General features: G+C 41.7%; 1 protein-coding gene across 2 annotated transcripts; it reads left to right on the top strand.

Annotated features, from left to right (window-relative positions):
- The first annotated feature begins 9,922 nt into the window (after positions 1-9,922).
- Positions 9,923-35,065, top strand: TMEM201 (transmembrane protein 201). 2 transcript variants are annotated; one of them, XM_072156511.1, is made up of 11 exons: positions 9,923-10,133; positions 12,394-12,514; positions 15,220-15,414; positions 16,747-16,923; positions 17,037-17,380; positions 18,201-18,404; positions 27,978-28,195; positions 29,603-29,674; positions 31,626-31,877; positions 32,210-32,394; positions 34,602-35,065. In XM_072156511.1, exons 1-11 carry the CDS (start codon positions 10,042-10,044, stop codon positions 34,620-34,622), a joined length of 1,881 nt encoding a protein of 626 aa, XP_072012612.1. In that variant the 5' UTR covers positions 9,923-10,041; the 3' UTR covers positions 34,623-35,065. The 2 variants fall into 2 exon arrangements, with proteins under 2 accessions (XP_072012612.1, XP_072012611.1); XM_072156510.1 differs by having other exon boundaries at positions 9,925-10,133; positions 32,210-32,344.
- The last annotated feature ends 17,146 nt before the right edge of the window (positions 35,066-52,211 follow it).

Raw genomic sequence — 52,211 nt, 5'->3', positions numbered from 1 at the left:
CCATTATAAGAATTTTCACCAACGAGTTAAAGATCCTCACACTGGGCTCGGGTGGACAAAAACCATTGGTCACAATAAAACAGATGTTTCTGTTTAGATTTATTATCAGACTATTCACCTTTTGAAATGTGTGTTACTGTAGCCTAGATACATCAGCAATAGGATTGCAAGGCTCCTTCTCAGAATAGTCCCAAAATTGGGACAGTATACTGTCAATCAGTACAGTGGGAGACAAGAGGAGGTGTCTCATAGCTTGTAATCAAGCTATGGTGCACATTTGCATAAATTAATACAAATTAAGCTGTCACAGATTTCCTCATAAGAGCCATGCTGATAATGCAGAGTATATTTGTTTATGTCACCCAGGAGCTGACTTCATTTATTTGGGTCCATGCTGGCCTGTAGTAAGTTCAGTTTACAGATTCTAAGTATAGAGGGGCTTCTGTTGGGAGGTTGTGAATTTCCCTGAGTCTGCAGCTCTATATAGATCTACATTTACAACTTGCACACAGAAATGTATAACCACTGCCAAGGCTGTGATACATCGCAAGTATAGGTGGGCTTCTGTTGGGGGGTTGTGAATTTCCTGGAGTCTGCAGCTCTATATACATCTACATTTACAACTTACACACAGAAATGAAGAACCACTGCCAAGGCGGCGATGCATCCCATTGGGAGGAAAGATGATCTTGAGCTACTAAGGAATTTCTAGGTTATCTGGGAAGTCTTGTTGGATGGGGCAGGCTGGATGATAAATTAAAGCCTACTTCCCCTTGCCACCCTTTACATGTGCCATGACATCCACCTAGTTGGGCGTGTCCGTGCTCTTTTGCTAGTTTCCGAAAAAGTTAGTGTTTATATTAAATATACATCATAAGGAAGTAAGAGATGTTGCTGCATGGGAGCAGTGGCAGGTATGCAGCCTGAACCAGGTAGACTTGCCTACACAATAAGCAAAAACTGCACAAAATGGACCCATATGTGGGTTTGATCCCATGAACTGCACAAATTTCATAGGATGGGAGTCTGCAATCTTCTTATACCTGTCCCACCAACTCCATATTAACTGGCTATTGCTCCTCAGCTCCCAGAGCACTACTGTTCCTTCCACAATGTGCTCCCAGTGTCGTCCCGTGCTTCCCATAAGACAAATCGCCTAATTATCAGATGGTGGGGGAATGGCAGTGCTCTGGCTCCTGAGGCCATGCACCAACTGTCTCATTAGCATACAAATTAAACTTGGAATTTAACAGAAACTGCATAGTGGACAGAAATAATGAAGTTAGATTTAAAATCTCTGCTCCTTTTATGCTTCCAGCAAATTATAACACCAGGGGGCAGTGGTGGACTTCATTTAAACCCTTCCTGTTCTCTGCAAATCTCTCCTTAGCCAAGCGAACGTAAAAGCAAGATACAAGCAGGCACTGCTCATCTGTTAGAGAAAATAGAATAGTCAGTCATGGAGCAGAAAGCATTGCATATTGAGGTTGATCTTCTCTAAATTAGTTTTCACTAAAGGGGCTACATCACCTTTAACAAATCTTCTTTTGAGATTTCCTTATGTTTATGGGGAAGTCTTAAAGCAGGTTAGTTCTTAGGGCTCATTCACACGCGGTATGTCTACCGTACGCTGGAGAGGTGACCCCTCCTCCCTCCATAGAAAACAGGGGCGCATGGCCGCACACTTGCCTAAAGATAGAGCACTTAATAATGATCCGCTTACATATAGGGGTACAATGCAAGACAATAGGTTCTGGTTACCGATCGTTTGTGTTCCATGGAAACGCATAAGTAATCAGGCCGATGTCCGCCCTGATATGCTTTGCCTGTGACCAGTGGCGGATTAAGTGTCCTGTGGACCCCAGTCAGCATCCAAACCCACATGTGCCCGGATGTTAGGACTTAAAGGGGTATTCTCGTCTGGGCATTCACATTCAGTTTGATAAATCTGCCATATATAAACATTTCTTCAATTAGATGTTATTAAAAAAAATGTTCCTGTATGAAGATAATTTCTCATAAATGTAGTATTTTTGGTCCCTTAGAAACGAGATGGCTTCCTCGGATACGGCCACCTCTGCTGGAGGGATTGCACAAGTAAACAAAAGGTTTTTGTATATGAAATGTCCGGGATTTACTGTATGTCCCACAGCCGTCCTGTGGCAATGAACGCTGAATCCAGGAGGTCAGGCAGGGCTCTATTGTGCATGTCTGGCCACCACTGCCAGAGTGTGACGTGGTCGTAACCGAGGAAGCTATCTCGTTTCTAAGGGACAGAATGGCTACATTTATGAGAAATTATCTTCACACAGGAACATTTTTTTAATAACATCCAATTGAAGAAATGTTTATAAATGGAAGATTAGTGAAACTGAATGTGAGTGCCCAGACGAGAATACCCCTGTAAGTACTACTCTATATATTCTACATCCTATATATCATTAATCTTGTACTGTTCCTAAAAGTAATTCAATGATGAACTTCCTACCTGCTCTTATAACCGATCACATTCTCTAACTGCATGAAACCCTCTACCCTGACTACTGTCCAGACCAGATTTTCCAGTCAGCGTAGGATATGTGGATGTTGCCCCCTGGCCTCTGTGTTCTGCAGCTGATCTACCCCTCATTCTGTAAATACATGCATATAAAGCAGAGGTTCCTAATATTACCACTAATAAAAACTGGGAAATGTTATTGACTGGAGTATAAGCCCCTAGGATAGGAAATGCAGCTGCACCTCATTGATAAAATGTCCTTTAGAAAGTGCCACCTTTACAGAAATGTCCACTGCAGAGCTCCCCCCCCCCCCCCCCGTTTACTGAAATGCCCACTGCAGAGCCCCCCTTTAATGAAATGTCCATGGACAATGCCCCCTTTAATGAAGTGTCCACAGCCGATGCCCCCTTTAATGAAGTGTCCACCCCAGATGCCCCTTCTTAATGAAGTGTCCACCCCAGATGCCCCTTCTTAATGAAATGTCCACCCCAGATGCCCCCTCCTTTACATAAACCCCTCCAGCCTGTTAAAAAAAAAAAAAAAATATCCATACTCACCTTCCAGCTTCTTCTTATTCTTGGCTCCATGTTCTCAGTCTTCCAGCCCGGGCGCATCACTATTAAGCGGCAGTGTCGTGGCCACGTGATGTCATAGTGTCAGGGCCCATGCGGCATATAACCTATGACATCACGCGGGTGTCATGGTCATGCGTCCGGGTCAGAAGACAGAGAACGTGGAGCCGGGGAGTAGAAGCCGGAAAGGTGGGTATAGATTTTTTTTTTTTTAATAAGATTGATAGCGGATCTTCATATAGGGCCTGGGTATCCCGCCTATATGATGATGCACCATTGCCTGTGATTGCAACCTCAAAGAAAGGTAAATCCTTCATTTAGACCAGGTGTGGGCAATTACATTTGCCATGGGGTCACATGAGGAATTGGAATGGTTTTGTGCTACCCAATACCTAATGCCCCCTCTCATTATGCCTCCTCTCTCCTATTGCCCCCTTTTATAATGCCCCATACATAATGTCTCCTCTCATTACACCCCCATTTATATTGCCCCCCTCCTCATGCCCTCTATTATAATGACCCCTTTCTTATGCTTTCTCTTTTTTGTCCCCTCAGTGCAGTATTTAAGACCAAAAATATGAAAGTACTTGCCTTTCTGGGCTCTCCAGTGGCTGCGCTAGGAGACATACCGTCCATATACTCCCTACTCTGCCACAAAAAAAGCACAGTCAGCTGAAGCAGTGCACAAGCCAGGACCCTTACTACTGAACAACAGGAGATGTGACCACAATCATGGCTGGTGTTCACTTCAATCCGACCCGATCCAAAATACTTAGCGTGTCAGATGTGGCTCATAGGGAGTATCATACCCAGCCCTGATTTAGACCATTTGGAATCAAACTTCTTAATCTTTCTACCCACCTTGCCTCTTCTTGAAAGAGTACCCTATCCAGATTACCTTATCTGTGACCCAGGTTCTTGCAAGAAAAATAAAATGCCCCCAAATTTTTAGGACTAATAATTCCCACTGTGGTAAGTTATCACACAAGTGAGGTATCTACTTGTGTGTTGATATTACTGAAACTCTAGGAGAACATTTTTTTGGTTGTATTGTTTTCTCTACATGTAACCGTAGAACATGGATTACTCCTTTGGTTTTGTAGTTAATAAAATCGCTGGCCTTAAAGTTTATTCTGATGGTGCAGTCTGGTTCAGTTTATTGCATCACAGATGCCGTCCATAAAAATGTTCAATAGAGAGGTGCTTGTCAATGCGGCGCACATTGGTAGTGAATGGAATTCAGAGTATTCTTCATAGGAAGCTTCTTATTGGTATCTCAGTAACACAACGCGTTTCGGAATCTCAAATGATTCCTTTTGTCAGGCTTGCCAGAGCTGTCGAAGCCTGTCAACACCTGAGCTCCAAGCCAAGGAATCCTTTGAGATTCTGAAATGCGTTGTGTTACTGAGATACCAATAAAGTTTCTTATGAAGAATACTCCGAATCCCACTCACTACCAACGTGCGCCGCATTAACGACCACCTCTCCACCAAATATATCTGATCTGATATATCTGGTGTGGCTACTGTGTTCTTAAGATCCAGTCGATTGCCAGCACCATACGGTACTCCCTTCATGCTTTCCACTAGTGTCGTGCCTGGTACTACCACAACTCTGTCTTGTGAGTCTCATTCTAATCACCTCACCATTATCAAAGTATTCCTGCAAAATACTACTCTATAAGTGCTTTCTGGTCTCCCCTTGTCCGGCTTTTCTATGCATTACAAAAAAATTTAGAATTTGTTTAATATAATATGTGTTTCATCTGTAAATGCTGCAACTGGATTGCAATTGATGTAAAAAACAATACATTATTCTTTCTAGAGTTCCATAGCCGTGGATATATCCTTGATTGATGCAATGGTAATCAAATCAGTTTTATGTACTTCCCTGGTTTTAATGTTGTGGCTGCTCTTTGCATAGAGGTGTGTGGTCCACCTCACAGAAATTCCCCACATGTCTCTGTAGGTACAAGTGTTAGAGTCGTGCAGGAATTCCCAATCCACTAACATAAAACCTTCAGCGTAGGCGGCTCTTTCCCTGCAGACGGCAGCAGCTCGGCATCACTTCCTAGCGCATCTTCTCATTGATGCTAGACACAAGGCACGCATCAAGCCTGACTTCATCTCCATATCCACCGTCACATAGTCATCGTGTATCACTGCTGAGAAATCCCCGCACCTCAGTCCCTGTCACGCTTATCTGCTATGACAAAGGCTCTCATATGTTGTGTAATAAAAAGTTCTGCAATTTTTTTTAATGTACTTTGTCTTTCAATACCTTACAACCAGCTTTCTGTCGAGAATTAAAAAATATGGTCCAAAGTGCCCATTGAGAACAGTGGCTTTATCAATACCCAGTAAAATTAGAATTGGGAAAGGGATATAGAAACATTCATATTATTGATCAACATTTGATTTGCTGGTTAGTGATATGGATAACAATTTGAGCAGTGTGGTCCAACTGCCTGGATACTTGCCTATCACAAAAATGCAAAAAAGTAAAAAAATGCAGGGTTTTTCCGCTCATTTCTCGCTCTCCAACTTCAAAAATCCATAACTTTTTCATTTTTACGTGTACAGACCTGTGTGAGGGCTTATTTTGTGCGTAACAAATTTTACTTTCCCGTAATGTTATTTATTTTAACATGCCGTGTACTGCAAAGCTGAAAAAAATTCCAAATGTGGAAAAATTGAAAAAAAACCCGTCACGTTCTTGTGGGCTCAGTTTTTTCGACTTTGACTGAGCACTCAAAATAACACCTCAGATTTATTCTTTGGTTCGGTGCGATCGCGGTAATACCAAAATTATATAGGTTTTATTGTGTTTTAATACATTTTCAAAAATTAAACGAATGTGTACAAAAAAGAAATAAACATTTTTGCCATCTTCTGACGCTAATAACTTTTTCATACTTTGGTGCACGGAGATGTGTGAGGTGTCATTTTTTGCGAAATGAGGCAAAGTTTGCATTGCTACCATTTTGAGGTCTGTGCGACATTTTGATAATTTTTTATTTCATTTTTTATGTGATGTAAAAAGGTGTAAAAGTCGCATTTCGGACATTTGGGTGCCATTTCCCGCCTCGGAGTTCACCGCCGGCCGTAACCGTTTTTATATTTTGATAGATCGGGCATTTTGGGAGGCGGCGATACCTAATGTGCCTTTTTACTGTTTATTATGTTTTATATCAGTTCTAGGGAAAGGGGGGTGATTTGAATTTTTAATATTTTATTAATTTTTTTTTTTTTAAACTTTTTTTTTCTTTCTTTCCCCACTATTTCTTAGACCATCTAGGGTACATTAACCCTAGATGGTCAGATCGCTCCTACCATATACTGCAATACTTCTGTATTGCAATATATGGCATTTTTGCAGGTCATTCATTACAATGAGCCACTGGCTCATTGTAACGAAACTCCAGAAGTCATTTGGTTTCGTGTCAAACGAAGACCCGAGGCTACCATGGCAACCGATCGCCGCACCCCGATGACGTTCAGGGGCACGGCGATCGCAATAAAGATGGCCGTCTTTTAAACGGCAAGGTCGAAGAGGTTAATAGCCACGATCGGTGCAAGCACCGACCGCGGTTATTAGCGGTGGGGGTTTTCTGCAATATGCAAAAACTCCACCCTTGTATGAAGAGGACTCAGCCCGTGAGCCCACTTCATACACACCTTATACCTTTAAAGGGAACCTACCACCACAAATCTACCAATAAAGGTAGATTGGGTGGTAGGTGGATCAATGGGACGTGAGCATAGCCCTTTTAAGGGCTAATCCTCACGTCCCCACACTTTTTTGATAACTTTTATTAGACATATATTCAAATTTTCTTATGCGGCTACTGGGGCGTGGAGTAGCCGCATCTGAAGTTACACGAGGCGGCTACTCCACGCCCCGGTAGCCTCTTTTCCCCTCCTACTCACCCATCTTCGGCGCGCAGCTACGCGTCCGGCGATCCTGCCGTCTGCGCATGCGCAGAAGAGCAGGCCCGCGCCTGTTTCGGAGCAGTGACCGCGCAGGCGCGGGCCTGCTCTTCTGCGCATGCACAGACGGCAGGATCGCCGGACGAGGGCGCGGAGCTGCGCGCCGAAGATGGGTGAGTAGGAGGGGAAAAGAGGCTACCGGGGCGTGGAGTAGCCGCCTCGTGTAACCTCAGATGCGGCTACTCCGCGCCCCAGTAGCCGCACGTCCCATTGATCCACCTACCACCCAATCTACCTTTATAGGTAGATTTGTGGTGGTAGGTTCCCTTTAAGGGGTTAAAGGAAACCTACCACTGCTCGCATGATAAAATCATGCGAGCAGACCACCTGGTAGGCTATTTAATACTAATGCCGGCACATACTTTAGTTAGGCACGGCGATCGTTAGTTTAGCTTAAAAAATGTTTTACTTACATATGTAAATAGCCCTCTGGTGCTACCCTAAGTCATCTTCGGAAGGGAGATGGCTTCCGATCTTTAATTATTCCCGCCTCCTTCATTATAGCCGTCCTCCTTCAGGTGCCGAGAGCCGTGACGTCACCAAGCTGTGTATAAACAGCCTTATGGAAATGAAAGCTGAGCTCTGATGCTTGCCATGGGCAACTAGAACAGTTCTGCTCTAAAAGACTTATGATAAATCTCCCCCTATGTGTGCATTATGTCTATATAATGTATTTATGTGTGTATATGCTATATGTATGTATACACAGCATTAGAGTTTTTTTTAATATCCTTTGATGATCACTGTTTAATGTGTATAAAATGCTGTGAATTTTCTGTTTCATGCATAACATCATGTCTGACGAAGAGAACTAGTATTCTCGAAAGCTCACCATCAAATATACTCAGTTAGCCTCAAAAAGGTATCGCCTGATTTCTTCACTCTTCTTCTACACAGCATGGACACATTTATCATCATTTATTATACGACTGTACAAGTGCAGAGGGTGGGAAGTGAGACTTCTACCCCCTCTCTGCCCCAGTAGGTGAGGAAGGGGCAGTGAAATTGCATGTAGTGGGCCGATGCGGTGCAGTGCCTATTACCTGCATTATATGATATATATATACGGTATATATATATATATATATATATATATATATATACGGTATATATATATATATATATATATATATATATATAATGTGTATGTACTATATCATATGTGTGCAAGTTTGATGTGTATACACTTTTGTATATGTGTATATACTGCATTTGTGTCTGAATGTATGGATGTGTACTTACTGCATGTGTATACACTGTGTATAAATGTATATATAAGAAGAGAAAGAGAATAGAGAAGAGCGGGGGCGCTCAATGTGTAGAGTTCCTCAATGTAAAGGGTAAAAATCATGTGCAATCATGCACTCACCTGGTTATGTTGTGCTGATGGCACAACGCATATAATCGTGTATGGGGTGGAACTGGATGCTGCCTTCAGGGATATAACTTCGGTAAGGAGACCGATGAGTATCGTAGTGGTGAATGATCTCTATTTCTGGAGACCTGCTTGGTTATCCCTTTGATCTTAGAAAAAGACCTGGCGCACTTGGTTCCGAAGGTCGGTTTATTTGAACAATAAAACCATAACATTAAAATCAAGACGCGTTTCGGATCCGGAACGGATCCTTCCTCAGTTGTATTACATAGCCAGTTTCAAAGTGAGCGTTAAATACAAGTTTTTTTGGCGCGTTACCGGTACCGGGGTGGGACGCGCTGTGCAGGTAGACAAGTGGATAACAGATGTAATCTATTCACGATTATAAAATACAAATGTATAATTTCTAATACAATGAATAATAAATAAGTGGATAACTATACCTTTTTACTATACCTTTTAATCATGTCTTATTTATTATTCATTGTATTAGAAATTATACATTTGTATTTTATAATCGTGAATAGATTACATCTGTTATCCACTTGTCTACCTGCACAGCGCGTCCCACCCCGGTACCGGTAACGCGCCAAAAAAACTTGTATTTAACGCTCACTTTGAAACTGGCTATGTAATACAACTGAGGAAGGATCCGTTCCGGATCCGAAACGCGTCTTGATTTTAATGTTATGGTTTTATTGTTCAAATAAACCGACCTTCGGAACCAAGTGCGCCAGGTCTTTTTCTAAGATCAAAGGGATAACCAAGCAGGTCTCCAGAAATAGAGATCATTCACCACTATAAATGTATATAGGAATGCATAAATGTGTTCATATGAGTGTACATGTATACAATGTATTCATGTGTATGTGTGTGTAAAAGTGTATAAAGACTTTTCATGAGTGTACAACTTTGTGTGGGTATATAACTGAGTATGCAATTTTTTTTAAGATGAAATGGGGTTCAGCCTCTCCTAGATACCCCCCTGGGTGGGGTTTTGTTTGGGTGGCCATGGGCCCCGGGCTATTGTCCAAACAGGTGGTTATTATAAACCACTACTGACCAGTGCTTCACTTGCATCGGGGCAATGATCATTCCTATAATTTCCCATATTCTGATAATTCGGCACTGTACAATAGGATATTGCAGAAAACTAAAAATTAGATTAACTGTTTTTTTCTTTAAAATCTCTATCCTAAAACATAGAGGAAGCCAGAGTATTTGATAATCCGGCACCTCCTTACTCTCATTCATACCGGAGTGTAGGACCCACAAGGCGGTACCCATTAACTAGTGCCATGCCAGGGAATCCCCGTCCCGTAGATGAGTAATTCCGGCCCCGCACGACCCCGTGAATCACCGGCCCCGCACGATCTCGGCCTTTCACGACTGACGCCCCCATAGTACGGGACCGCCCACGTGTGCGCCAAATTCTAAGACTGCCCACTAACGCCGTTCCCACCAGTTTGATTGGTCTTGTTGAGCGTGTAGGCGTGGTCCGTTGGCCGAGATGGTTGACGGAACCGTGTTATTGGTTGGCCAGGGAGGGGACGGGTTGCAGACAGCGCGAAGCACCGGAGAGTAAGGTCCAGGAGATCCGGTACCGCATGGAGGACAGCACCGCGCTTGTGCTGCCCCTGGCTGGCCTCACCGCCACCGCTGGGGCGACCGGTCTGATTCTGTACCGGCTATTCCGGAGGTGAGGAGCGAAGGACCGGGGCTTTGTTAGGTATAGAGTGGGGGAGGGGCATTCACCCAACAGGGGCTGAGCGCACTGACAGACACAGGCCGACCCCGGCATGACTCCGAGCCGAGGCTGTGCCCACACTGCTAGTGTGCGGCGCCATGTGCTGAGGGGAGCGTGCTGGGGTGACCCGCAGAGGTCAGCATAGGAGAGGGGCGAGGGAGTGCTGGAGGGTGCCTGCTAGCGGTACATGGAGAGGGGTGACCTGCAGAGCTTAGGGTAGGAAGAGGGGTGAGGGAATGCTGGGTGGGTGCTTTCTGGGGATACATGGAGAGGGGTGACCTGCAGAGCTCAGGGTGGGAGATGGGTGAGGGAATGCCGGGAGGTGCCTGCTAGGGGTACATGGAGAGGTGTGACCTGCAGAGCTCAGGGTGGGAGAGGAGGTGAGGGAATGCTTGAGGGTGCCTGCTAGGGGTACATGGAGAGGTGTGACCTGCAGAGCTCAGGGTGGGAGAGGAGGTGAGGGAATGCTTGAGGGTGCCTGCTAGGGGTACATGGAGAGGGAATGCTGGGTGGGTGCTTTCTAGCGATACAAGGAGAGGTGTGACCCGCAGCAGTTAGGATGGGAGAGGGAATGTTGGGGGGGGGGGGGGGGGCTGCTAGGGGTACATTGAGAGGTGTGACCTGCAGCAGTCAGGATTGGAGAGGGGATGAGAGCATGCTGAAGGGTGTCTGCTAGGGGTACATTGAGAGGTGTGATAGGAGTTGTCTAGGAATGCAATCACGGGGTGTCTTGTCTGTTCACACTCTGGTCCTGTGGGAAAGCTTTCATATACACACAGGATGTTTTCAGGGGTTCCTTCCTTTCAGTCTATGTACTTTATGGTGGATACTTTGTCAAGACAGGGTTGTTTGTGCATGAGACAAATTTTGAGGTTATTGAAATGCTTTTGGGTTGTAGATAGTTGGTGTCAGGGAAATGCTGTTGATAAATGGAGAATGTGTATGTTGTAGATACGTGTGTGTGTGTGTGTGCAGCGCACGCTGTATTGTGAACTTGAGAGGAGGGTTTCACCTGTGCATGTGCTGCATTGTAAAATGGGTGGGGGGCAACTTGATTCTGCACTGCATCATGAAGTAAAGGAGGGTATCTGTGAATTGCGTGGCTTTATGAAAGAAATTTGTGGCCACCTCTGTGGGTGAAAGGGGGGGGTTGGAGTTACGGGAGTCATATATTGGGAGGGGGGAGCCTGAGCTGAGCGGGTTTTGGATGGACCTTTAGGGTAATGGCACAGGTTTGTGGGATTTACGGCTGTAGTGATCCCTCAGCCATTCAGCAGCTTGTCAAATTAACGTGATTGTTATGTGATAAATTCACAGGTAATACAGAATGTGCAGCTCCTGTCACATGACTAAATGTCTTCTGTCATAATTGAAGATCCTTCTGTGAGTAATGGAGAAGGGCACTAACTGTTCTCATGATGTTTGGGGTTTTCTTTCCTGCAGGGTTCAGTAAATCCTGTGTAATCCTGTATAAATGGTTCTTGTATATTGCAAATTCATCCCAAAATTGAGGATGCTGTCACACCAGCCAAACGTTTGGTGAACATAAAAAACTGCATGCTTTTTCAGTGCGTTTAAAAGCGGACCAAGAATGCCCCATGTGATCGCACCCTTAGCAGTAGGACCAGATAGCACAATTTAGACCTGGCAACACTTGGGCATCTGTCTTACCAGCTGCTTGGGGTTCTGTCTATGGATGAGGGACCTCTTAACAAAGTCTCCTTTGTTTTCTCTGTCATCTGTCAGGATGTTGGGGAACAGTTGCTTCTGCACAAGTGTGTGGCACAATGTGTACAATCTTGCCTTTTAGTTTATGGCTCTCTTAGAGGCTGATTGCATTGTTCATTAGAGCTGAATACGTTACATAAATAAAGGTTTACAGAAAACACAATTAAACTCCCCTTTTGTGGCTACTGGGATTTCTCCAACCAAACGGCTAGGCCCTGAGAATCTGCATATAATATTATAGGATTGCCGTTCCCATATTTGGCACAGGAAGTTGTTCTTTATTACTGACTTGCGGGCTGGAGCTTGTAAGCTGCACAGTCATGCTTGGTTCAGCCTTGTAATTTTTTGGCCTTGAGAATGACTGATATAGTGTGCTACTGTGTATCCGCTCCTTCTAGTGTCAGTGGATATGGGGTTAGTCATTCTGGTGACGTACGTTTAATCCTAGAGCTACATTGAAGCATTTTTCTCTTTTGATTTGCAGGAAACCTCCAACACATTTGAAGGTAAACTGCTGGTTCTGCAGCAAAAACACTGTGGTGCCCTACGGCAACAGAAACTGCTGGGACTGCCCCTACTGTGAACAGTACAATGGCTTTCAAGAGGTAAAGAGTGGTAGCACTGCTATGAAGAGTATGTATTTGGTACTTATAGTGCGGCTTCTCATTGGGGACTGTGATACGTCCACATAATTAGCAGCTGTATCAGTGCCCCCATTGAGATATGACACCTGGGCACAGTGCAGTCGGCACACAGTGTCAGTGTCCACACACCGTGACCAAGCCGGGCGGCTGCTGTGTAAAATATGTGTCTTGTCCTAAATTGTGGTGGAGGCCATTCCACCCCTGGTGGAGGGGTAAAGACTCACCTGTTCAGACTATGGCTACATGCACACTGCTGTTGCACACGTGAGAGGAGGAAGAGGAGGTGAGCGCTGCTCACCCCCGCACCTCTGCATAGGAACATATGGCACACAGCGCCATAACACGGGCTACGGAGCAGTACCGTGCCGTGAGCCCATAGAAGTGTATGGGGGGGGGGTGTATATCGGCCGTATATACGTCCCCAATACACGTGTGTGAATGTAGCCTATGGCTGATGCCTAGGTGGTGATTCTGGCCACCCAGACCGGACTGTGGAGGACGCCAGTCACTAGAGATGAGTGTTCCTAAAGTCCACATTCTGGTTCAGCTGTGCCACCCGGAAGTAATGCCACATTCCCGTGGCAAGGGGCGTCAATTTGCAGGATTAGCCGTTTAGCCGCCAATCCAATCATTATGTTTGGGTTGCACAGCCGAACCCAAAAGTGGTAGTTTCTATCATTCTCTATATATTTTTTGGAGTGGGGTAACGTCTTTATTTTTTTAATATTTTATTTGTTCCCTGCTATTATATGCAGATCACTGATAACAATGATCTTATTGTATCTTCCCATAGGATCACTGTTATCTGGGATTTGTATACACAGACATAGAGGATGCACATCTTTTTTGCATGTCTACTAGCCACCCCTGGTCCGTGAATCCTGTGAAATCGCAGGATTCGCCGGCAGACACAGTGCTAACTATGAGCGCTGTTTTCGGGTGCAGTTGTGACAGGGGACTGTTAAAATCGCTGAGCTGTCAAATTGATGGCTCAATGATGCCCAGGAGCGCACACTTCCATGGGGACAAGCGCTCCGGTCAAATGAATGAACCGAAACTAGCAGCCGGCTAGAGGTAGAGGGAAGTTTAGTAGGATGCATTGGACCATTTTTAACCCCATAGCGCAATAAGACGTACCTGTACATTTTATTGCGCATGGGGTAGTATGAAGAGGGTTCACGGGCTGAAGCTAACACCCGCTATCTGTGCTTGTAACCCTTTCATCGCCGCCGGCAAAGCTGCCGGCGGCATTAACGAGCCGGCGGCGCGTGGGCGCCGCCATCTTGGCTCCGATCGCCGCTCCCCGCGGCGTCATTGGGGAGCGGCGATCCGTTGCCATGACAGCCTCGGATCACACAATGATCCGAAGCTATCATGTTTTGGGCCATTTATTACAATGTGCGATCTGTACATTGTAATAGATGGTGTGCAAAATCCCCATATACTGCCATACTGTAGTATGGCAGTATATGGTAGGATCAATCAGACAACCTAGGGTTAAAGTACCCTAGGGAGTCTGAAGAATAGTAAAAAATTTTAATAAAAAAAATTATATTAAAAAACCTAAAAATTCAAATCACCCCCCTTTCCCTAGAACTGATATAAATATAAATAAACAGTAAAAATCATAAACACATTAGGTATTGCCGCGTCCGAAAATGCCCGATCAAAATATAAGAATTTTTTTTTTTACTGCGTTTAACCCCGTAACGGAAAATGGTGCCCAAAGTCGCAACTGGCAAAAAATTTAATAAAAATTGATCAAAGGGTCGTGCAAATCTAAAAATAAAAGCATTGAAAACGTCATCAAAAGTCGCAAAAAATGACACCACCCATAGCTCCATACACCAAAGTATGAAAAAGTTATTAGCGCAAGAAGACGGCAAAATGAAGAATTTTTTTTTGTACAGGAGGTTTTAATTTTTGTAAATGTATGAAAACATTATAAAACCTATACAAATTTGGTATCCATGTGATCGTATTGACCCAATGAAGAAATTAGACATGTCATTTGGAGCGCACAGTGAAAGACGTAAAATCCACGCCCACAAGAAAACGGCGCAAATGCATTTTTTCACCATTTTCACTGCATTCGGAATTTTTTTCCCGCTTCCCAGTATATGGCATAGACAATTAAATGCCGTCACTATGAAGTGCAATTTGTTACGCAGAAAACAAGCCATCACACAGCTCTCTACATGGAAAAATAAAAAAGTTATAGATTTTTGAAGGTGGGGTGTGAAAAATAAAGACTCAAAAACGAAAAAGGGCCTGGTCCTTAAGGGGATAAGGAGTAAATCAACCTACTGTGCAAGCGCAGTAGAGTATTGTACAGTCGTTATTGCGATCTTTGGGTGAAGCCCCTTAAAGTTGAGCAGTATGACAATGCGGCCTTTGAACCAATAAATATTTTTCCTCCCTGGCCTAAATCTTTAGATCAGGAATATAGCCGACATGTAAAAGTAAGTTTTTTAACTTTTGTGGAGTTTGTCCATTTTATCACAAATTTCCAAAAAAGGTCTCCCACTGTACAGCCCTGACGGTCATGACTGTTTGTTTTATATCTGTGTTATTCAGCTCCGTAATATCTTAATAGAAAGCTTTTCAACTGGTGAAGAGTGACTTTGGTTACTTTTGGTCTAATCTTTCTATTTGTTCTATTTCAGAATGGTGACTACAATAAACCTATTCCAGCACAACACAGTGAACATCTTAATCATTTGGTATCTGGTGGGAACACTATTGTAGAAGCTACAAAGCCACAGCAATGGGTTAACTGTGCAACACTGCTTTGTAAGAAATGTAATAATAATCAGAGCACCAAGATAAAGCAGCTGGCATCATTCTTACCTAGAGAGGAGGTGGGTTAAATTTCTTGTTGAAGTGGGTTATTGTTTTTGTTGTTCATGGATTCCCACCAAGAAATTGAGCATGGTATCAATGGCTTCAGCTAAGGTACACGGACATGCACACACTGTATATATGTATATACAAATTTAAACTCCCACGATAGTCGGCTCCAAACTTCTCCCACCTGACAGCTGCTCTCGGAGTGCCCAAGACTAATGCATATACTTGCAGAGAGAGAACAGAAAACTCCTTAGTCTTGATCTAAAAGGCTAAGGCTTTTCAGCCGAAACGCGTAGATCAGAGCCTATTGTGTTTTACCCGATGTACATTCACCGGCCACTTTATTAGGTACTCCATGCTAGTAACGGGTTGGACCCCCTTTTGCCTTCAGAACTGCCTCAATTCTTCGTGGCATAGATTCAACAAGGTGCTGGAAGCTCCTCAGAGATTTTGGTCCATATTGACATGATGGCATCACACAGTTGCCGCAGATTTGTCGGCTGCACATCCATGATGCGAATCTCCCGTTCCACCACTTCCCAAAGATGCTCTATTGGATTGAGATCTGGTGACTGTGGAGGCCATTTGAGTACAGTGAACTCATTATCATGTTCAAGAAACCAGTCTGAGATGATTCCAGCTTTATGACATGGCGCATTATCCTGCTGTAAGTAGCCATCAGATGTTGGGTACATTGTGGTCATAAAGGGATGGACATGGTCAGCAACAATACTCAGGTAGGCTGTGGTGTTGCAACGATGCTCAATTGGTACCAAGGGGCCCAAAGAGTGCCAAGAAAATATTCCCCACACCATGACACCACCACCACCAGCCTGAACCGTTGATACAAGGCAGGATGGATCCATGCTTTCATGTTGTTGACGCCAAATTCTGACCCTACCATCCGAATGTTGCAGCAGAAATCGAGACTCTTCAGACCAGGCAACTTTTTTCCAATCTTCTACTGAAATCACCTTTCTTCCCCATACTGATGCTCGGTTTGAACTGCAGGAAATTGTCTTGACCATGTCTACATGCCTAAATGCACTGAGTTGCCGCCATGTGATTGGCTGATTAGAAATTAAGTGTTAACAAGCAGTTGGACAGGTGTAACTAATAAAGTGGCCGGTGAGTGTATGTCCATGCTGTTCTCTCTCTGCAAGTATATATGTATATGTGTGTTGTAAAGCTGCCACCACCACAGCGAGCCAAAGAACTTGTTGCATATCTTTTTTTTTTTTTTAAGTATGCAATTAAAGCTCCGACTGCTTTATAATAATCTATTAATTTCTATTCATTATTTATGTGAATAAAACACTTTGTATATTATATATGTTTTGCAGGAGCGATATGATGAGGAGATTGAGGTCTATAAACATCACCTTGAGCAGATGTACAAACTCTGTCGGCCATGCCAAACTGCCATAGACAGTTATATCAAATACCAAAACAGACAGCTAAGGGCCATTATGCTGAACCAACAATTTAAGCTCCGAGAACAAGATAAAGGTTATATACAGGTAGGTGCAGGCTGTGCTAATGCATCGTGTATGAAGAGCGTTCTCTGTTATGTTTTAATATAGGAGACTATCGTGTCTTGTTCCCTAAGCCATAATATTTTTACTGCTTTCAGAGTTCTTCAAATTCCTCATTTATTCGAATACCTGCCACGGTTGTTTTCCTTCGCTGCCTTTCATTCCTGAGTTGTGTGTTCCTTGTGTGTGTTGCACAATTCGGTACAAAAGACCTATTCTCCATTAAGGACTCAACAAATTTGGCTACTGGACCCAGGAATGAGTCTCAGTTGGGAGAAACTGGGAGGCCATCTCTTATGGAGAAGGTCATTGGAGTTCTGCCTGAGCATACACTGGAAAACTTGAACGAAGCATGGCACTTTGGCTGCAACAACCAAATTGGCTTGGTGTTTGTCGGTCTCTTGACTTGTGTCTTTGCCATGATATTTGCCGGACGTACAAGGTCAGTACTTTTTAGAGACGATAGTATTGTAAGATTAATGATTTTTCAACCTTTTATAGAGGTTCTCTGACAAACAAGTTAGCTCCCATGACTGAAACCCCCACCAATCGGCAAGTTGGCACCTGTCCTCTGGATAAAATAAAGTGTGGATAAAGGGACACTTTAATCATAGATGCAGGCACAGTGACTCTGGTAATCTTCTTCTTATTTGTTATCCATGACCTTCTTTCTTCCAATATAAAACTTTAAAATTATGAAGCTGAGAGGCTCTGTTGGTTGTTTCCTGAGCTCCTCTGATGTCTTTTCACTAGCTGTTACAATGAGCAGAGTATGTCTCTTCTTGCCTGTGTAATCTAACAGCAGAGCAGGTCTCCCCTCCCCCTGCACTTCCTGCTTCTAATTGTAACAACCTGTAATAAGACATCACTGAGAGGCTCTGGAAACACTAACCAAAGCCCCTCAGGCTAATTTGCATAATTCAAATAGTTTATTTCGGGAGGAAAGAGGCAATCGATAACAAATATAAAATGATTTCCAGTCATGGTGCCTGGAGGAGTGTTAGCATGGTAGATACAAAGGAATTATATAATTTAAGATTCTCAGGTTTTGCATCAATCGTTTTATTATGAGAATCTTAATGGTAGAATTCGTATCCGGACCAGTTACCTTTTAGTTTCTGAAAAGTTAGCCTATACAAATGAAATTAATTTCACTTAAAATTTTCCACGCTTGATCTTTACACATAAGTGGCCAAAGATATAAGATCTATTTCACTGTTTATATTTTTGCAGTTTTATAAAGTTTTAATTGTTTGTTTCAGGATGCGACGTGTCGATGCATTTGCCTCTTTCCTCTGGATCCTAGTGACAGGACTTTACCTGTCTGAGTTGTACCTTTTGAAGGACTCTCTGATGTGGATGGATATGGTGAAGCTGGGCACCACCTCCTTGTGTTGCCTTGTTGGTCTCACTTCTGCAATGGCAACAAAGAAAGCGATTGGTCAACGGAGACAGCGTCCTCGAAGGTCAGAGCCAGAACAGTGAGCTGTGCGACCAGAGGGAAGGTCCTATCTAATTACAGTAGTCTGTGCAGGACCCCTGTAGGCTGCTGTACTTTTATTTTATCCTTTGTGCAAGTACCTTATGTCTTGTTGCCCTACCTGTAATTAATGGTCTCTTCCTATGGGTTTCATGGTGTAATTTTCACTGCCGCATTATACCAACATGAGGATCCTTCACTGTAAACATGCTTGCTCTCCAGTAGAGCGTTTTCTTCAGTGACAGGTCTACATTTTGAATGAAATCTAAATGTTGGTAATTCCAGCTGCATAAAAGAAACTTTGTATCAGTAGTAGGATAAACAAAGTTGCCAATTTCTTATCAGTGGGTGAGGGCTTCATTGATGGGTTTTGTAAAACTTTCTTTAAGAAAATGCCCTTCTTCAAGTATTACTTGCTTAGAACACTAAGTGTGGGGTGCGATGCTGGTCATGGTGCTTAGAGAGATCATGATATAACCTTGAACCGGAAACTGTGGGGTTTTTTGACCTGCTGCCTTAGGAATCCATTGTCTAGGTTTAGGCCAACTCTTCTCTTGTACTCTAACAGTTTTTTTTTTTTTTTTTTTTTTTTTTTTTTTTGCATCTGCTGTTGTGAGCCAAACCCAAAGGTGATTGATCACTGAACAGGTACAATTGCTGATGCAAAAAATATGTGAACTGGCTACATTAAAATGGTTCTACTGTAGTATTCTCTACTTAAGCACAAGCAGGACTTTTTTTTATTGGTACTTAAAGGAACCTGTCAGCAGAAGTTGACCTAATGAACGTTATGTTTCTTTCATGAGCCAGTGTGGTGATATCATCCAGAAAATCAACCTTAAAGTGAGATGTAAATTGGTTGTATAAAGTCAAGGAGGCGGTGACACTGGAATCGAGCTCTCTTCCTTACAAGGCCTCCTTTACTGTAATTGATGGACCTGCATCCACTAACAGCACTAACCAGATCTCCTCCTGAAATCCAATTAATAATTTCAATCACTGGAGTTCGCCAACCTCGATTTCAGTGTTAAACGCTCCTCCTCCCTTGACAATCAGTTAACATCTCACTTCATAGTTGATTTTTCTTGATGAGGTCACCACACTGGCCATGAAATAAACAAACTTTGACAATATTCTGATGACGGGCTTCCTTTAATACTTAAATGAAGTTATTGATTTCATATGTTCTAGATTTAGAATATGCTTATCAGTGACTGGTTTTTATTTTTACTATTTAATGGATTTAGATATAGTTTCTAGCATATTTAATGCCTCCACTATAACGGTATCCCAATTGTTAGTTTTTGTAATCTGTATGTATGCATAGCTTATATATAGTGTGTGGGTAATGCCTCTGAAATCGCAGCAGGACACTTTTTTTTTTTTTTTTTTTAAGGTGCCTTTTATTAAAGGTGCGGCCTGTCCCTAGGGACCTCATTTTCAGTAAAGACGACAGGTTTCAGAAGTTTGAGTGAAAGAGCAGGAGGGGTGTTGTACAGGAGCACAAAGGTCGGGCTGAGAGCTGAGGAGTGATTAAAGGGAACCTGTTTGAGAGACTGAATAGTACATACCAAACATGCTTTTATCATTTCTGTTCAGTACTTCACCCTCCCACTAATGATGTAGGCTCCCACTTACAACATAGACTTTGTAATCCTGACATGCGCACGTGCACCTTCGCTACACTGTCTTACAAGGCAGTGCGGAGGTACTCAAACCCTCTACGAAATTTGCATACCTCCGCACCGCTTCGAAAGTGTAGCTAAGGGACGCATGCACAGTGAACAATGAGGCACAGCGCCGCGATGTAAATGGGAGCCTACCACACTAGTGGGAGGGTGGATAGAAGGCGGCTGTGAGAGGGGTTTGGGCTGAATAGCAATGAGTGTGGGGGGTGGGGGGGGAGAGCCTCTTATGGGTTCAAAAGAGCAGGCACCTGTTACCATTTTGAAAGTGCAACCCCCTAGGACTTGTGAGTGCGAGGTGCCAGGGAGCCTGGTATAGTTCATAATGGCAAAATTCTAAAACCAAGTACTGAACAGAAAAGATAAAAGCATCTTTGCTATGTACTGTTCAGTCTGTTGGAACCTGTCACCAGTCAAAGAGCCCTCTGGTGACATGTTCCTGTTAAATGGCACAGACAAATCACACATCTTTTTTTGGTTTTCGTGTTTTTTTTTTTTTTTTTTTGTTTGCAGCCAAAACAAAACTAGGATTCACACAATTATATTGTAATGTAAGAAATGCACAGAAAAGATAGAAAGACTTCTTTGTAATCCAGCTGTCATGGGTTTTCTGCTACCTGCCTTTGGTGAAAATGAGGTCCCAGGTGACAAGTTCCCTTTACTAACTTCATCCCATGCAAATGAGCTAATGATGTTACTTTTTGCCAGGAAGGGGAAGTTTATGGGGGTTTTGTAAACATGATAATTCAAAAGGAGTCATGGTTGTGGTTCTATGACCTACAGACCGAGATTTAGGCAGTTAGACAGTGTTGGGAATTAGATCTTCATTTGTAGCTCATCTTCCAACAATTTCCTATTTAACTGTCATTATCTCTGACTTTATTGTACATGAAACCACAATCATGGTTCTAGCTTCTATGGAGCATCTGTAGTGACCTCTAGCCTCTAAAAGTAACTCACCTCGGGCACAAATTACTCTTCTCGGCTCATTCGCAAAAGAGGGTTGTTAATACACACCTGAGGTTACTGTGGATTTATTGGTGTAAGAGCTGGACACAGAGTCAATATCTGCTTTTGGAGTAGGTTTTCTACATAATTTTCTCCAAAGAATGTTGTGTGAGCATGTGCACAGTCTGTATTTTCCTATTGGTAGATAAATGGCAAATATCGGAAAGCACTTAAAACATAACCCTTCTGCAGGTGTAATAGAAAACCTTTTTATATATCTGATTACTAAAAAAAAATGTTTTTTTATAATTTTCTTCAATGATTGAACGCAATTGTGAAGTCCGTGCACAGAGAGAAGGATAAAGCTCCTAGATTCCATAAGACCTGGATTATATTTAACTTGACAACTCAGATATTTACATTAGCAGCAAAAGGTTAGAATGTCTGACTGTGTGTATGGAAATACAGGAGAAAGGGTTTTTTTTTTTTTTACATTTTTCTTTTGTAAAAATTTATTGTGCAATTTGCTATGGTCACCCGCAGAATTTATTAAAGGGGTTGGCCATTTCATGTATTTTTGTAATGTGTGGGGGCAGGGTATTAGAAAATGTAATTAAATGGCTGAAGATTGAAGATTATCTCCCTTCCAGGAGCTTGTGATGGTATTCGTGAATACAAGCTTAAAGTCCTGGCAGGCAGGTAGGTCATGGGCAGTCAGGATCACATGACCCTCCATCTGTGGCTATTTTGTAGACCGGAATGACATTTACCTGAGGTAAAAGACTTTTCTGAACCAGGAGCTTTGCATTAAATGTATTTCACAGCTTTTTTAATAGATGGGTATTGGTAATTTATCTACCGTAATATCCCATGCCCCCTCACAAAAACAAAAAAAGAAACCTAATGTGGCCAACCCCTTTAATTTTAAAAAAAAGGGGGGGGGGGGGAGTAGGGCTGTCCTGTAAGCGACCCCGCAGTGGGGTGCAGTATCATTTCGTCCCCACATCATGAGTCAAAAATTACAATTAAAAAGAGGATTCCACCTCAAATGTCAGTGTTAACCTTTTGATACCTGGTGAGGGGTTCTGCAGCAAGGAGGTGTCAATTTTCTTTTATTTTTTTTTACTTTGACTGAACCCCCTCTGATCCTATGAGGCTACAAGACATATACGGTAGCTCCTGCAATGCCAAGTGTTAGGATTTTAATATTTATTGAATATTATATTTATGTGCGTAATGTGAGAACTAATATGTAATGGTAACTAATTCCCTTTCACCTAGTACTGGTGTAAGGTAGGTAGATGCTTGCTGTGATTTATTTATTCACGATTTATCTTTGGTTCTACAGTACATTAAAAGTGTGAGGATCACTATGAGATTGTTCTTCCCTTCATAGTTATGTGAATAGTTGAGACTGTAACATTTGCCCCAAGGTAGATAACCTTTTTTGACATTTGGGCATCTAAACCTCTGTATTTTTTTTTTTAATTTCTGCTGCTCTGCATAAAATAAAAATGCTTATAGCCCATATGAGTTTTTTTGCAGAATATTATAAACTATTAAGGGTTCAGTTCTATAATCCTAACTCTTAATAACTTTCTACGAGCAGCATACATTTTATATAAATTGACCCGGTCATGTTTTGGTTTTTGGCATGTTTGAGAGGTTTTTTTTTTGTTGTTGTTGTTGTTTTCATTTTTTTTTTTTTTTTTTTTTTCTTTTTGTTACATTCATTAACTTTGCTGCACAGGCAGTCCCTGACTTAAAGGACTTCTACCACAAGGGTGGAGAATTGTAAACCAAGCACATTGACATACTAGTGTGTGTGTGCCCGTTCTGGTGGGATCTTCCCTTGTTTTTAAGATAAAAAAAGGCTTTAAAAATTATGTGAATGAGCCGAAGAGGCTCCATTACCAATCCCAATGTGTGAAAACAGTTTGTGGTCTTTTAAGACGGAATGGACCGTTTTTGTATAACCTGGTTATTTTAGAAATGGGTAGTTTACTTTTAGTTCCCTAAACTAAGAAGAAGCAGCTTTTTTGGTATTTAAACTTGTTCAGTAATTTCAAGTGTCTGTTAAAGAGCAAGTTGTCCATTTGTTTTAGGCCCATGTATCATTGGCGTGTGAACTTGAAGTCTGCTCACCTGTCTGACTGTATAAAAGAACTGCTCCAAAATTCAGTGAAGCTGGTGTAGTACAACCCAGCATCATTGTGCATGTGCCTTAGGTCAGTATTTATAAGAAGCAGTACTTTCTGGATTTGATTCCTGCTCATGCCTAGATCTCCGCTTGCTGTACTTCTATAGAAAGCTTCTGTCTATGTCACTGGTGCACGGCTCGTTAGTATCACAGAGCATATTGGGAGTTCTGTTATAATGACCTGTGCGCCTGTGACTTCACATGACCACGGAGAGGTGTTTATCCACTGGAATAGAAGCTTTCTATAGCAAGCAGAGATCTAGAAAACTGAGAAATTGATACATTTTCCATTATAATTTCTGTATGTAACTTTTCATTATACAAAGGGATAGATTTATCGTGTACAATAGGAGCCATAAACTTATGACTATGGTTGGGCAGATTCTGATCTGTCTAATCTCTATTTGTGTCAGCTACTAGTAGAATATTCCGACTCTATATGAAGGTATAGCTAAACCCTGTAGCCTGATAATCTTGGCACATTGTCAGCAGACAGGGATCATGAAGTGTTTGCTTGGAGAGTCCCCGCTAACACTCTGGAATCATACACTGACCATCACTGAGTCATGGGACCAAAACTGGCAATAGAATTGTAAACGAAGGGGTTAAAAACTGCGTAAAACGTTTAATTTTTGAGATCGTTCTTTCATGGGTAAACCCCTCTTAGTGTTGGAGCGACTGCTTGCAGGTACCACCTAAAGTAGTAGTGACTCTTGCATAAGGCAATATTCATCTGGTTTTCATGAACCCTCAAAAACAAAATCCTATTGCTTCTCCTCATTGACACCATAGTATCCTAGTGATGGTTTAGGTTCAGCCTATTGGAAAAATAGAAATTGAACCTGCACTGATCTTGGTTCGATTTCTTGAACTCCTTGTGGTTATAGCTCCTCTGAGTGATTTTCGTTCTGTCCTGCCTCCTGGTATGTTACTCCATCCATGTGCAGTACAATGCTATTATGTAAGATCAATGTTGTTCTGTTCCTTATTTCTCTGCTGTTCCCGCTCGCTGGCTGCCGTCCTCTCATGTGATGCTCATGCTTCTATCATGCTGTACACAACTTATTATTTTCTGTTGTTATGTGAATGCTATGTACTCTCTTCTCATACCTTCAAATGATATGTTTAATAAATGGCCAGAGAACCAATGACTCCAGTAGCCGTACTTTTCATTCAATGTTTTGCTGGTTTGGGGGGAGTGGGGGCTTGTTGCTTTTTGTTCTGGCACGTTCTTTGTTTTGTCATTCATTGTTTTTTTCACCAACACACAAATACATACACAATACTTTCTTTGGGATTAGACTTGTGCCTGAGAAACATTGCAAATAAACCATAAACCATTTATGACAATGCAGCTCCCAACTATGTATCAAGTTGGCCATTGGGGTGTGATTACCCGTTTTCGCATAACAGCAGAGTACAGATCTGCCTTAACATGGCGTAAACAATGTCATAACACATCTGTTTGTAAACACAATGTTTACAGTTATGAAATCAAGCAAATCTCCTCCTCTTCTCAGGTGTTCTTTTGCATGTGAACGCACCCTTAAAGTTGCATCGTTGAAAGTTAGTTGTTCCCATTGGTTATGTGTTATGTTAAAAAAAATTGGGAAAGAATTGAGATCTAGTAGTGTGTCACATAATCCAACAAGCATTCCCTGGCCTTATATGGCACAAGTTTGTGTATATACTGTATTCTTTTTCTTATATTTATCTGGACAATCCCCATAAGATGTGAATACCCTTTTTAAATATATATTTTCACTGTTGAACCCAGGTGTTATAAAAAGTGTTCTACTTTTCTTGGTCCAGCAGAAGCTGGCAGTGGGGGTCTATCCAAGGACAGCAACTTGAAATATTTGTGGCATATTAACGCAGTGTGCTTTATCTGCCTAGAAAGTGATAGCCCTAAGACCTTTTTTTACTCTCTATTCACTTACAAGTTTGGTGTGTAGGATCACTAGACCACCACTCTCCTGGAGGAGGGATTGGCACCTTCTGGGCATTGGCATACACTGTGGCCATGTCTCTGAAGCAGGCAAGATTTTGTGGGCCAAGTCTTTTTTTCACAAGGGTATGCAGCTTCACATATCATTGTCGTTGGCTTCCATGTCTAGTTATCACCTGTGTAATCTTGTTCAATTTAAAAGGGTATTCTCCTCTGGACATGCACATTTTAACTTAATTCATCTGCTAAATACATTACTAGCTGTTATATAAAAAAGTCAAATAAAGCTCTGAACCCATATGGCTGGGCTGGGCTTAATAGCACAGCTGTGGCCATGGTGCTAGGTGGTTGTATCCAAGGACAACAATTTTGTTTCTAAGGAACAACATGGCTGCATTACTGGGAAGTTGACTTCACATGGGTCAATTTTATTCATTTTGTTTAGCTTAGAAATATGTTGCTTTATTTTTAGAATAGTGTGAAACCACAGGTACCAAACATATAGTACAGCAACACTTCTTTAATAATTGTGCAAGGACACTGGAATGCTACTATTGATGGAATAGAACAAATCGTATGTTCCTTGAAATCTTCTCATAACATCACCAAGTTTTCCTTGCCCTTACCAATTACGTGTTTCATTATGAAGTAAAAGCATCTCTCCTGGGTCTCTTGATTCTTGGTCAAATGATGCGTTCTTGGGCTGTTTTTAAATGGACAGAAAACGCATGTTATATAAACATTGTGCTTCTGTATGTTTAGCATACATTTTGCCGGTTCCAATTTATCTTCATTTATAGAAGTGTAGGCAGCTTTGAAACAAAGTAAAACCAGCCAAATGCATGGTAAACATACAAAAACGCATGCATTTTTAGTCCGTTTATCAGCGGCCCAAGAAATGTGCAAGAATGCATTCTGTGACCGCACCCATAGGCCTTGTTTACACAAGGGAAAGACTACGACAAAATCTCTTCTCTAATATAGAGCATTTGATCAAGAGCCAGACGGCAAATTTTGTCTCCGATTTTCCAACCAGAAATGTCTCAAACTGTGAAATGTTTTAACCTCTTTGTGACTGACTGGCTATGGGTGCCTGACTGTCCAGGTTAATTTTTTGACCTTCTGCTATGCGCTTCTTTAAATGACAATATCTCTGGGATAGCATTAAGGATGTTTGGGACACCTTGGTGCATCCATTGGCATACAGCTTTGGAACGAATTCACATGAACGCCTGCCTGCCACGCGGTAGCACGTCGGCGCATGGGAGTGGAGGAGGGGGTGAGCGCTGCTTGCCCCCACACCTTTCCATAGAGAAATATGGCTCATGGCACCGTAATACAAGAAAAGATGGGACATGTCCTATGTTTTCCGGGGTACTCAACGGTACGGTGCTGCACCGTACTGTGCCCATTGCCGGCCTATGGGGGCATGTATACGCGGCGACCGTATATACAAACCCCCCCCCCAAAACGTTCGTGTGAATTCGCACTAAAATGAGTATTTCTCAAACTGCATAATGGATATAAATGGTAAAGATATTTTTGAAAACATAGTGCTCTCCTCCTGCTGCCAACCTATCACAATGCTTTGGCAGGCGGTAGACACCCTTGCTGAAGAGGAATATAATTGCATTTGTACTTGGGTTGAAGTAGAGGAATACACTAAAGTGAGTATAATTGTAAGAAAAAATAAAATTGTGACTTCTATGAACTCACTTGAACTTGATCTGTTTCTGGTTTCTTTCCCTACGAGGCGTCTATTAAAGTAGCAGTTGTACATGGCACATGTGTTCAATCTCTGAGCAGACTTAGACATGAATGTGATCTGAAGCTGCTCATCAGTAGTTCTAAAGATCTGACAGAAGTTCAGCTGCAATGTAAGGGACAGACATGCTACTGTAAGTCACTTTGCTTGCATAGTGTCATTACCAGCTTTGTTATACTCCAGCTGTCAATTTGACAGATGTTTAGAAGCTAACAATCCGCTTCAGGTTTTTTTAATTGCAGTTAACGTTCTGCAACTTTTTCATTTTAGAGAATGGTGAAATTTTGTTTTCCTCCTACTATAATACTTTTTGGTGGTACTGCTTTGCTCCACTTGTTTTTACAGTCTGGACTCTGTTTCTATATTTTCCTGTACTGAACTTGTAGAAAGACAGATTTTGTGCTGCTGATGCATTTAACTTGTAGTTTAGGTCTAGAGGAACAATTGTTGAGAAGTAAAAACTGTCAAAACTGATTTAAGCTTTATTTTATTATAAGGAAAAAAAAACTCTGGAAATCTATCATCCATAATTAGCCGCAAAAACTACTACTACTTGATCATTTACAGACTAATTCAGGTATGGCTTTTAGAATATTTTTCCCGTTCATTAGATATATATCTCAAAATATGCAAATGACTCTGCAGTGTTTTGAGGGTGGGGCGTTAACCCAGCCCCTCTATGCTACAGCCCCTACCCAGCGCTCAGTCAGGAATGCCTACTGATGGGACTATTACTCTGTGATCTGGCTTCCTGTGTAATGTACTTTGGGAGTTAGGATCATTATAATTTTGGTTGATCAGCGTTCTATCCTTACCTCCTTCTATATCCTTTTCCGGGTATATAAGGTACCCAGAGAAAAAAAATAAATATAAAACCCATGCTTGGATTAGTCTGGGAATCTATAAGATGATATTATGCTTTTGGATGATGGATTTCCTCTAAAGGAAATTTGTCACTGCCATGTGGTGCCAAGTGTTGTCCTTTTTGTTCAGCCACATCCTTGCATCTACAGATATGTCTCTGGGGATCCAGTGTCTACGTTCGGACTTATGAACAGCAGTATAATTCTTCCAGACCAACCAACTCCATTACTATCCACTCCACCCGGGCTCCTACACCTGTTAAGCCAACCAGCTTATCGCTCTGAACGCAAAGCTTCACACTCGTCTCTACCAGGACGGCTGAACCGGGCCCTGTCTCTTGGCACCATTCCTTCTTTGGCACGGGCAGGTAAGTTATTCCTATAGATAGAAAACAATGAAACCCTTATGGCATGTCATTGGTTTGCAGACGTTATGCAGTTTAGATATTAAAAAGGATGATTTCCTATAGAGGAGTCAATACAGCAGGGCCTTGAGCTCAGAAGCAACTTGGTAAAGTATTTTCTGTAAAATACACTACATCAAGGTTGAAGTTGTATGCAAGTAAAGTGCTTGTGCAACCTAAATATTTTTAAGAATCCCATAGTAGGAATCTGCAGAATCCTGGAAGACATGGAGGATAGACACATTTCTGTATAGTAAATTACGGTTGTCTTATGTAAATTGCAAAATTGCCTATTAGTAAAGCTCTGGAATACTGTTCCTTGTTCTGGGAAATATTTGGATACGTTGGAATGTATGGTATGTGCAGGGGTCACAGGAAATGGGAAGGACCTCTGTAGGATGGGTTTTCTGTAAAAGGTTTAAGTTTTTTTTTTTTTTTTTTTTTTTTTTTTTTTTTAGCTGTAAACTTAGATTTAAAATTTTTACAGAAAGAAACAATATACCGTAAGCATAAAATATAACCGGTAACTTACATGCACTAAAGTAGATGAAATGTCAGGCAAGACAATATAAGTTACAACATGTCACATAAAATGTAGGCAGATAATACAGTGCTGGCTTTTCTCTTAAAGTCTGCACAAAACTACCAGCTTTGAGCCATTATCTGATCAGCAGGACATGGCTATATGTCGATCGGTCAAGTCTCGCACATTAGTGACAGTTTGGCAGTGATGCCTATAGCAGAAAACAATAAGCTGCAGATGAAGGCCTAGAGGTCAGTAACGGATAATAACCAAATTAACAGAAAACCCTACACAAGACCAGACCATAAATATACAAGACATAGCGGGGAAATGGGGGAAATTCTTGGGACTACAATAGGTTCACATAGCTTGAGGTGTAAAAGGGGCACATCCAGACAGGGATCTGTATCATCCAGTAATTGTACTGATGGTTTTGTTCTTATTAAAGTGTAAGTTTCCACTACTTTTCTGTCCCCGCTCAGACAAGATTGTTTTAGAATTTGACATTGATGGGACTTTTGGCGCCCTGACCTGTTTACATAGTTTAATTGCAAAGTACATGCAGATCGCATTGCATTACTTTTTCTCATACCTTTTTGACTTTAACGAATTACAGTAGGAGAATTTCTCATATTGCCAAAGGTTGCAGCAACTTGAATTAGTTCTGGTTTAGAGGGGTTTCCAGGATGTTACTGCATTGTCCTAGTTGTACAGGACACTATAGGACTGACAAACAATGTAAGTGGTGGGAATTATACCAAGGATAGGTCCATCAGTAGCAAAGTACTGGAAACCCCTTTTAATATAGTCGATGAGAAAGGTTAATAACTTGTGCTGCGCTCTTCTAGATTCTGGATACCTCTTCAGCGGGAGCCGTCCAGCTTCACGGTCTTCAGTGCTCAAAGAATCTCCTGGATCAGGTAAAACCAGTTGGGAAAAACAGAATTTTTCTACTTTATTGTGACTACTTCTGATTCTCTCAGATATACTTGTGGTTGCTTATGTATAGCTCCCACTGATGTGTGTCTGGCTATTAACCCCTTAGTGATCGATGGTCCTTTGTACCTGAATCTCCAGGTCAATTTTTGACATTCTATGTGCTTCTTTAAATGACGATATCTCTGTAAAAGCTTTACATATAATAACAATTGTTATTTAGTGTTTTCTGTGACACTATAGACTGTAACTTGATAGGATGGTTTCATTAATTACATAGTTCTGTTTTTTTTTTTTATATTCCAATAATTGACTACAAATGTAAAAAAAAATAAGCTGTTTTGTAATTTTTCCAGTTTTGCTTCTGCAAAGTAAGTCTCGTGCAAATTCTAATGTATTCTGCCTTCAGCTGATGTGCTGGAGGGAGGTACACTTCAAACGCTTATATCTCCTGAACCCTGGCACCTAGAAACACAATTCTGGTGCCGTATTACACAGGAGAGTGATTGGTGAGATTTGTGACTAATTCATTCAATTCGGGCCCTTGGCTGAGTCATGTGTCCATATACAAGATTCTGTATTCAAGTTAGTTTATCCGTTCCTTCTGATGACGGCCTTGGTGTGAGGAATACATGCTGGATGTGACTTTTATACATAAGGTTCTATGATAGCTGAGCCATGCAACAGCAGTCAGGTCCTTCACCTAAGATTCCCAAATAAACCATAAATACAACCGCAGTTAAGATTTCCTCCACTATAATTTACCTCATGTACTCTTTTAAAGCCAAGTTCACACCTGCATTAAGACCTTTTATCTTCATCACTAAAACGATAATAACGTGTCTCTAACAGATCTGGTAAAATGTCCTTTTGATTTCTTCTTTAATTAGGTGTTATTTTTAACTAAAGCCTAACAGGAGTGGTGGAAACTGACACTATCCGAAGCCATTAAAAAAAAAATTGAAATCTTTGGCCGCACTTGGACGTAATAGTACGTTCCTGTGGGAACATACTTCCCACACAAGGACGTTTTATTATGTCCAACTTCTGGCCCCGGCTTACAGCTGACAGCCGCTGCTTCTGGTGCCAGCTCAATTTGTATGTTACAGCTCACATCACACTCTAACACCCGCGGTCGGAGCCACTAACAAACTGTATAATAAAACGGGATCTTTACTGGACCCGCACGGTAAAAAAAAAAAAGACCGAAAAAGTTCAGAAAAGATAATTTTTTATTAATGCCGGATAAAAATAAGACCACTAAAAAGAAACTCTTCTCCCAAAAAATAAGCCTTTAACCAGATTCGTCATCTAAAAAATAAGTTGTGCATGCGGAGCCTCCCTCTAATAATTGTTTAATTATTTTGCAATTAATGTGAAAAATTATACCCAAATTCTAAGCCCCTTAACATTCTATTAAAATATGTGGAGTCTTAAAAAACCATGCAAACATAAAGCAGACATTTAGGAAATGTAACATATGAATTAAATTGGGTGCTATGACTACCTGGTTCAAAAGTAGAGAATTCAGAACTTTGAAAATTGAAATATATCCAAAATATCTTTTGGCAAAAATTTAGAAAAATTTTTTTTGTACTTCAGATTAATCTCAAAATCCCCTGGATATGTTGGTCTCCCAAAGCTATAACCACTTATTGTGACACAGGGCAGATTTGAAAAATCGGGCTGATATGAAAAAAGGGCTGCATCCTTGAGGCCAAAAAAGTCCTGAAGGGTTTAAACAAATCCGTTATCGTTTTGGGCACACAACGTAAGAGGTCTGAACGCAGGTGTGAACTGGGTGTTTTGGGCGAGAAAAATAAATGCATTTTATTTATTTTAAAAGGTTATTGGTTCAGTTTCCTGAGTAAAGTGTCCAAAATAGATTAGAAACTTATTAGTGGCTTGATAAATACAATCCTTTATTGTCTGCAGATTATTTTTCCCTACTCTCTGGAAGCTGTGCTGTGTCTCCTCTGCCATCTCCAACACCATCCGTGGCTGGCTCTGCCACCTCCAGCTGCGGGTCGTTGTTCCACAGGCGTCCTATAATCAGTCCTGCTCGTCTTAACTTACAAGGACAAAAACTTGGACTTTCTCTGGAAAAGACAACAACCCGGACCTTTGATGTGTATCACCCTGACAGCAACCACTGCTCCCATGAGATCACTCCAAAGTTTGCACAAAGTGCGTTTCTGATGATTTGAGACAAGTATATAACTTATTCCCCTCTGTTACTAACCATAAGGTCCTCCTTATAATGAACTAATGTATCACAAGGGCTTGGAAGGACTTGAGTGCACATTTGATGTAGTGTACATTGCTAGCATCCCAACAGATACTTCCTTTTTCTGTTTTTAAGTTGAGGTCAATTACTCAGGGCTATGTATTCTTGCAAGTTATACTCTTGCTCCTTATACAGTAATACGGGAAATCCAGGACTACGAGGACCCCATCATCACTACTGAATCTCCTCTGCTACCTGATGCACATAGATCACTTTTATTTCTCCTTTTCAGATACCATGAAGCTTATCACAGAAGCCAGCAGTATTTCTAGCAATCGCACACTCAAGAAGGACAACTCCTCTCATTCTTCCGCCTGTCAGGTGGACTCAACCACTGCATTCCTTGAATCTCCATCCAAGTGGAAAAGTGAGTGGCTTTTCCAAACTGCTGCTCAGTTATCATTGGAGCGAGCTAATGCAAGTATATGCTGATGCTTCACCTGGGTATCCCAGGACATGTGTTGCATTGTGTTTGTGTATAACTTCATGGGATGCTCTGTTTTAATGCCTTTAAAATGTTTAGGTTTTCACATCATCCCCTATAGCAGGCTACGCGAAGGTGAGTTTTTGAGCCTTTCCCCTGTATTGCATGGACCAGGGCAGTGGATTCGGTAAGCCAAACCTCCAGCTCCACCAACATTGTTAAGACTCCATGACTTCCGACTCCACAGTCCTGTTTTCCTGGTCACTCTAGCAGTGCTCGAGACAAATGCAGGTATTCCTTCCCAGTGCTTTATTCCTCTGATCTATAGCAGAGGAGCTTCACTTCTGAGCATAAGTGTTAATGAAGACTAATTTGAATAATTATTAAAGCCTATTTAAAAAAACGGCATAAGAAGCTTGAAGAGGAGCAGATCTGCCAGAGGGGGCACACACCAGTATGTCAGTGGACTTGGTTTACAATCCTTCATCCTGGTGGTAGATTTCCTTTAATGTTGAGCAGTATGACAATGAGGCCCTTGGACCAATAAATGTTGCTCACCCCTGGCCTCAATATGATTTGACACATCCTGGTGCCTTAACTATAGTTTTTTGGCATTGTGTGTTGAGGCAATATTTCTCACAGAGAACCTATTACCAGTGGTCCAACACACCCCTTCTCTCAGAAACCACACACAGTACATTTATACACGTTCCACTGTTGTCTAAATCCATGTGATTAGAGCCACCAGTCGTTCAATAAAAGTTTTTTGTTTGTTTTTTTGTTTTTTCAATGTCCTGCAGTATACAGTCAAGCTATCCTGCCATCTTCACTGCTGAAGATTATTCCTAAGGGAGGAGTAAAGGGCAAGGCTTTTTTTTTTTTTTTATTTTTTTTTTTTTTTACTACATGTAGCCAGTGTCCCTCTTAACCCCCTCACTTGAGTTGTCGTTAATGATTTGGCAGAGCTGATTCATGCAAAGACACTGTCTGTTTCTCTCCCCCACTTGCCCCCCCCCCCTCCCCCTCAGGAATTCTCTCCAACAAGTCACATGTTTATCTCTCTCAGGATTCCAGCAAGGCATTGTGTGCATTTCTGTCCCCTGATAATAAACAGAGCTGTGTATTTCTGCTTGAATATTCAGAGTCCTTATGTACTACTACAATATGGTGGTAGCAGTGAGAACTGGCAATGGAGGACAAATTGGTGTTAATGCATGCATTTACAAATGCATGACAGTAGCTGAGAAGAGGAGATTTGCCCAATTACATTTCTGTAAACATTGCTTGTGTGTGTCTTCTCAGCTGTTGTGTTGCGTTTGAAAACGCATGTGTTAACGCCAGGTGTGAATGCACCCTTGCTATGGTTAGTCTCGCATCAGGTGGGCTGCATGTACGTTTATAAACTGATTTTATTAACATTGCAGCCATGTGAAAGAACCATTTAGGGATAAGGGCAATGCTTTTTAGGGCAGATTCACATTGGCTTTGTTTTTTGGTTTTTTTGTTTACTACTGATGCTTTACTGAACCATTCTTTTCGATGTGCTTCTTAACACTTCAGTTTTCTCCACTGGTTTACAATCCTTGATCCTGGTGTTTGATTTCCTCTAAAAGAAATCTACCATCAACACAAGTATGATGCAACAGGGGCACTTACTGCAGTAATTAGCTTATGTTTATCCATGGCCTTCTTACTTCTAAAATCAATGTTGAAAATTATTCTAATGAGTCTGAGGGGCTAGCCTAGCCCCTCTGTGATCTGTCTTTACAGACTGTTACAGCTCCTTACCCCCTCAATACAGAAGGAAGTAGGCACTGCAAAAGAACTGATTTTAAAAGTTAGCAGGCCATAGATAACAAATATAACATTACTTTGGTCACCGTGCCTGGAGTAAGCGGTCCTGGCTTATGAAGCTTAATGTTCATGGTAGATTTTCTTTAACTCTGGATACTGTGTATATCATCCATGGCCTGTGCTGTAATGTAGTGTGATAAGTGTTATCTATTTCTCTCCTGTACAATAGACCTATTTATCATTCTATTGGTTTTAGTTTGGTACTTGATTACTGGATGTAGCAAGAATTGCCCAACTTTCTGATATTGACCACCTTGAGGATTTTATATGCAAAGAATAACTGAATGTGAACCCTCTTGCTTTTATTCGTGCTACAACCACTACATTTGCTCTGCTTTATCGCCAGGTTGTGGTGGGATGTCGCTGACTGGTATCTTCTTGGCCATGAGCTTCACCATGAACTTGGTTATGATCGTCTTCTTCTACCAAAAACTTGTGTGACCGTGTACACAGTCCTCATTTCATCTGGTGCTCTGAATTGTGATGCTGCCTGTTAATCTGGGCTTCTTTTCCTGATGTTGCCCATCACTGGTGCTCTGATGACTCCTGGACACAGTTATGACTACTCCAAGAAGACTATTGTTCTACCTTCTCTCCGGGTGTTAATCCCTCTCCATTCTGTGCTCTGAGCTTTACCTGGAAGCTTCTATTGACTGTGGCAGATGAAGGGGCTACATGTTGTTTGCTCCTGCATGGAGCACAGAAGATTTTATGTTCCGCCAATCAGTGATCTGTAAATAACTTGTGTGTATATATGTGTGTTTGTACAGTGACTGAAGACCTATAAATACAAAAATACTGTCAAATCTTCTGGCAATTGTGCAGTTAGCTTCCCACCTTGAGTATTATTGAATTTCCATAATCCCAAAGTGTTCCTGCTCATGTGTCTTATATGGATATTTAAGCCATGTTGCCCACAAGTCAGAGGAAACACTATTGGAGAACTGTTTGGAGAGCATTGTATCAAAAGTAAAATTTTCTTAGATGTATTTACATCTTATTACTTCAGTATATCAATTAGAAAATTAAACTTAGTCTTGAAATGGACAAGTTAATATGACCACTAACAACATAACCCGTAAGAGGTTCTTGTTATCCTGGAGATTCTATGGTCCTGGCAGGGTGATTGTACATGGACAGAGATCACTTCATCTGCAGCCATTTTATGGACAGGAATGTCTGGCTGATGAATTTAAAGACAGGAGGCTTCACTTATATCTAGAGAGTTGTGCAGAACTTTTTGTAGATGTTTGTTGGTAAATTACCTAATATCCTGCCCCCCATTTTTACTGGGTGTGTAAGTTTGGGGGCAGAATATTTGGTAATTTAACTAATATATACATATACATTAAAAGTGCTGCACTACTCACTAGACATTTAAAAGCACATATGTGATCGGCCACAGGCCATTGCATTGCGTTTTGATTCTGTTACAGAAATGAATCAAAATTCTATCATCCTAAAAAGCATCTACTGTTCTTAGAAGCTGCCTCTGGTAAGTATTGAAAGTGTTGTTTGCAGATATCTTTTCTCTTATAGCAGGATTGACAGACTGTTATTAACCCCTTCCCGACATTTGACGTAATAATACTGCATGGCGGGAGGTGCGTTCCCGCAAAATGCAGTATTATTACGTCATGCTTCTGGCGCCGGCTCCTGAACGGAGCCGGCGCCAGAAGCTGCGGGTGTCGGCTATATATTATAGCCGACACCTGCCTCTAACACCCGCGATCGGAGATTTCTCCGATCGCGGGTGTTAACCCCTAACACGCCGCGGTCGCGCTGACCGCGGCGTGTCAGAGGCATTTAAATGCAAGCTGAAGGGAATCGGACCCCCCCGCGGCGCTTACCGGGGGGGTCCGCTGCTCCGATCGCAGCCCCGGGACTGCCGGTGCCCGGGGCTGCGAGATCTTCATCCGGAAGCCGGGTCCTGCCTTCTGGCAGGACCCGGCTGTAAGACACTGGGCATGCGCAGCATGCTCAGTGTCTTACATTACACAGTGCAATACTTCTGTATTGCACTGTGTAACCTGTAAAATAGCTTGAACAAGTGATCAGAAGATCACTTGTTCAAGCTTAGATGTCATTACCTGTAAAAAAAAGTTAAAACAATAAATAAAGGTTTTTTACAATAAAAATAAATAATAAAAGAAAGTGAAAGTCCCCCCAAACACCACATTTCCCTTTACACAAGTAATAAAGTATAAAATACACTAAATCACAAAAAAACCCCACTTATTTGGTATCGCCGCGTCCGTAACAATCTGTACAATAAATCCTAATCATAATTGGACCCGCTCGGTGAACGTGGTAAAAAAAAAACCCCAAAAACTTGCCAAAAATTAAAACTTTTTATCAAATTGCTTTACAAAAAATGTTCTAAAAAGTGATCCGAAAAAGTTACAAGCGCCAAAATGATACCACTGAAAAGAACAACTTGTCACGCAAAAAATAAGCTCACAACCAGCTCCGTCAACCAAAAAATACTATAGTTATGCCGCTATAAATATGGCAATACTAAAACAAATTCAATTTTTTCTATTCTAGTTTTCCTTCAATAAAATTGGACAAATATAAATAAAACTATATAAATGAGGTATCACCGTAATCGTAGTGATCCGTAGAATAAAGATAATATATTATTGTTATGCTACAGCGAACACCCCCCTCAAAAATGCTAAAAATCCAAAACAAGAATTGATGATTTTATTTTCCTCCACACGAAAAAAAGTTAATAAAATTGCTTCAATAAGCTAAAAACCCACTAAAATAAAGTTTTTTTTACAGTGCATCGCGTCTCGCAAAAAATAAGCCCTTATTTGTCTAAATTGCTTAAAAAATAAAGATTGTATAGCCTATTCCCAACGCGCGTTGTAATAGAATGGTGCGGCGGGTAGTGACTTGCCAACACGGTTCAGACACAGTGATCGGGGCAAGATGGCAGCTGATCCTAACAGCCATCCATCCTGCCCCATGGACCAGAAGGGTTATGTCCCCCCCACACACCCCCAGTTTATTATCGCTGCTATTGGCTCATCAATTCAGACGAGCCAATAGCAGCGAATTTACTTATGACGTCAGTAATACCGGTCACCATGTCTGTAGACACGGTGATCGGGGCAGAGTGGCGGCTGTTCCTGACAGCCACCAATTGTGCCTTGTGGTTCAGAGGGGTTTTGTTGCCACCCTCTGTCCATGTTTGCCGCTATTGGCTGGTCGATTTGGTCCAGCTAAAAGCAGCAATATTCGTCACAATGGGCATCGCTAGGGTGAATAAGAGCAACACTTGGCGATAATTTCCCTACTAAAACGAAGATATGGTACAAAAGCGCTGGCCGTGTACATTGTACAGATTATGCTGTACAACTCTTACGAGCTGTTCCAATGTGCAGGTCCTGCCGTATCATTTCTCCGTTTTCAAGAGGAAGATATTAGGAAACTAATATTGGGACAAGAAGGACGGGGCCCCAGTACCTCTGGTTTAGATGTTCCTGTATTTTGCCAGGACAGCATTTTCCCGGTGAATTCTGCTGCTTCTAATGGTAAGACTCAATAAAGAGTCTGTTCCAAAAGAGGAGTTAGGATGGACACTATATACTAAGGATGGACACTATATACTACTAAGAGACCTGCGACAACTCCAAGTGTGACAAAAGTTTAGATGGTCCCCTGGTCTATTCTACCTCCTTATACGCAACACATTCAAAATTCACGCCCAACCTGTTGTGAATTCAGTAAAATGAATAATTGTAACAACTGGTAAGTCACGTTGCTCCCTATACCCCTCCACATTATTTCATAAGGGGCGCCACATAACGGGCACTGAACGTTCCAGAAATAATTGCAATTTCCATCTTGGACTCCATCGCACATCGTATTTGGAAACCACCTGTATGTTCAAATGCTCATTTCACCACGTGTATTACACTACACCACATATTACACCTTGCTAAATTCCCCAAGGGGTGTACATTCAACAATTAGGGTCACTTTTCGGGTTTTCCTCTGTTTTGGTACCACTACGGCTCTCCAAATGTGTCCTGACACATGTGAAGGATTTCTTGCAAATTTGGCCTCTAAAAGACAAACATCCCTCTTTTCCTCTACTGTGCGCCCATAAAGCATTTTATATGCTCATGTGGGGTACTTCTACACTCAGGAGAAATAGTTTTACACTTTTTCGGGGTTATTTAATATATTATCCCTTGTGGCTTACATAAATTAGGGGTAAAGTGACATTTATAGGAAAATTTTCACCTTTTTAATGTTTAGGGCCTAATTGGATCATTCACCTGTAGGGGCAAATACATATATTGCACATTGCAAAATTCTCTAAGGGGTGTGTGTTCAAAAATTAGGATCACTTTTTGGATTCTTATCTGTTTTATACCACTAGGGCTCTCCAAATGCATGTCAAACATTTCTGTCAAATTTGGCTTCTAAAAGGCAAACCTCCCCCTTTCCTTTTACTGTGCGCCCATACAACATTTTATATACACATGTGGGGTACTTCTACACTCAAGAGAAATAGGTTTACACATTTTGGGGGGTTATTACATTTTTTTTATCCCTTGTGGCTACAAAAAATTAGGGGTACAATGACCTTTATAAGAAAATGTTCACCTTTGTCCTATTTAAGCCCTAATTAAATCAAACACCTATATGGAAAAATACTCATATTACACCTTACTAAATTCTCTAAGGGGTGTGCTTTCCAAAATGGTGTCACTTGTTGGGGTTCCGCTCTGTTTTGGTACCACTACGGCTCTCTAAATGCATCCTGACACATGTAAAGGATGTTTGTCAAATTTGGCTTCTAAAAGGCCAATGCCCCTCTTTCCCTTCTGAGCTTCACTGCGTACCCATACAATATTTTATTTGCATGTGTGGGGCAATTTTATACTCGGGAGAAATGCTAGTACACATTTTTTGGGGTTGTTTCATCTTTAATGCCTTATGGGATACAAAAATTAGCCGTAAAAGTGACTTTTTTGGGAAAATGTCCATCTTTTTCCTTTTAGGGACCTAATTGAAGCAAACACCTGTGGGGGAAAATACACATATTACACCTTGCTAAATTCTCCAAAGGGTGCACTTTCCAAAATGGTGACACTTGTTGGGGTTCCCCTCTGTTTTGGTACCACTAGGGCTCTCCAAATGCATCCTGACACATGTAATGGATGATTGTCAAATCTGGCTTCTAAAAGGCCAAAGCTCCTCCTTCCCTTCTGAGCCCCACTGTGTACCCATACAACACTTTATATGCAAAAGTGGTGCAGTTCTGTGCTTAGGAGAAATAGTTTTACACATTTATGGGAGTTGTTTCATCTTTTATCCCTTGTGGCTTACAAAAATTTGGGGTAAAAGTGACTTTTTTTAGAACATTTTCACCTTTTTTCCCTTTTGGGGCCTAATTGAATCAAACACCTGTTTGGGCAAATACACAAATTACACCTTGCTAAACTCTCCAAGGGGTGTACTTTCCAGAATGGTGTCTCTTGTTGGGGCTTTCCTCTGTTTTGGTACCATTATGGCTCTCCAAATGCATCCTGACACATGAAAACTTTTTCAGCCATATTTGCCCTGCAAAAACGAAACAACGCTCTTTCCATTCCAAGTGCCCCCCTGTGCCCGTACAGAAGGGTACAGTGACAAAATGGGCATTGGCATGCTCAGGAGGAATTTCCTTAAACATGGTAAAATGCATTTTCCTTTTTAACCCATTGTGAAGGTGCAAATTTTAGTGTTCAATGAATCTATTGTAAGATAGAATTACATTTCTGTAATTTCACTTTCATTTATCTTTCACCCTCATGAAACGTTCATAGGGTTAACAAAATTCCCAAAGGTTGTTTTGAATATTTTGAGGGGTGTAGTTTCTAAAATGGTGTCATTTGTGGGGGTTTTCTATCATGTAGGCCTTATAAAGTCACTTCTAACTAAACTGACCCTCCAAAAGTAGGTTTTGATGATTTTCGTGAAAATCAGAAAAATTGCACCTAAAGTTATAAGCCTCCTAACATCCTAAAAAAAAGGAAAAGATGTTTGAAAAATGATGCCAAGTTAAAGCAGACATATGGAAAATGTTAGTTATCAAGTTATTTTAGTGATATGACTAACTTTCCAAAAAGTAGAAAATTTTGAATTTTGAAAACATTGTTTTTTTCAAAATTTTTGGCAAATTTCCATTTATTTCATAAATAAATACCAAACATATTGATAAAATTTCTTGACCAACATGAAGTACAATGTGTCACGAAAAAACAATATCAAAATCAACTGGATATGTTAAAGTGTTCCAAAGTTATAACCACTTAAATAGACACATGTCAGATTTTAAAAAATGGGCCGTGTCAGGAAGGTGAAAAGTGGCTTCAGCGTTAAGGGGTTAATATTGAAAGGAGTTGTAGCCATATTGTTCTTGTTGCTGACAATGACACAACACCATCGGTATCGGTTTTGCCAGTAGGTGAACGCTAGACCTTCAATTATTTAAAAAAAATTAAAAATCCCTTTTTAGTGCTGGTGCTGACGGTCTCTAAAATGGGATGGAATGTCCTCTGCTTGTCCACTTCTACATCGGGACAAGAATAAATAAATCTCCCCAGACTCTCCCACCAGGCTGAGCTAAGGTATATAAAACATGTGCTTCACTAACAGATAAATCACATGATGGGTGAAACCACATAAGTTCTTATAAATAGTTTATATCTAGTGGGTGGTTTTTATTTTACTTTATTCACAAATGCAATAACTCCAGAATGTATATACCACCTATATATTCTTCACAAAAGCCAAGTGCAGAGCCCTAACACACACACACTAGGCCCCAAGGCTTGCTTTTTTTTTTTTTTTTTAAATAAAGGCTTCCACAATTTTTGCTGTAAGCCTTGTCACTCTAAGGGGGGTTTCTAAACAGCCGCCGTGCATGGGCATGAGTAATGTCAATGTTTCCATCTCGCCATCTCTGACTGACCATTAAATGGGGACTTAAAGGGGTATTCTCGTCTGGGCATTTACATCTAGATTCATTTATCTGCCATATATAAAAATTTCTTTAAGTAGATGTCATTAAAAAAAAAAAAATTTCCTGTGTGAAGATAATTTCTCATAAATTATATGATCCTTTAGAAACAAGACTGTTCCTGGATACGGCTACCTCTGCTGGAGGGATCGCACAAAGAAAACAAGTTTTTGTATATGAAATGTCCAGGAGATACTATATGTCCCACAGCTGCCCTGTAGTAATGATTGCTGAAGCCAGGAGGTCAGGTAGGACTCAATAGAGCATCTCTGGCCATTGCTGCCAAAATGTGAGGTGGTTGTATCCAAGGAAGCTATATCGTTTCTAAGGGACAACATGGCTACATTTATGAGAAATTATCTTCACACAGGAACATTTTTTTTAATAACATCCAATTGATGAAATGTTTACATATGGCAAATGAATTAAATTTAAATGCTTAGATGGGAATACCCCTTTAAACTTGCAACAGAATTTGTGTGTTCCCACAAGACTTGTAGTCGAGGGAAGAGGCCTTGTTGTAGGAACTCACAGGAGTGTTACGAATCCAGCTACAGTTCTAGAATATAAATTCATTTATCCAAACCAAGAAAAAAAAATAGTCAGCTTGCTGTCTCTCTGTAATCCTGTCATGTAAGTTAGGTGTTCAGGAGGAAAGAGGTTGCTGAGCAGGAGACTGCTGCAATGGTTAAGATATTCACAGCACTGTGATACAGAAAAATAAACCTTTCCAGCGCTTTAAAAATGTTAGTGTAAAAAAAAAAATATATGTATACAGACATACACTCACCGGCCACTTTATTAGGTACACCTGTCCAACTGCTCGTTAACACTTAATTTCTAATCAGCCAATCACATGGCGGCAAGTCAGTGCATTTAGGCATGTAGACATGGTCAAGACAATCTCTTGCAGTTCCAACCGAGCATCAGTATGGGGAAGAAAGGTGATTTGAGTGCCTTTGAACGTGGCATGGTTGTTGGTGCCAGAAGGGCTGGTCTGAGTATTTCAGAAACTGCTGATCTACTGGGATTTTCACGCACAACCATCTCTAGGGTTTACAGAGAATGGTCCGAAAAAGAAAAAACATCCAGTGAGCGGCAGTTCTGTGGGCAGAAATGCCTTGTTGAGGTCAGAGGAGAATGGGCAGACTGGTTCGAGCTAATAGAAAGGCAACAGTGACTCAAATCGCCACCCGTTACAACCAAGGTAGGCAGAAGAACATCTCTGAACGCACTGTATGTCGAACTTTGAGGCAGATGGGCTACAGCAGCAGAAGACCACACCGGGTGCCACTCCTTTCAGCTAAGAACAGGAAACTGAGGCTACAATTTGCACAAGCTTGTCGAAATTGGACAGTAGAAGATTGGAAAAACGTTGCCTGGTCTAATGCGTCTCGATTTCTGCTGCGACATTCGGATGGTAGGGTCAGAATTTGGCGTCAACAACATGAAAGCATGGATCCATCCTGCCTTGTATCAACGGTTCAGGATGGTGGTGGTGGTGGTGTCATGGTGTGGGGAATATTTTCTTGGCACTCTTTGGGCCCCTTGGTACCAATTGAGCATCGTTGCAACGCCACAGCCTACCTGATTATTGTTGCTGACCATGTCCATCCCTTTATGACCACAATGTACCCAACATCTGATGGCTACTTTCAGCAGGATAATGCGCCATGTCATAAAGCTGGAATCATCTCAGACTGGTTTCTTGAACATGACAATGAGTTCACTGTACTCAAATGGCCTCCACAGTCAAGGTTTATTTTTCAGTTTCATATTTATGAGAGTGAATTAACTTATCTAAGTCCTGCTGCTACTAGTAACACACACGTATGTTTACACAGCTTTCCACAGACAAAGCTAGAGTTAGCGTTGGTCAACAGCCATGAGCCCAGAGAAAGATGTGTGGACATGTGTCAGTAGTAAAAAATAAAAAATTATTATGGTGAGTACGCATCCATAAAAACGGGGGGGGGGATTCTTATTTAAGAGGCTCATCTGTCCTTCACTCATTCCCTGTAGTAATGGCATACCATCAGTATAAAAGACAAATGTCCACAACATCAGTCTCACTCCAAACACCAGTATGGTGAAAGACTGAAAACGGGCCTGTACCAGGCTGGAAGACTGAATCTGCAATAGGCAGAAGAAGAGTGAAGAAATCAACTGTGGAAGCAATGATTAGGAAATGGAAGACCTACAAGGCCACTGATAATCTCCCTTGATCATGGTCTTCTGCAAGATCTCATCCCATGGTGTCAAAATGATCACGATAAATTGTAAGCAAAAATCTCGGGACCACATGGAAGAAAACTGGAACCAACATAACAAAGGCTACCATCAGTAACAAGTTACACTGCCAGGGACTCAGACCCTGCAGTGCCAGAAGTGTCCCACTTCTTAAACTTGTCAGCAGAAATTTACCTAGTAAGGTGTTGCCAAGCTGCTGAACACCTTCCAGATTGTGTTTCTTTCATGACCCAGTGTGGTGGCATCATCCAAAAAATAAACTTTGAAGTGAGATGTAAACTGGTTGTATAAAGTCAAGAGGCAGAGATTTTAACACTTGAGTCGAGCTCTCTCCATGGACATCACTAACCAGTTCTCCTGAAGTCCCATGTATGATGTCAATCACAGAGGAGAAGGCATTAAGAGCTTTCCACCATGACTTCAGTGTTGTGCTCTCCGCCACCTTGACTTCATACAATTTACATATGGCCATTAAAGTAGATTTTCTGGATGATGCCACCATACTAAACCATAAAAGAAACAAATATTAGAAGGTATTCCACTACCAGAATATTGTCAAATACCTTGTATTGTTTTATTTGGCCAATTGCTGATTACAGGTTCCCTTTAAGCCAGTACATATCTTAGCCTGTCTGAAGTTTGTTAGAGAACATTTGGATGTTCCAAAATAGTATTTGGAGAATGTCACGTGGTCAGATGAAACCAAAGTAGAACTGAGTTACAATGCTGAGTTACATCCAAAGAACTGATCTGTGTACATTAAAGAATGAATAGGGCCATGTATTGTGAGATTTTGAGTGCAAACCTCCTTCCATCAGCAAAGGTAAAACGTGACTTGGTCTTTCAGCATGACTATGACCCCAAGCAGATCTGAACCCTATAGAAAACCTTTGGAGGGAGTTGAAAATCTGTGTTGCCTAGCGACTTCTGAAAAACATTACTGCTCTAGAGGAGATCTGCATGTAGGAATGGGACAACATACCAGCAACAGTGTCTGCCAACCTTATGAAGACTTACAGAAAACATTTGACCTCTGTAATTGCCAACAAAAGATATGTACAGCAACAAAGTATTGAGAATAACTTTTGTTATTGACCAAATACTTATTTTCCACCATCATTTTCAAATAAATTGTTTAAAAATCAGACAATGTGATTTTCTGGATTTGTTTTTACATTTTGTCTCTGCTAGTTGACGTTCTACCTATGATTTCAATTACAGGCCTCTTTTTTTTTAAGTGAGGTGCAAACTATGATGCCTAGAATGGGCTGTGAGTTTCTGGAAGAAGATGCAAGCCAAGAAGGTCAATATCTTTTCCCTATTTCATACTTAGAACAGGTGACTCCTTAGAAGCCCATAGGCCCCATAGCACCCGAGTGGTCTTCCTTCACATTAGTACAGAGGCGTAACTCTGCAAGTCGCCCCCCCCCCCTCCCTCTTAAAAAAATATATACATATTTAGGCTGCAATTACATAAAAGTGTGCCTGTCTGGCTATAGCCTGGCAGGCACACGTCTGGCGTTCTGGAGAGGGAGGAGAGGTGCTCACTGGTCACCCCTCCCCTCTCCATAGAGATTAGAGCCGCATGGTCGTTCTAACGGCCAAAGATGCACGCTCTATCTCTTTTCCGGCCACGGCTTGAAACAGTAAGCACTCGTTGTGCTCACCGTACCGAGGTCTCATGCTGCTCTGCCGAGGGGTTTAAAGGGAATTAGCCAAGGGCCACCAGCAGCCTATTATGCAGTACAGTGAAGGGATCATAATGATGTCCTTCTACAGTATCTCACAAAAGCGAGTGCGCTCATATATTTGAAAATATTTTATATCTTGGTTGTAGGACAAAACTTAAGATATGGCAGTTTGATACAATATAAAGTAGCCAGTGTACAGTACAGGTTATGTAACAGACCACAGGATAGGCCATTTTTATGTAGCTGTTGGAGATAGATGAGTGTGGCACCCAGTCACATTGGGTGCAACACGGGTACAACAGACACTGGGCCATATTTACTAAGTACCTTGCGCTAGTTTTCTGTCAAACTTTGCCTTTTCTTTTCAGGGCAAACTGCTTGCACAGGTATTTAAGAATTGTCTGAGACACTTTGTAGCGCACCCTGCATTATACACAGGCAAACACTTTTAGTGCAGTTTGCACTACTCTTAGTAAATGTGCCCCACCATTCCCATGACCGTCAACCCCTTTAACCGGTTCCTGACCGCCTGCCGTGTAATCACTGCGCGGTGGGTCCTGATGCATGGAGAGTGCTCACGGAATGAGCCCTCTCCATAGCCGGTAAGTCTTTGCTGCACATTGCAGCAAAGACTTACCGGTAACACCCGCGATCGGTGCTAGCACTCGTGATCGGTGTTATCGCGGCGATTGCCCCTGGCTTCAAAAAGATATCAGCACATTGTAATGAATGAGGAGGAAAATCCACATATACTGCCATACAGTAGTATGGCAGTATATGAAAAGATCGATCAGACAACCTAGGGTTTAAGTACCCTAAGGAGTCTGAAAAATAGTAAAAATAAAAAAAAGTTTAAAAATAAAATTATAATTAAAAAACCTAAAAATTGAAATCACCCCCCTTTCCCTAGAACTAATATAAATAAACAGTTAAAATCATAAACCCATTGTTTTTTTTCGGACCGGAAGCGGCATGATGTGAGCGTGTCGTTCACCGCTCCTCCCCCTCGCATGGAAGCCCTGCGATACCTGCCCTCCAGCGTTCCGGAACTCCGTCGACAGCGCGGATGATAGCCGGCGCCCGATACCGCTGCTGCTGCCTGGACGGTGAGCTCCCGGACCTAACGGATCCGAACGGGCTCCGGAGGTAAAACGGCACGACAGAGCCAATACCGGGGGCAGGCGGGCGAGACAATCGATAGCCCTCCCGGGAGCCCGAAATGAGCGACACTCCTAGCGGAGTGGAGAAACGGATGGGATCAGGACTGGGAGTGGCGACTTCCAGCTGATGCAGGACATCCAGACAGGAACACAGGAGGCACGGGCGGCCGATGGAGGAGCTAGCAAAGACCGTCTGAACAGCACACCAATTTGATGAAGACACTCGTGGAAGCCTGAGGGGATCGGTGTGTAACCCAAGGCCAGCGGGATGAAAGTGGTGAGATTTTGCGACTATTACTCACATACTATAAGTTTTTGCATTATTGGGTTAAAGTGGACATAGTGAAGGCCTTTGAATTTATTTCCTTGCGCTTCTTCCGACTGCGTTGTGGTGACTTTATCTACCCAGCCTTCTAACAGCCTACTAACATACTGCCCTTGAGCAAGCCCAGGGAGAAGGGAGTTGTTGGGCTTTAATAATATCTGTACGCTATTAACATCATAAGCCTAAAGCTGCAGGAAGGACTGATTATGCGATTAACATCTTATGCTGAAGGCGAGAGGAAGAATTGACCTGCACCACTATTACTAACATCAAACAGGTTCAAGGCGGGAGGAAGTCTTGTTTTTGATTTGGTTCTACTAATGGTAAATATGCGACTAACAACATTCGCCTAAAGTTGCTGTAATAAGTGTTCTGCTTCGGCTCCACTAACACTGCTTATGCTATTAACACCCACGCGCAAGGCTGTAGGAAGAATTGACTTGGATTGGTCTAACTAACACTTACTTTGCTATTAACAAATTTCGTCCAAGGATATATGAAGAATTGGTCCCACCAACATTGACTATGTTATTAACAAATCTTGTATGAAAAATTTACTCATATTGTCTATTGACTATTATTGTCTATGTCAGTTAACAACATATTCCTAAGGTGATAGCAGATTTGTGATGATAGTGGGCTCATAACGCCCTGTGTTTTTTTTTTTTTTTTTTTTGCTAAAGTCTTAATACATAGGATATGGGAACTGTCGACCGGTATCACCAATAACGGCCTAAATTTATTACATGCTGTTTGACTTTCTGAACATAGATTGTAATATAAGAGAAGGTTTACTTCTGATAAGAGGTATGCTATTTAGAGGACAGAAGAGATGAATTGCCTTTAATGCCCTCACTCCGGTCCCTTCTCTCCCCGGTGTAACTACTAAACGGTGCCTTTCTGTAAATGGGTTAGGTCATGTAATGGTCTAATTTGAAGTAAAATAGGGGGAATAGGAGCACCTCAAGGCCCAAATTCTTCCTAGCACCGATTGCTTTATCAGTGACTAATACGTTCTGATTTGGCTTCCGTGGAGCGTGGTGAGAAAATGGCGCCAAAAATAGACAAATCAGATAAAAGGAAATCACAGGGTGCTGTCTCGCCCAAGGATAAGGGAACCAGTAGGAATGAGAATAAATTGGAAAAATTATGGCAATCACCACAGACGAGGACAAAAGCCAACCAGAAGCAAGGCGTAGAGCCTAAAGGTCAAACTAGAGCTAATGCCGAAGAATCGGCTCAGGAAGAACAGAGAGCGAGTATAGAGGAGGCTGGCATAGAAAGCAGCCCATCCACTAACGTAATGTTAGATAAGAACGCGGCCTCTGAAATCTTGCAGGCGATTAAAAATTGCAACGCCTCTATCCTGGACCTGACAAATAAATTTGACACAGAAAGTACATTTATGAGGGGGGAAGTAAAAAAAAATAAGAGAAAAACTTAAAGAGAATGAGAATAAGATAGCAGACCTGACAAAAGAGGTTAATAACCTGAAAAAAGAGGTCAACCTCCTCAAGGAAGGGAAGGGCACACTGCAAAAAAAATTGGACGAGATGGAAGATAGATCTTGCAGGGCCAATATAAGGGTGGTTGGCCTGCCGGAGGGGGCAGAGGGGGGAAACCCCGTGGACTGTATGGAGAAATGGTTACAAGAGGTAACGGGGAAAGAACACTTATCTTCTGTGTTCTGCGTAGAGAGAGCGCATAGAATACCTGGTAAGCCACCACCACCGGGAATGGGCCCTAGGCATCTGATAGTTAAAGTGTTACTGTCTAAAGACAGAGACATAATACTAAAGAAAGCAAGGGAGAAAGGTGATGTGTTCTATGAGAAATCTAAGGTGATGTTATTTCCAGACTATTCAAGGGCCACACAAGTGAAAAGGAAGAGTTTCTATGACGTGAAAAAGAGATTACAGAAGGCGAACCTAAGATACTCTCTCCTTTTTCCTTCAAAGCTAAGAGTGATTCATCAAGATAAAGTTGTTTTTTTTGACTCTCCAGAACAAGCAATGGAGTGGTTAGACTTGAAAGGTCTATGAGAAACTAAGACTAAATAAGGATACTGGTTGTGGTGGGTCTTATTGAAGTGTTCTTGGTGGAGGGCCAGGTGGTAGCAGGGTGGCGAGGGGGATTTATGGAGGGGTGAGGTCTTAGTGGAGAGGCCTATGAAAGACAGTAGTGGGTCAAATAGAGGGGTTGGGTACTCGGCAAAAGGGTTTTTTTTTTTTTTTTTTTGAATGAATACCAAATTAGTGATATGGAATGTTAGGGGCCTGTCGGAACATATCAAAAGAACTGCCATCTTTGATTGCATCAATAGGCATCTCCCAGCAATTATAGTTTTACTTGAAACCCATTTGACCCAGGATACAGTCTGGAGAGTAAAACGGAAATGGAGCGGCTCTCAATTTCACTCGTGTTTCAGTAACCTCTCAAGGGGGGTGAGCGTACTGATCCATCATAAAATCGACCTTAAGGTACTAAAATCTAAAGTGGACGAGTATGGCCGATTTGTTTTTATTGATGGCATTTTAGAAGGTTTAAGGCAGTGATTTTCAACCTTTTTTGAGCCGCGGCACACTTTTTATACTTAGAAAATCCTGGGGCACACCACCAACCAAAATAGCACAAAATGACATTAAAACAGTCATATTATACATATAGTTAATGATATAGATTCTAAATTTATTTTACTCACTCAGTGTGAAACCTGGGCCTGTTTCGATAAACACAAAAGGGATATCCTGGCAGGAATGGTGGAAAGACACACACGAAGCTCTTCCTCAACAGTTCTCAGTTTCTCCCTGTTTTTAGTATATGGTGCTCCAGCCTCATGACTATTATTTCTCATTTTATATTTCATATTGTTATATGCAGTATACTGCTGGAGTACTAAAAGTACCAACTCATATGCTGAGTATTCTGCAAACAGTTCATATACTCAGGCAAAAGCTCATATAGTCAGCATTATTGGTGGGCATTACCTTGGCGGTGGGCAAATGCGAGAGTCTCTCCGCTCTCAGGATGATGCGCCGGCCTCGGTGACATTTTGTCGAGCAAGGTTCAAAGCTTGCGCATGTGTTATTGTACACGTCTCCTACATTGTAAGAAGCTGGAAACAAAACAGAGGGCACCATAGTTTGGGGAACTTTCCCCGCGGCACACCCGACCATGTGTCGCGGCACACTAGTGTGCCACGGCACACTGGTTGAAAATCACTGGTTTAAGGTGTGTACTGGCCTTTGTATATATCCCCCCACCATACTCATCAGATGTCATTAGACACCTATTTCTCTTTTTGGAAAACTGCCCAAATTGTCCTGTATTCTCTTGCGGGGATTACAACTGCATAATGGACCCGGACCTTGACAGAGTTTCAAGGGATCCCACTAGGAAAATAGAAGGAGGATCACCATTAAAAAAAATATGTGATGAAGTGGGCCTTATAGATATATGGAGGCAGAAATACCCCAAAAGAGTAGCATATTCTTGCTTTAGTAAATCACATAAAGGGATGTCTAGGATAGATCTTGCACTAGGGAATAGTACTTGCATGGAATATGTGGCAAAAATGGCTTATGAGCCAAATAGCATCTCGGATCATTACTTGGTAGTGCTTGACATTAGGAATAAGAAAGTGATAGGGGAGTATTCAATTCCATATAGAATTAATGCCCATTGGTTAGCAATATTGGATATAGATCTGGATCTGATGGAAGAGATAAAGAGGTTCTGGATTGAAAATAAGGAAGACACAGACATAAGGTTGGTCTGGGACTCATTGAAATCACATATCCGTGGGTTCTTATTTAGTAAAATACAATGGGCAAAAAAAGAAAAACGTAAGCAGGAGGAAAAGCTCAAAGAGAATATTCAGAAAAGTGAGGATAGGTTTAGAATCACGCCTAACAGTGAGAACTATGATAAATTGCAAATAGCCCATAAAGAACTAGAGGACATGTTGATAGAAAAGGCAGAACACGCAGTTTTTTTCGCAGGATATAAGAAACATTTTGAAGGGGGCAAACCCGGCAAGATGCTGGCAAAGGTGGTACAAAGCCAAGAACACAACCCAGGGATAAATATAATTAGGACTAGCACCGGGAGCATAACAAGTGATAGAATGGAGATACGGAATGAATTTGTTAAATTCTTTTTCGGATCTATACTCATCTAGTATATCACAGGGAGCAGATAATGTAAAGGAATATTTAAAGGGGATTGATTTACCACAGTTGTCAACACTGGATAAAAGAAAACTAGATGAACAGATTACGGAGAGGGAACTTAACGAAGCTCTTAGTGCAATAGCAGGCAATACCGCCCCGGGATCGGATGGGATACCATTTGAGATATACCGTAGGGGGGGGAGGTACTTTTACCCATCCTCCTGGAGGTCTTAAATTTTTCATTAAAGGAGGGAGGCTTACCGGCCTCTATGAGGGAAGCCATAATCACACTAATCCCGAAGAAAAACAAAATAGAAACAGAGGTGGAGTCATATCGCCCTATATCCCTAATAAATACCGATGTCAAGCTTTTTGCGAAAGCTTTGGCAATTAGATTAAAATCGGTTGTGGGTGAGCTCATACACATAGACCAATCGGGATTTATTCCCGGTAGACATGCCTCCAATAACATTAGGCGGATATTTGCGGGGATTCAGCTCGGCCGGGGGGGGACCCGCTCCATCCTGTCGATTGACGCAGCTAAGGCTTTCGACAGGGTGGAGTGGACCTTCCTCTGGGAGGTGCTGAGAGGATTCGGCTTCGGGGCACAGTTTGTGAAGTACATCCAGCTGCTGTATGCAGACCCAAAGGCCAGAATCAGAATTGGACAATGTCTGACTGAGGTATTTGACATCTCAAAAGGAACTCGACAGGGTTGCCCAGTTTCCCCTGTTCTATTTGTATTATTCCTAGAACCATTGGCAATCAGGTGCAGAAGCAACGCAGGGATCCTGGGCTGGGGGTGTAACGGAACACAGGATAAAATGCTATTGTATGCAGATGACATACTATTTACTGTTGAAAGAACAGAGGAATCTGTCCCAAAAATAATGGAAACAATAGCAGAATATAGTAAGCTCTCCGGGTTAGAGGTGAACTGGAACAAGTCATGTCTTCTTCCAGTGGATGATTTTATAGTCAGGAAGGGTGGGGAGCTGATAGTCCTGGATAGAGGGGACACAATAGAATACCTAGGGATAAAAGTGTCTGGGACCCCTGGAACGTATATCGATCAGAACCTAATACCCTTAATCCAGAAGATAAGGAAGAAAATACATGTATGGGTGAAATTGCCATTATCCCAGGTAGATAGGCTTGCGCTTATTAAAATGATCTTACTGCCGCAAATACTGTATATCATTATAGCCACTCCAATCTGGATTAGCAGTAAATATTTTAAAATCATTGAAAGACTTCTAAACGAGCTCATTTGGGGAAGAAAGAGAGTCAGACTTAAACTACAACATTGGTGTAAACCGAAAAGAAAGGGGGGC

This window comes from Engystomops pustulosus, chromosome 6, assembly GCF_040894005.1.
Source record: "Engystomops pustulosus chromosome 6, aEngPut4.maternal, whole genome shotgun sequence".
In the NCBI taxonomy this organism is placed as follows: domain Eukaryota; kingdom Metazoa; phylum Chordata; class Amphibia; order Anura; family Leptodactylidae; genus Engystomops; species Engystomops pustulosus.
The sequence above is the reverse complement of the archived record's forward strand: the minus strand, read 5'-3'. Positions and strand labels throughout refer to the sequence as shown.

Excerpts from the sequence above, each read along its gene's own strand:
- TMEM201 (XM_072156510.1), top strand. The coding sequence starts at position 10,042 with ATGGAGGACAGCACCGCGCTTGTGCTGCCCCTGGCTGGCCTCACCGCC. Across the intron at positions 15,415-16,746 it reads CATTCTTACCTAGAGAGGAG|GAGCGATATGATGAGGAGAT; the intron begins GTGGGTTAAATT and ends TATGTTTTGCAG. Across the intron at positions 16,924-17,036 it reads AAGATAAAGGTTATATACAG|AGTTCTTCAAATTCCTCATT; the intron begins GTAGGTGCAGGC and ends TACTGCTTTCAG.